General features: G+C 40.7%; 3 protein-coding genes and 2 long non-coding RNA genes across 9 annotated transcripts in view; 1 reads left to right on the top strand and 4 right to left on the bottom strand.

The window, feature by feature from the left end:
• The window catches only part of LOC125002884 (polymeric immunoglobulin receptor-like), a 12,673-nt gene extending 9,051 nt beyond the window's left edge, over positions 1-3,622 (bottom strand). Inside the window, exons 1-6 of the mRNA XM_047577309.1 lie at positions 3,527-3,622; positions 3,066-3,392; positions 2,302-2,622; positions 1,867-2,101; positions 822-838; positions 599-660 (exon numbers count right to left, since the gene is read on the bottom strand). Coding sequence (XP_047433265.1) covers positions 599-660; positions 822-838; positions 1,867-2,101; positions 2,302-2,622; positions 3,066-3,392; positions 3,527-3,563 — 999 coding nt within the window. The 5' untranslated portion in view covers positions 3,564-3,622. The remainder of the gene's footprint in view (positions 1-598; positions 661-821; positions 839-1,866; positions 2,102-2,301; positions 2,623-3,065; positions 3,393-3,526) is intronic.
• A 6,089-nt stretch (positions 3,623-9,711) lies between these two features.
• On the top strand, positions 9,712-10,386 carry LOC125004487. The gene is made up of 2 exons (XR_007112338.1): positions 9,712-9,900; positions 10,180-10,386. It is a non-coding gene; the product is annotated as an uncharacterized LOC125004487 (long non-coding RNA).
• Positions 10,387-19,186: 8,800 nt separating this feature from the next.
• On the bottom strand, positions 19,187-29,369 carry LOC125002868 (polymeric immunoglobulin receptor-like). The gene is made up of 10 exons (XM_047577308.1): positions 29,284-29,369; positions 28,823-29,149; positions 28,406-28,726; positions 22,085-22,255; positions 21,624-21,950; positions 21,207-21,527; positions 20,704-21,003; positions 19,944-20,042; positions 19,803-19,864; positions 19,187-19,552 (listed from the first exon to the last, which is right to left on the bottom strand). Exons 1-10 carry the CDS (start codon positions 29,318-29,320, stop codon positions 19,382-19,384), a joined length of 2,136 nt encoding a protein of 711 aa, XP_047433264.1. The 5' UTR covers positions 29,321-29,369; the 3' UTR covers positions 19,187-19,381.
• On the bottom strand, positions 23,350-25,554 carry LOC125004658. Its single transcript, XR_007112372.1, has 3 exons — positions 24,417-25,554; positions 23,908-24,034; positions 23,350-23,592 (listed from the first exon to the last, which is right to left on the bottom strand). It is a non-coding gene; the product is annotated as an uncharacterized LOC125004658 (long non-coding RNA).
• A 9,514-nt stretch (positions 29,370-38,883) lies between the features above and the next one.
• LOC125004657 (polymeric immunoglobulin receptor-like) lies at positions 38,884-71,109 on the bottom strand. 5 transcript variants are annotated; one of them, XM_047579452.1, is made up of 9 exons: positions 71,027-71,109; positions 69,971-70,034; positions 69,510-69,836; positions 68,712-69,032; positions 41,470-41,790; positions 40,967-41,266; positions 40,011-40,115; positions 39,591-39,694; positions 38,884-39,271 (listed from the first exon to the last, which is right to left on the bottom strand). In XM_047579452.1, exons 2-8 carry the CDS (start codon positions 70,005-70,007, stop codon positions 39,627-39,629), a joined length of 1,479 nt encoding a protein of 492 aa, XP_047435408.1. In that variant the 5' UTR covers positions 70,008-70,034; positions 71,027-71,109; the 3' UTR covers positions 38,884-39,271; positions 39,591-39,626. The 5 variants fall into 5 exon arrangements, with proteins under 5 accessions (XP_047435408.1, XP_047435413.1, XP_047435410.1 ...); XM_047579453.1 differs by lacking the exons at positions 38,884-39,271; positions 39,591-39,694; positions 40,011-40,115; positions 40,967-41,266; positions 41,470-41,790 and adding exons at positions 65,801-66,487; positions 66,738-66,799; positions 66,879-66,977; positions 67,252-67,356; positions 68,209-68,508; XM_047579457.1 differs by lacking the exons at positions 39,591-39,694; positions 40,011-40,115; positions 40,967-41,266; positions 41,470-41,790 and adding exons at positions 66,879-66,977; positions 67,252-67,356; positions 68,209-68,508.
• Between the last annotated feature and the right edge of the window lie 980 nt (positions 71,110-72,089).

The following is a 72,089-nucleotide window of genomic DNA, read 5'->3' as shown; positions in this document are numbered from 1 at the left end:
AGGTGTTATGGACATATATTTTAAAATCCAGTGATAAGTAATTGATTAAAATTTTACGTTATTTATTTTACTACATTAGTAAAAGAGCTCTTTGCTTTGTGGTGATCCCACAGCCTTTAAATTACGTATGTCCCACAGCTCTCTCTAATATACGAGCCATATATTAGAGAGAGCTGTGGGACATAAGAGTGTGGCCAACTCAGATCATGGGCGCCATGTTAGATATATCGGAGGTAAGATTCTACAGTGTAACCCTATGGGGTGGATGTGTTATGTTGAAATAAATTAATGGGCCTAAACATGTTATCGCCAACATCTGTCAATCTGTCAAAGGTCCTCACTTACATGTCCCAGAGTCTACTTACTTTAAATATCTTAGAGGAGCCTGTAAAATGATTTGTAGCCCAATCACCTCATCAGTCAAGGACCTGTGTTTACCTTCCCCTCAGTCTCCGTGTTCATCCATCGGCGTCAAAAGTTTGAAATTACTCAGAAAAGTTATAAATTCTCCGAAATAGTGAAAATTAAACTAGTCTCACTGTTATTTAGTATTAACATTATTATTAACATTATAATATTAGCATACTAGCCTTCTTACCTCTTCTGAACCTTTGGGTTCTCCTGCTGCCTCACAGTGTCTGGTGATGCCCACTCCAGTTTCTGAGAAAACACATCAAAACAAATGGTCACACATTTGTCTGTGTGTAAATACAGCGTGTCTGTGCACGGTGAAATATACCTTGTACTTTGTGACATTTCTGCTTATAAACTATGATCAGAGCCACTATTAGTATGAGCAGCACAGCAGGTACAATGGCAACCACATAGAGAGCTCCGCCTGAAAAACAAAAACCACAAACAGAGCAGGGTAAAAATATAGACTTCCTGAAAGCACACTGGTTTCAAGAGTCCTCAGCAGAAGTGGCACACACACACACACACACACGTTTGTATGGCCATCTTTGTGAGGACACTCATTGGCATAATGCATTCCCTAGCCCCTTACCCTAACCCCATCCATCTCAACTAAATGCCTAATACCAACCCTAACCATAACATAATTGTAACCTTTACCCTAAAACTAAGTTTTAACCTTCAAAAAAGCCAAAAATTGAGGCCAAAAAAGTGAGGACTGGCCAAAATGTCCTCACTTTACACAAATGTCCTCAATCTGATGGTGTAAAACTTAAACTGGTTCTCAGAAAGATAGCTGTACAAGAACAACAACAAGAACAACCCCCCCCCCCCCCCCCCCCCCCCCCCCCCCCCCCCCCCCACCCCCCCCCCCCCCACCCCACACACACCACACACACACACGTACCTTCAAGTACTTTAGTAGTAGATTTTGTTGAATTAGTTTCATTTCTGGGACTGACTGTGGTTTCCCCAGCGAAGGTTGAGATGTTAGTGGTGACTGTTTGAGAAAAATAGTGTTGGTATTAATATTTATTTTAGATGCACAGGCTTAAATTTAATATAATATAATATAATATAATATAATATAATATAATATAATATAATATAATATAATATAATAACAAACGATGATGATTATTAAATCTGTGAACACTGAATTAGTACATGAGTAGAAATGTTCTTGGTAAATGCTGAAAGCAACAACTGATCTAACCAGATGTTGAAAGGCTGATGTGGTTAAATGAGGTTTTGAGCCTCTAGCTTCTCACAAGTCCTTATTTGGGCACATCATGTACACTTAGTGTGAAAGCATTGTCAACCAGGAAACCCACATTTACACAGCTGGGCTCAAAGAAAGACATTAATTTATTGCTATTGATCTTACCCACTGACAGTTGAATCCTGGTGTAGTTTCCAGCTCTCCACTGTGAGTCTGAACCACACTAGTACATCGCAGCATCACCTGCTTCCAGGTTTGTGATCATCACAGAGAAGGAGCTGAGAGAAACATCATCTTGCAGTGTGAACCTGCTTCCATTGGACAACACGTCTGTGCAGTTGTTGCGGTGGTCTCCCTTACAGAGGAACTTCCTGTTATTCTGGTGATGTGGTGGATAAGGACACTGCAGAGTGACTGGACGTGTCACAGTACCACTCATAGCAAGTGTCTTCACACAACACCACACTGTCAAAGAGAACAACAATATGTAAGAATCACAATGTAGTCTATGTGCAGGCCACACTAGAGATACATGTGCATACGTTCTTCTTTCCTTTAGTACTTTAGTACATTTTGAGGTGTAAAAGCTTTACTGGTCTTTGCTGTTCTACTATAAATGAAATAAGTTTACTGCAGTAATATGAGGTGTAACTGAGACATCAAACCTTTGACCTCCAGCTCAACAGCAGAGAAAACATCCAGTCCAGTGTTTCTATGGACACCACAAAGATACCACCCAGAATCCTCTTGGGTCCGCTTGTTAATGTTCACTGTGAATCTTCTTGACTCCTTGTCCTCAGTGAGTGTGAAGCGTCCATTTTGTTTGCTGTCAGAGGTGATGACTGCCTGCTGCAGACATGTGGAGGGCTGGTTTCCTCTGCAGATGAACTTCAGGTTGTTCTGGTACTCCAACTCATACGGACAAATGATGGACACTGAATCTCTTTCATGACTTTGAATTTTATCCACTTTGTCACAGCAAGTATCTGTCAAGAAGATAAAGAAAAGTACAAGTCAAGTTGTCTTCACAGAGTGGCTGTAAGAAAGACACCAGTAAAGTTTAGATTCAGGTTATTGTTTGATGTTTTATGGCTCATATAGACATTTATAGAGTTCTCATTCCACCTTGAACATCACGCTATAGACCTGTAGAATAATTTGTAATAACCTTTTTAAAGTTCTCAACTTTTTTTTCCTTTTTCAGACTGAAATTATCCTTTGTGGTTTAAATGATGTTTAAAGTGATTTCCACTTCATTGTACATCATTGTGTCTCTGATTCTTCAATCATAATATTACTCTTGTAAACAGAGTAGAACATTTGACTTACAGTAGAAATTGCTGGTAATCCTGTCCTTGTTATTTATTTATTGCCTATATATGATTTCTTCAGTTAAGGCAGAAACTGAATTGTGTTTTCTTTTATTTACCTTGTTCTAGTTCCAGTTTTACTTCAGTGTAGATATCTTTTCCAGTCCTCGTCACCCCACACCAGTATTTCCCAGCATCCACAGACTGAAGATCAGAGAGGGTCACTGTGAAGGTTTGTTTCTCTTTGTCATCATAGATGGAGAATTTGTTCTTCTTTGTTTCTGATGTCGTAATAAGAACATCACTGCTGCCACAGTCGTTCTTGCACAGGTACTTCTCATGAGACTTATAACCCTGACCATAGGAGCAGGAAACGTCAACATCTCTGCCCACATATCCAAACACATGGATCAGTCCTGCTGCTCTGGTCACATAACTGAGAACAACTGTGAAGAGAAAGACGACATGAAAAGGATATTTCTAACTTCCTGCTGTATAATGACCATTAACAAGGTGTGGTTCTCTGCCATCAGTCAATACTAAAACAGATATATTTATTCATTTAATGTCAAGAACTTACTGCAGAGGATAAACAGCAGGTCTTGAACGCTCCGCATCTTTAACAAGATAACATGAAAACTGAAGAGGAAGTTGTTTCAAACTAAGCTGAGTGAAATACTTTGAGGAAATAACAGTATGTGTACTGTTCAACACGTCTGATGGACGCATTTAACACCCACAACATGTGACAGTCAATCTTGACAATGATAAACTATGGAAATGATTCAGTTCTGCTTTCACAGCAACAGTATTAACGCGGGTCAAATAACCTCAATGATGCATCTATTTTTGAAAAATTAGGAAAATGCTTTAAGATTTAGTACAAATATATAAATACAATCTGTGATTAGTGTCGCTATATCATGCATATAATGACAATAAAGGGTTTTCTAATTTCTCATTTTCTAAGAAATGACAAATAAAAAGAAACCTTAAATAAGAATGAAATATGAGTTACAATACAATCAGGTACAAAGTACAGTGTACCAGCATTTAGAACAAAGAGCAATCGGAATAAGTAAGAGACAATAAGAATAAGTAAGAGAATGTAAAAAATATAGGAAATATATATATAATAATATGTACAAGTATAAGTGAAGTTATTGCACTACAGAGAAAAAACTATTGCACATGGTGAGAAATATACAAGGCATGTGCTTGCTTGCTTGCTTGACTGATTGATTGATTGATTGATTAGAACGTCCGAGCAACTTCTTCAACTCTCCCCCACCTGCTGGTTTTGCCCCAAAGTCCAGCTTTTGTTGTTTGGCTGGTGGAGGACCTCTGTTATAGGTGGGATTATACTACCACCTATTGGATGTTTAGCGGTAGTGCACTTCATGAGGAATCGTGCAGTTTCCCAGAACCCCTTGTAGCTGTTGTTGTTTTCCCTGTGGACGGCAGTAAAGCATCGGAACCTCGTGACCTGCATTAAGTGCAGTTCTTTGCTTCACATCAACTAAAGGGACTTGCTCTGTTAGCTTGACTGCCATGCTCTGACTCCAAATTATCTTTAATCTTTAAATTCGTTGTGTTTTTGAAGCTAGATAGGATTTTGTTGCCAGCACAGAGTGTACAGCAAACCTTGATATTGTTTTGTTTAGCTGACACAAAGCGGATTTCATTTCAAGACCAGTCAAGACCACAACTGTGGGGATATCAATAAATTGCCTGTGCATTTTTGGATTTACCTGTTAATATCATTTCTGTGGTACGTATTACTTCGAGTACAACCAATAACTTGACTCATTTATCATTTAAAAATTGTTGTCACTGTTAACAGTTATAAAGCAACGCTGACGGAGACAGCTGGGACCACATCCGACTTTTACCGGCACTTAAAGAGGAGGCATAAAGAAAGGTAAGCTAAGCGTAAGTGAGATTCAGTGAATACTGGCTAAACACATTTGCTAACCATGTGTATAAAGTATGTTTCAGGACACCGGTTCCATTTGCTTGCCATTTATTTACCACCTAGCTTGGCGCGCAAGCATATTATACAACAAGTAGTTCCGACCAAGCAATCTGATTAGTCAATAAGACATTTAGAACGTGCTCAAATTAGCATTACAGCACGGCTGACTCATCACTAAAAATATTGCTCCGCCAAGTCTGTGGCAAAATTGTATCCATCTCCATGGCAACACTGTAACTGTCAGAGCAGGAGCAGGAAACGGCTGAAAAATACGCTACAAAATGGATCGGTTTGTTGTTAATTTCCATTTATTTGGTGGTCTCAGTTTCAATGAATGGTTGGAGGAGTCTACTGACGTGACTGATTGTGTTCCAGTTATTAGTGAGACCCCATTTATTTCCATGGAAACGAGAAGCACACTCGCAAAAAACTTAACATTTTGAGAGCAAAATGTCCATCAACATGAATATATATTTTATTATACTCTTTATTTTGTTGGTAATTGTTGTATAATTGCAATATTACCCTCAATGGTGTGCTGACCACATCACCGAAGTTGAAGCACACTCTCGAAGGCAATATTGCTTAATTAGCACATTACCTCACTGCTTTAGCTAACTTAATGTTACAATGGATGTCTTAGCAAACGCAGTGTTAGCTTTGTGTACGGGTGAGGGGTCAGGACATGCGTCTTATTCCTATGTTACGTTTTTTCTTGTGATAAAAATGACAAGACAGCTGAGGTAAAGCTATGTAGCTAATGTGTACTGTATGTATGTTCAAATCAACTTGAAATCTGACGTACACGATACACAACGCGCTGCCTATCCTGGATAAGAGAGCTGGAGTCAGCAGTCTCCAGAGTGGAGACAGACTAACATTCATTCTCCACTTCTATGAAGAAGTTACACATTACATATGCTTAGCCTGCCTTGCTATAAGCATACATCACATACTCTAAGAGTGCTAATTTTGGGGTTGAATACACAAGCAAATATAACTTTATGTAGTCTAACATTAGAGCTTAAGTGTGTTTGTGTTGTTTTTTTTCAAATTTTCTCACACTGTGTGTTAGATGGATGTTTAGAAAAATACACATCTGTCTCTTTTATCCCTCTTCCATGGACGTTTATTCACATTGAAGATGATTGTTATTTCAGTGTTATGGTAAGAAAATTACTGGTTTGGCCATATTGTATCATGTCAACCATATCGTTGTGTAACTCTATTTGAAAACTATTTGGTTGCCTTAATGCCCTTGCTGTATATGATCCACACATTGTTGTTCTAATACAGTACACAGATTTTACTACAGTTATGAAGTTTTCATACTTTCACTTACTGTACATCTGACACCATAATTTTTAAGATTTCTATTTGATGTAATTCTTCATATCACCAGATATCCTACCCATTCTTTCGCACACAGCCATCTATTGCATCTTTGCCCAGAAAGTGCAGGTCTACAGTCTGCATTCACCAAGGCAACAGTGAAGCCATCACATCATCCAAGATTTGGTAACTGGGTGTTGCCTGCCTCTGTCACTTGTAGAAAATGTTTAAACTGTTTCTTGAGATAATGGACAGAAAGTACGCACCAACACGGTGAGTTAGTCACGGCTTGTCTGGACCTGTGATCTGGACTCGGTGCCAAGTCCAGAGATGCTCCTCCTGTCAGCTTCTATCAGGACACCTGAAGCTAAAGTGAACTAAAACTTTTTTCTTTTTTTTTTTCACACAATGCTAATGGATGAAACGCTGACTTTCGTTGACACTTGCCACGCTGCGCGCGCAGCTTCTTGATGAGGTAGGCTGTAAATTGATCTATAGTCGTGTCGGTTGGGACTCTGCTACATCTCCTTCGTACTAATAGCCAGTGAGGCTCCCGCCCTGTGCTCGCGCCCCCCCGGGAAAACGGATACCAGAGTTGGTAAGGAACGTCAAGGAAAGTGTTTTGAAGAAGCTGGAGACCCGGTCATCCGTGTCATTAATAACAGATCTCTGGTCTGATCGCAGGCTTCGCTAGTTCCTTGGAGTGACTGCCCATGTGTGCTCTGAATTAAAGGATTCCTATGCAATTGAATCCTACCTGCAGAACGAATTGCTTCTACTTTTGAGGAGATAACAGAGTGACATGCTATCCATCAAAAGATAAGCTATATCATCACAGACAATGCTGCAAACATGAAGTGCACTTTCAAAGTTCGCATGCCACAACACCAGTCTGATGAGAGTGAGAGAGAGGAGGAGAATTTTGATGATGAGCACTTGTGGGAGGGCATGGATTCAGTGGAAGACACAGAATTACCCTGGTCATCAGGTGAACGGCTTTCCTGTTTTGCCCACTCCCTGCAGTTAGTTGTCAACAACGGCATGAAGGAGGTCAATCTCCCGTGCCATAGCAAAAACATCATGGTTCACAGCTCTGATACATAGTAACTCACAATTCAAAGACAAATTTGAGGCAAATAAGACTATTCCAGCAGCAAACAGCACTTTGAAACAGGCCCTCACAGCTCTGGACCACGAAATGTGCATCAAGGACTATGAGGATGTAGTCTTTAGTGCTTGTGAATGGAACCAGCTGAAGGAAATTATGGCACATTTCCACTAGCTAGGTACGGTTCGGGGCTGTTTCCATTACAACTGAGTACCATATAGTACCTCGGCGTGGGAGGGGTCGTCATAACACGGCTGCGCGAAACTGCCGTGACGTCATTTGCACCACGCCAAGCCACGTGCAAAACCAGAAGACCAGAACAACAACAGACCAGGGAACACGAGCTGCAAAAAGACAACGTTTGAGGGTAAGCTAATGGCTGACATTACGTGTCAGTATCGCTTTGGCTTGCTTGGAACCAGGGCTGAGGCGATACCAAAATAGTACCTGGTACGGGGTGGCTTTTTAGCGGGTAGAGCGGGTTGTCCATGAACCAAAGGGTTAGCAGTTCGATCACCCGAGCGGTTCAATCACCCGAGTGTGCGGTTCAGCGTCCTTGAGCAAGACACTGAACCGACCATTTGCCCCCAGTGCAACTGGCACTGGTGTGTGAATGTGTGTGTGCTTGTGTGAGCAAGACCATTTACCAGCTACTATGTGATAGTGGAAACACACGCAAATACCACACCGTGCTATTGGAAATGCGCCATTAGTACAGTTCTTGCACCGTTCTCTGAGGCAACAGACCTGACAGAAGGAGAACAATCAGTCACAGTTAGCATGGTGGTCCTCGACTTGAATACTCACCTCCTTAAGATGGAAGACATTAGTCGACCCTTCGGCAGTCTCTGCTGAAAAGATTCTCTGGAATCTTTACAAAAGCAAACATGGCCAAAGAGAGCAGAACAGATGAACCTTTCAATCACAACGTGTACTTCTTACCTACCAGTTAGGCCTAAGGTGGGTGGATCTGAATGTTACAAATAGAGGAAATACAACATCAGTAAAGAAGTTCAGAGATGAGCTGCAGTGGACACTGACAGTTTAGTGTTATCCAGTGAAAGAAATAGTCTGACATCTGCAAACCTACAAATCTTAAAAGGTCAAATGATATTTTTTTTAAATGGTAGGCCTTAAAGGTCCTTACACAGTCAAAGTTGAATTATGGTTTTAACCTCATCTGTTTTAATTTTGTCAAAATAATTTTGCAAAACTCCTGGTCTACTGAACTGCCTATTCTTTTTGCTTGCCGTACTTTACTGCCCCAAGTACGTCTAAAAAAGCAGCCCAACAGTTACATTTACCACAATAGCACCTTGATGTCAAACCTAAAAAGATCTATACAATTCATGTAGACATCATATCTCTTCAAATCGAATCCAGTCATTGTGTAATTATTTGTGTTTTTCAGACACTTTGTTGTCAGAGGTGGAGAACATGATGGAGAACAGTGAAGGAGATGCAACTGACTCTGGGGCCATGAATGTGGATTCATCCAGTGATTTGCCACCAGTCAAATGCCCACGCCTTCTGTCTCGCTACAAGGCTCACGTTGCGCAAATCTAGTTTAGTGAATACCCTGGCCTGCTGAAGATGGTCAAACACAGACGACATTAAAAGGAATGGACAGCGATTCTTTATTGTAATGTCACTGAGGGGGGCTGTAGTCAATACATGGTCTTAAGGACCCATCCTTTTTGCATACAAAAAAGAATCCAGCTCCAGTAGGTGATGAAGACAGGCGGATGAGCCCCGCTTTCAGAGATGACTCAGTGCAGTCTTTCATAGCTTGATGTTCAGGCCCTGACACCGAGTACAGGCGCCCCTTGGTAATGGTGGAACCAGGGATGAGCTTGATGGTGCATATGGTCGATGCAGTGGCAGTGATCTGGCTTTGACCTTGTTGAAAACCTCCTTGAGGTGGTGGTAGCAGGGTGCAGAGGTCTGATCCGGGTACTGGGAGTCTGTGACAGGATGAACAGAAACAGTGTTTATAATCATGGTAGCCTGACCCTGAAACTGGTCCCTCAGGCACTATCCCCTCACAGTCATTGCCCCACCCCAGGATCTTGCCCGTAGGCCAGTCTTTGTGGGGGTTGTGGCTTATGAGCAGTACAAATGTTCCAGTACCAGTGTGCATGCAGGTGAATGAAACAGGTAAAAGTTCATCAGCTCAGTGTGGTTGTCTAAGGTACGGGTTGCGCGATCTGACATGTGTAATGGTGAACAGTTCAGAACCATTCAAGGCCCTCACTGGCAGTTTTACACAGGGGCCAACAGGGGCCTGTGCCCCTGTAAAATTGCTCCTGGCCCCTGTTGTGGCCTCTGTGCTGAATGGATAATAGATTTATTAATTTCTTAAGGTGACATGCGGTGACTCGAATATCGGAACGAATATGACGGAGCGTTCTACACAGACTCCTTGAAGTGCTACACACAGTGTTACCCGCTTCTGAAAGACCAGCTGTGTTAATCTGGAACTTTGGATGTGAAAGTGAACAGCCAGCAGCCCTGCATGGACTACTGCAAAGAGGCCAAGGTTGGAAAACAATTCAATTTCGTAACGTCAGTGACGAAATAACACATATTTGTGTTTCACTGTTGTTCACTACAATGATAAAATCTGTTTTTATTGCGATTAATCACGGCTTGGTCTTGCTATGTTTGTGAATAAGCAAAGCTATTGAAGTCAGTAAACATGATGTTATGCTTGGGAAATGGGTGAAATAACAACAATGTAGCTACTTGTTTAATGAAAAACTTGAATGGCCTTCTGAGAGTAGATGCTATAATAACCTCTCCATTTTCTTTTTCATAGGCTATCATCATGAAACGGAGCAAGAAGGACATTATGTCCTTTTTCTTTTTTCTTTCTATTTTTCCTCCTGGCTGTATATAAACAAAGAGTGAGATGATGAGTGTGATTTAGATAAAGACGGTGTGATTGTACAGTTAAGTCTCATGCTGTGATAAGAAGTCTGTATGTAGCTAAATGCTTGGATTAAAAGAGTTTTATGCAAATTTAGCAGTTGTGAAATAGATGCTTATAGGTTCAAGGATGACAACACCATGGACTGGAGTTTGTTCATTTATTCTGCAAAGGTAGCACAGGGCAGAGTCAGGAAACACAGCTGCAGGTAGGAACAGTCTGCCTCCACAACAAAAGCAACCGTAGGTTTTTTTTCTTGCTTTTCTTTTGCTCTGTATTATATATGTCAAAAAAAACAAACAAAAAAAATAATAATAATAATTTTAAAGAAAAAATACTCTTCTTGAATAGAAACAATACGAATCACATGAAATTAATATTTCTATAACTCGCTTCTAAATAATTATTAGAAAAACGCGCGCAATTTCAATCGTTTTACATGACAGTTTAAGTGCATATTTTAAAGAGTAACGAGAGAGCACCTCAACACGTCTTACCAAAACAAAAGCAGCCATAGTTTTGCCGGGAATTTGGTCCGACGTCAACCATGTACCCCTTAGTGTTTTACCCCAATAATGCCCCCCAAAAAACCCAACTTGACTTCACCGCACTGTCACACTTGTCCTCCTTAAACTGCAAAAAGTAAAATAGTGTTAATATAAGAAAAAAATACTTGGTTTGAGCAGATATAGACTAAAATTAAGTGAAATAATCTGCTAGTGGAGTAAGGTAATCACACTTGGCAAGATTTCTTAAAATAAGAAAAAATAAATACATATTAGGCAAGTGAGAAATATCTTAAAATACAGTAAGTGGTGAACACTCATTTCAAGTACTGTATGCAAGTCAAATAATCTCAAAACTAGCTTTTCAATTCTTATTTCACTTTTTGTTTTTTGTGTGTATCTGAGCTCTCTTCGCTTTTCATCGCAAGAAGTTCTCTGGGCCTGGGAAAAGGTCCTGCAGGTCTTCATGAGATAGAATGCTGATTAAGACACACATTGCAAGATGAATTAGTGCCATAAAACAAACTGTATGAAACAGCTGACTAGCGCAGACTAGTTAGTGCATTAACAATAGACAAATAAATTACATACCTCAGTGGACTATGCATCACCATATCAGAGTGATGAATTAAACATTGTAAGTGGTCGTAATTCTCCTAATTCTGAAGCGATTTTAATTCTAATATACAGAGTGTATATAGCAATCTATAATTTTGGAGAAACTCAAAAGCATAAATTCTAAATAATTTACATTTTAAGTTGTGGCTATTCAGAAGGTTAATGTTTCAGTATAGAATTGAGTAGATCCACCCCAGCAACTGGACTTAATTGAAACAAGTAACCAGTAGCATGCTCAGTTTATCCAATTTATAATAAAACCAATTTCATTAAAATCAGGTCAGAATTCAGAGTTATGGCGTAAAAATAAAACAATAACTACGTGCAAAATGTATATTTGACTACACTACCTCTTAAAGTCGACAGCATGGGGTCATCAAGTTCGCCCATGCAACACGAGATATTCGATACAACTTAACCTGCTATGAAATACTAATTCAAAACGTCTCAGATGAGGCAGCTTTATTACGCACCTGTAACCTTCCCTCCAGAGAGCCGTACTGTTGTTCTTCTCCTTTGTGTTCGGTACTGCGCATGTCCAACTTTCAACCGACACGATGAAATAGTGAGACATCTCACTTCTTAAAAAATCAGGTGAATGTATTATGCTCACTTAGATTCTGAATAAAACACGTTGTTTTTCAGAGATGGAAATAGCCATGGAGTGTGCCATCTCTCATTTTTGTTTAATCTTTAATGAGGGCTGCGCAGTAAGGTTAAATAGCTGCACAGCCTGACCACTGCTGAATCATAGACTGTTACCATTTCCAAAACAGGGATTAATGGCAGAAATTAATTTTATGTAAATGCATTAAAGAATCCTGGATTTGTGTATCGTCGTATTTTATTCAATTTTGTTTGAGTTTTATTTTGGTTGAAGGAATACTTCAACATTCTGGGAATCCCTAGTCTTGTGATCACCATGAGGCAAACAGCAGAGACTCCAGAAAGTCACTATCTGATGAGTTTTTGTCAAAATCCGTTGAAACTTATGGCTTTCCTGTAAACAATATTTTCTTAAATCAAGTAAGTAATTCCTGAAACAAGATGGTTTATCTTTTTCAAATAACACAGCAGCTTAAAAGCATCTTCAAATGTCAAAAAAGCTTGTTTCATATGACATATGACTCAAAGACTTTTTCACAAGCTCATCCACGTTTTTGTGCATTCTCAACCTTGATACATGAGGCCCCAGGTGCTCAAAATTGTGCTTTGAAACGTTTAAATCAAATAGAGCCTAGCAACTCCACTCCAAACAAGGCCTTGCCTCAGCTGCTCTCTCGGGTGAGTCAGTGCAGGAAGAAAGGCCCAGGGGCTGAAAAATAGCGAAATAAAACATACAACCATATAAATAAGCAAATCATGAGGTTGTCAGTATAATCAGCCCTACCTACACAGAGTTACACATGATTCAGATGGTAATCGTTAAACACAGTCACTTGTGTACCACAAACTAAGCGCACAGATTAACCTTTGATTTCTTTTTTTCCTTTAAATATTTTATTTGGCTTTTAGCCTTGGCAGCATAGTGAAGATGGACATGAAACAAGGAGGCAGAGAGGGGGGAAGGACATGCAGGAAAGGGCACCTGGTGCAGGACTCAAACCAGGGCCACCTGCAGTGAGGACTGTAGCTTCAGCACATGGGGCAGGTGCTCTACTCATTGAGCTAAACACCACCCCGGCTTTAACTTTGACTTATGTCAAGAAATATTTAGCAGTCCATGTCTTGCTGAAATCATGGCACAGAATCAACTTTTCTTTTTTTTACATGCACCGACATTTTTAGGGCGCCAGAGGTAGCTGGCTAGCACCCCCTGTCAGTGTGCAGACAGACGTACATGCATCCACATGTAATACATCATGGCTTTTCAAAATACAAGCAACACAGTTGTATTGCATGCACACCATAAATACTGTTTATGACTGACATACCGCAGGCCAGACAGGGATGCCCAAAGGAACATATGTGGCCCGCGGGCCGTAAAATGTTCAGGTCTGGTGTAGCACATAGTAACAGAGTGTAAGATGCTAGTCGGATCAGTGTACATGGATAGGCACAACGAAGTGGCCAGGGTACTGTACAGGAACATCTGTACAAAATGTGGAAGAGAAGTACCCAAGTCCCAATGGGCCACACCACAGAAGGTGGTTGAGAACAACAGGGTCAATGTTCTATTGGACTTAGGATTCCAGACTGACAAACCGAACCGGTCCTGGCTACCCAACTCGACATAGCGATGGTGGACAAAGGGCAGAACAGAGGGTGGTGATAGATATGGCGACCAAGGGTTGAAAGAGCAGCTGGAACAGATGAGGAAATTTAAGCTTGTGTCCAGCTAAGATACTGAACATGCAGAACCCTCTCCCAGGCCTGAGGAAGGCACAGATACCACCGCATGAGGGTGAGAGGGACATATACTGTATATATGTATATATATATATATATATGTGTGTGTGTGTTTGTACAGATACAGTGGTGGAAAAAGTTTTTCGGTCACCACAATCATTTGTGAAATATTGCATTAAGAATCACTCTGAGGTCTTCAAGTGCAAGCTTTTTATTAAAAGACACTTTTTTCTGTTCTGGTGATTTGTGTCTATATAATGCCAGTACATTTGAAAGTTCTTCAGAGACAAAAATGATTAAAACAAGGAACCTAACACACCTTAAGATACAGATTCTCGGGGGCGCTAGTGAGCAGGCAATGGAGTAGGCAGCACAAGCAACATGCTCCGCTGAAATTCGGGTTAAAAGTTCTTTTTAGGCACCTTACATCAACAGAAAACTACGACACACTGCTCAGAGTTTTTTTTTTTTTTCATCGCGCGTTGTTTTTGTTGCGGCGCCGTAGCACAAATGGCCTACAATTTCTGAAAATTCGAGTTCACTGTTGGAGCTCCCGCAACTGGGCCCAAAGCCTCAAGCTCAAATAATTCACCACCGAGGTGTAACACACCTCAGCCTGATGACCAAATGGACATCGTGGACCTGAAGGCAGAAATTCTCTCAGCGTTGAAAACAGAAATAGCTACGCTGCTCAGGTCGGAACTCAAGGCTGCACTGGCTGAAGATTTTTAAAATATTAAATCCGAGAAGACGGTAAACCCCGGGCCATTGTGGCCCAAGTCCACTGCTACCAAGACTGCACTGACATCCTCCACCGCGCCAGGGAGTCCGGGGCGGTCCGGTTCAAAGGGGCCGATATCTCCACCTTCCCGGACTACCCCCCGAATGTCGCTCAGGCCAGATCCGCCTTCAGCAAGGTGAGACGACTACTTCGTGTACGAGACAATGTTAAATGCGGTCTTCTCTACCTGGCATGGCTCCGGATCACTCACAATGGAAGTGAGAAGCAGTTTCAAAATGCAGGAGAAGCCATGGCCTACGTGAAAACCAGAATCCTACCGAATTCTTCAAAAGACTGACCATGGCTCGAAATGAGTGGGAACAGCTAAATTGTGTCTGAATAAGGTTGGTGCTTTCCACACGCATCACCTTGACCAACACACTCTACAGAGCCACAAGGCTCCAGACTGTTCCAGATGGAGATATAGAGAGCAACTACAGAGTCAAAACTGTGCTGTTTTTCCACTCTTTATTTTGTTTACAGCAGATAATAATTTGACTGGTCAGAACACTGTAATGTGTCTTTATTAGCGTTATTGTTTCCCTATTTATCCATGTTCAATACTTAGACAAAAAAGTTTGAATCTGTCCTTTAAGGTGCCTCAATCTATGTTCTATATACAGCAGAGCTTATTCTTTAGAGCTATAGTGTAACCTCACACAGGCACTTAAATGTGTAGTTTTTTTCTTGCGAGGGGCTTGGGAATCACCTTGTTCTAACAGGTGAGGGTTGGGGATTTGCTGTACCTGCGTTTACAATCAACTTTTTTTCCTCTGGTTCATTGTTTATGCTTACCTATCTTTAAGAGGTCCTTTTAATATTCTGAAAAGCACAAATGCAGGCAGACTTAACGCATGAACTGCACATTATCACCTACTTTGAATCATAGCTCATCTAGGACTGTGTCCAAATCCAGTGCAGCGTCTCAACTGCAGCTTTTTCTTAATACGAATCGTATAGCCGATGCATGGCGCTTTCAAAATCCTACAGCTAGAAGCTACTCCTTCTTTTCTCCAGTCCATGGTACATTCTCACGCACAGATTATTCAGATGAAGACTTCATTAAATTTATCTCTTCTGAAATAACTTTCTTCCTGGAACATGGGGATGTCCCCTTTAACAGTGTGGGAATCAATGAAGGCGTACCTGAGGGGACAAATAATATCATATAGCCCACAACAGAGGAAAAGGTCACAATATGAAACTTGAACAGCTAACAAATGATATTCTCAAATGAGATGCTACACTTGCTGTCACCCCATCCAAAGATTTATTCAAACTGCGATTAACTCTTCAAACAGAGTTCAATCTGCTATCAACATGACACATTGAAAACCTAAAAAATAAATCACAGAGTAAAACATACAAATGTGGTGAAAAGACAGGGAAGATTCTCGCCTGTCAACTTCACCAGAAAACTGTGGATAGGACTATAGCTGAGATAAACGATGAATCGGGCACTTACCATATAGATTACTCCGAGATCAATTCATGTTTTCATAGGTTTTACTCAAAGATGTATGATAGTGAATCCCTCAGTAACGACACTTTATTTGACTCAAAATTAAAATTAATTAATTAAGGACCCGATAGGTTCCCATGCAAATCCTTTAAAAACAGATCACCTGTCTCCCTTCTTGCTCTCTGTATTTGAAGAGTCATATGCTACCAGCACCCTTCCTCTGACTATGCGATAAGCGGTCTCCCTTATTCCTAAAAAAGATAAAAAACCCTCTAGATTGTGGCTCACACCGTCCCATTTCACTCTTACGTGTAGACAGTAAAATCCTTTCCAAAATTCTGGCCTGGCTTTTACCCTGAATTGTAGCCAACCATCAAGCTGGCTTTATTAAAGGTCGTCACTCCGTTTTTAACATCAGACGGCTATTTAATATTCGTTATGGTCCCACTCCACCTGACATTCCCGAAATATTATTATTACTCGACGCTGAGAAGGCGTTTGATCGGGTGGAGTGGGATTATCTCTTTTACACACTTAAACAATTTGGCTATGGTGAAAAATTCATCACCTGGATTAAAGTTCTGTATTCTTCTCTACTAGCAGCTGTCCGAACAAACAATAACCTCTCTTCTTATTTCCCTCTTGATCGTGGCACTCGACAGGGCTGTCCCCTGTTGCCTCTCCTGTTTGTCATAGCGATTGAGCCACTTTCTTTAGCATTACGTGGCTTAACCAATATTAAGGGAATACGGAGATATGGCTCAGAAAATAAGGTGTCCCTGTATGCTGATGATATTCTTTTATATCTGTCTCATCCCCTAACAAGTCTACCAAACACCCTGAACCTACTTGCAGAATTCGGCTAAATATCAGGATACAAAGTTAACCTACAGAAATGTGAAATTATGCCAGTGAATACAGCGGCTCAGCAAATTAACTTTGGTTTATTCCCGCTTAAAGTTAGTCCGCAAAAACTCAAATACTTAGAAATCTGGATAACACATGCCTTCAAAGACATATTCAAAGCTAATTTTTCACCACTATTAACCCACCTTAAGCAAGATTTGGAACGCTGGAGTTTACTCCCCCTGTCACTAGGAGGCAGAATTAACATATTATATTATATACATATTATTAACATATAATATTTTACCTATTTTTTTGTATATTTTTCAGCATATTAGGCATATTAGATATTAGTCACACTTTTTGAAACACAAAAAACATTATATATCTAGTATTCTTTTCAAGAATATTGAGAAATCAGTAACGACTTGGATAATTAAATTTAATCTGATTACCCTCTGAGTACCTCTCCTGGTCACTCTTTACAGCTCTGATTTCCGACACAGCTCTGGGTCCTGCCACCTGCAGAAGTTGATGACTCTGCAGTGGTAGGGTATATCAGAGATGGACAGGAGATGGAGTATAGGACACTGATTGCGAATTTTGTGGAGTGGTCCTGGGCAAACCACCTACTCCTGAACATGGACAAGATCAAGGAGCTGGTCACTGACTTCAGGAGCCCATCACCATCCACGGCCTGGAGGTGGAAGTAGAGGATCGCTACAAGTGCCTGAGAGTCCACATGAACAACAGATTGGACTGGAAAGACAACAGTGATGCTGTGTACAAGAAGGGCCTGAGTAGACTCTACTTTCTCGGGAAGCTCAGGTCTTTCAATGTGTGCAGTGAATTATTACAGTCTTTCTACTAGTCTGTAGTAGCAAGTGCCCTGTTCTTTGCTGTGGTTTGTTGTGGAGTAGCACCAGCAAAAAAGACATCAGTAGGATCTACAAATTGATCCAACAGGCTGGACAAGTGATTGGTAGGGAGTTGGAGTCATTTGTCTCAGTGAGGGACAGGAGGACATTGGATAAACTGCTCTCCATTATGGACAATCCATCCCATCCACTACACCAAACATTTGAGGGTCACAGGAGCTCATTCTCCAGCAGAATGATTCAGCTCCGCTGAGACAGTGAATAATACAGAACTTCCTTTATTCCTTATTCTATCCAGCTGTATTACAGCTCATATTTTTTGTGTCAATTAAGCTACTATGATCAATTAATTTCCCTTGTGAAAAATTTATAGCTGCAAAAATGTAAATAATACTAAATGGGTGTTGAGGAATGATTATTATAACGGTGAAAATAATAGCAAAGTGACGGTCTCTATCGTCTCAAAACTCCCGCCACCATGCACCATGATCATAAGAGAATAGCCACACCCCTAAATGTGACAACACCATGACGCAAAACCCACACACAAAAAATAGATTCTGGCTCCTACAATAGGGCTTGTTCACCTATGTGCTTCCATTAACAATCGTGTAAAAAAAATGTAGACAATTCTATACAATGAGACAAGAAGGACAACCTAAGTGACGACATAGCCAAGCATGTAGTTACAGTCTACTGCTTTATTTTAACCAGTCATGAAAACACTAGGTCACAGGCAGGTAGACCGATAAATGATCAAAATGTCAAATTTAGAGAGCCAAAAACAGTCAAATAGTCAAAATATAATAGCCAGTATAAATACACAAGACGCAAGCAACAATTATGGACTCATTCATGCTTTATATTCATTAATTCATTCATTACTTAATATGATATGATATCCACTTTTACATGGTGAAGCCATGTAACAGCAAGACTGTATGTTTGTAGAAAGTTGGACATCCATACTTTTCTGGAGAAAGCTCCAGTCCTTGTTGGACCATCGAGTATCAAACTTTGTTTACTGGAAGTTAAACTGACTGGACAGGTGTGAGCCGCTGACCACGTGTTTTGAAGACCCGTGTATTTCATTTGTGTTTCTTTCTCTCTTTGAAAAACGCCAATCGTGCTCTGGTTCAATGAAACAACACTTGTTTTTAGAACAAAACTTATTCCAATCTAACGTAAAAGTAACAATAGAACCTTGTAAATACACTGAGGTACTGGACCCTACTTCTGTTAGATAGTAAAGATACTCAATCTCAGTCCCTTGTGAGGGCTTTATTATTATAAACTATTGCAATGCTACATTGGACGTTGACACATGACTTGGAGGCACAATTAGACCATATGAAAACAACATCTGTTAGAAACATGAAGGGCAGTAAAAAGAGAAAAGCACAGGAAAGTGTCATATGAACTACACCACATGGATAAATGTCCTGAATGTCTTTATTTGTATCAGTTATTCACTTTATATACAAGAAGGTCACTTATATTTTGAGTAATGGTAAAGTGCCCAGAATTTAAAACAGGGAGTGTAGATAGTATTATCAGCACTAAACACGACACTAAACACTAGGCATTAGCAAATGTGTAACTGAGAAAAAGCCATGAATATACATTATACATAATAACTACATCTCAATATTCACTTGTGATTAGACAGATGGAAACTTTCATTACAGTAGATTTCTTCTGTTGCTGTGAAGTTTTCGTAGTCTGGTTGGTCGTCATCTGCGTTGCCGTAGACGTTACAAGCGCCCTGCAGTTTAGAGGCCGTCTGCTTTGAGAACCCGACAGTTTCTTCATTGGCATAAATCTGATATAGATTCAACATACCACAAAGGAGAAGGTGTTATGGACATATATTTTAAAATGCAGTGATAAGCAATTAATTAAAATTTTACATTATTTATTTTACTACATTAGTAAAAGAGCTCTTTGCTTTTTGGTGATCCCACAGCCTTTTGATTAATTATGTCTTACTAACAATAATATCATCAAAGAGTTGTTGTTTTCAAAGACATGACAACAAATTGTAGCTAGACTTTTGACTTTTGTTTTCTTACCTCTTCTGAACCTTTGGGTTCTCCTGCTGCCGCACAGTGTCTGGTGATGCCCACTCCAGTGTCTGAGAAAACACATCAAAACAAATGGTCACACATTTGTCTGTGTGTAAATACAGCATGTCTGTGCACGGTGAAATATACCTTGTACTTTGTGACATTTCTGCTTATAAACTATGATCAGAGCCACTATTAGTATGAGCAGCACAGCAGGTACAATGGCAACCACATAGAGAGCTCCGCCTGAAAAACAAAAACCACAAACAGAGCAGAGTAAAAATATAGACTTCCTGAAAGCACACTAGTTTCAAGAGTCCTCAGCAGAAGTCACACTGACTATCAGAGCTGCAGCCTCACTTCTTTCTTTTTTATTTATGGTGGCTGTGCATTTTAGCTCATCGGGTCTTTTAACAAGAGGATATTTTATTGACTCACATTCACTCACGGGATACAATAACTGTAAAGCCATAAAACCTCAACCAAAACCAACCCCCGTGCCACACACACTGTGGTTTCCCCAGCGAAGAACAGAGTGTCATACTGTGAGATAATATAACCACACTGATGTTATTGCTTTATTCTATTTCATTGTGCAAGCAGTGCAAGTGTTTCATCATTCAGTGTAGTTCATCCTTAAATAATAAACTATGATGATCATTAAATCTGTGAACACTGAATTAGTACATGACTGGAAATGTTCTTGGTAAATGCTGAAAGCAACAACTGATCTAACCAGATGTTGAAAGGCTGATGTGGTTAAATGAGGTTTTGAGCCTCTAGCTTCTCACAAGTCCTTATTTGGGCACATCATGAACACTTAGTGTGAAAGCATTGTCAACCAGGAACCCCACATTCACACAGCTGGGTTCAAACAAAGACATTAATTTATTGCTATTGATCTTACCCACTGACAGTTGAATCCTGGTGTAGTTTCCAGCTCTCCACTGTGAGTCTGAACCACACCAGTACATCCCAGCATCACCTGCTTCCAGGTTTGTGATCATCACAGAGAAAGAGCTGAGAGAAACATCATCTTGCAGCGTGAACCTGCTTCCATTGGACAACACGTCTGTGCAGTTGTTGCGGTGGTCTCCCTTACAGAGGAACTTCCTGTTATTCTGGTGATGTGGTGGATAAGGACACTGCAGAGTGACTGGACGTGTCACAGTACCATTCATAGCAAGTGTCTTCACACAACACCACACTGTCAAAGAGAACAACAAAATGTAAGAATCACAATGTAGTCTATGTGCAGGCCACACTAGAGATACATGTGCATAAGTTCTTCTTTCCTTTAGTACTTTAGTACATTTTGAGAAGGTGTAAAAGCTTTACTGGTCTTTGCTGTTCTACTATAAATGAAATAAGTTTACTGCAGTAATATGAGGTGTAACTGAGACATCAAACCTTTGACCTCCAGCTCAACAGCAGAGAAAACATCCAGTCCAGTGTTTCTATGGACACCACAAAGATACCACCCAGAATCCTCTTGGGTCAGGTTGTTAATGTTCACTGTGAATCTTCTTGACTCCTTGTCCTCAGAGAGTGTGAAGCGTCCATTTTGTTTGCTGTCAGAGATGATGACTGCCTGCTGCAGACATGTGGAGGGCTGGTTTCCTCTGCAGATGAACTTCAGGTTGTTCTGGTACTTCAACTCATACGGACAAATGATGGACACTGAATCTCTTTCATGGCTTTGAATTTTATCCACATTGTCGCAGCAGTGATCTGTCAAGAAGAAATAAAACCACATAATACAAGCTCATTGTTGATCAATCTTACATGTTGTATATGTGTAAACTATGGAAACACTTTTTTATTTACCTTGTTTCAGTTCCAGTTTTACTTCAGTGTAGATATCTTTTCCAGTCCTCGTCACCCCACACCAGTATTTCCCAGCATCCACAGACTGAAGATCAGAGATGGTCACTGTGAAGCTTCGTTTCTCTTTGTCATCATAGATGAAGTATTTGTTCTTCTTTGTTTCTGATGTCGTGATAAGAACATCACTGTCGCCACAGTCGTTCTTGCACAGGTACTTCTCATAAGACTCATAACCCCGACCATAGGAGCAGGAAACGTCAACATCTCTGCCCACATATCCAAACACACGGATCAGTCCTGCTGCTCTGGTCACATAACTGAGAACAACTGTGAAGAGAAAGACGACTTGAAAAGGATATTTCTAACTTCCTGCTGTATAAAGACCATTAACAAGGTGTGGTTCTCTGCCATCAGTCAATACTAAAACAGATATATTTATTCATTTAATGCCAAGAACTTACTGCAGAGGATGGACAACAGGTCTTGAACGCTCCACATCTTTAATAGGAAAATATAAAAACCGAAGAAGAAGTTGTTCAAACTACACTGTGTGAAATATTTTGAAAAAACAACAGTAAAGTTTGACGTTGAGCTAACTGGGTTGTATTCCTTGACATTCAGAGAGACGCATATTTATTGAGTGTCAGTCCCTGGCAGAGTCGTCCGTCAGTCTCATCTGAAGAGTAAATAGATGAATGCGTCTCAGGAAGGAAGTTACAGAGGATATTCTGCACGTTCATTAAAACCTGTACACATGCGACAGTCTGCTCAAACCCACAGCTTCTTGCGGCTCAGAAAACTCTGTTCTGATGGTGCATTCACTGTCATCAGGAACATGCAGATACACTCTCCAAGTGCAGCAACAATGTCAACTAATAGAACACAATATAAACAATAGAACTGAATATAAACAGCGTGGGCTCATCTCAACAGTCCGTTACTGTACATCCTTCAAAGTTTTAAAAGCAGTGAAACTTTAAGTTTTATACATTTAGATAAGTTTATAGGTTTAGTTTTATATGTTTTAAACGGCTACCACTTTATAATAAGCTACATAGCACCATCACCAGTAGTTATCACCATTTACAAAACAAATTCATACTCCAGTGACAAGAGATATTTACCCTTATTTAAAAAAAAAGAAAGAAATCTGAATTTGATTGTTCTTTTTTAATGTAGGCTCTATCTATCTATCTATCTATCTATCTATCTATCTATCTATCTATCTATCTATCTATCTATCTCTCTTAAACATACTATTATAAGGATATTCCAATAAATCTACATATTTAAGTAATGTAATTACAGTCTATTAAAATTTTCACAACAAACCTATATTAAAAGGAAATGAAAGTTGTCAAAATTGAATGTTAAATTAGGTTCTGTAAAAAAAGGGACCAAATTTAACCTGTGATCCTTACCTTGATTTGGTTGCAGTATGTTATAACAAATTACAAAGGTTTTTTGGTCTTTTAAATGGGTTTCAGTAACACTAATGTCACGCTTATTTTACCACTGGATATAAATATATCTCTTGATGTGAACATTAAACTTTCCTACTGTAATATCTCAATCAATACATTTTGAAAACAAATTCCAACCATCACAACATATGAAAGTGCAATATATATATTTTTAATTTCTTAACAAAAACATACATTTTAGGCAAATAAACGCACAAACTCAAACAATATTAACAAAATAAAAGACCCTTTTGGTTATGTTTTCAAATGTGGTGACAAAAATAGCAAAAATAAAATAAAATTGTTATTTATGTTAAAAAGATCACTTAAAACAAAAAAGAAAGAAAAAAAAACTCTTGAAACTCTAAACAAAAATGACACCATCGGTGTCCTGGGCCTCCTATAGCCCCCTCCTCCACTGCGAGCTGGGGCCAGTTTAAAATGTAAGGTCATGGCTGTGCTGATGATGTCATCTCTGGCTTCTTTGAATGTTTTACGAACAGCTTCTGCAAACAAAGCAATAGAATAAATATGTGTGGTTGTCTATTGTTTTACGTGATGTCACAGAGATACTATCCAATAACAAAATGTACATGGACCTCCAGAAAGCAGGAAATCCCACGATTCAAATGCAGTGTACTGCTGGTCTCTATCTCATACGGTCCAGAAATTAATTAATGTTTTGAAAAAACTGTCCGAACGTATCGTCGACGATGCGCTCGTCGTAGCAGGCAAGCCAGAGCTAGCTCGCAAACGGATTGATTCAATGTACAAACATTGCAGGGCAATACAACATTTCAATGACGTACTTGAGCACTCACCTATTCATGGGTTTCACTGTGACGTCACACCGTCTCAACGGCGCCATCTTTAGGACCGTCAGATACCGGAAGTACGCTGTCAATATGCCGTCTATCTGTTGTGTGGTCGGCTGCGATAGAGCTAAGTCTAAAAATACAGGACTTACGTTTTACAATATCCCCAAAAAACAATGAAAGAAGACAGAGGTGGGTCGCTGCCATTAAAAGGGATCACTGGACTCCCACAGAACACTCCAGACTCTGTGCTGAGCACTTCATCTCAGGTAAGTTATGTTTACCTACGTAGCCAAGCGTTAGCATGCTAACAATCGCAAATTACTCACAGAATAAAAACAGCCGCGATAAATCAACATTTCAGTATTGTTTCAGATAATTTAGATTACTTCGTTGTGTTTAATTTAGATTGAATTGCCAGTTAGTTAGCCAAAAACAAGTTAGCAAATGTAACGTTCGTGGTAGATTTAATCGGGCAGAAAGCTCGTAAAGTAGTAAATAAATACATAACTTACCTTTCCCATGATCGAAAATGTTTTTTGGTCCTCCAGGTGATAAAGTTTTGCCTCGGTGGCCCAACCTGAGGTGAAGTACCGGTAGGCTTCAGTGTTCTTGTAAGCCATCAGGGACTCGCCGGTGTAGGGGGATGGATTATGAATTACATAAATGTATACATCAGCAAAGGACAAATTTGGCAAATTTAAGGCAGATTGAAGGGGAATTAGCATTTCAAGGACAATTAAGTAGGGATCAAAACCCAAAATACCAATTTTCTTTAAATAGCGTTGTCAGTCGGAAGACAAAAGATGCGAATTTTTAGCCTTAGCTCTATCGCAGCCGACCGTACAGCAGATAGACGGCATATTGTCACCGTACTTCCGGTATCTGACAGACCTAAAGATTCCGCCGTTGAGACGGTGTGACGTCACCGCTTGCTTCGAAAGAAGTGTCCCAAGTGGCTCTGCTCGCCATCAACCGGTGCCATTCCAGAAGTTGGTTTGAGCCAGAAACTGATTTCCGGTAGGGCTGGGTGTATCGATCGAAATATCGATAGTATCGCTACAAAGGCCAGCATCGGTATCTGATCGATACTAGAGCGCGGAGATCAACACTTTTGTTACAGTTTTTCATCTATACGTCCAGTAAATTACTGGCCACTGAGTTCATGCGAGCGCAGCGTTTCTCCAGGTCTGTGCGCCAGAAGCTTCTTCATCCTCATTTCTAGTAGAAGGTTGATATGGACAGAGTTTGACTCTCAAATCTTAGCATCACAGCAGCATCGCACAGCTGGTACTGATGCCCTTATTGAAATGCGTTGGTACTTGAAAGAGAGGACAATTACACAGGCTACAGGCTCATTCTGTGGTGGAAAATTAATGAACCAACATTTCCCTCATTGAGCAATTTTTGTATTTATTATTACACTCCTTTTTTTGTTTACTTATTTTCTCAATTGACTATCTACTATATAAATTTCTTTTTCTTATTTTGCATTGTAATTGCATTGTGAGTTACGGTAATTCAAAAACCGCTTACTTTAACAAACCGCTGAGATCCGCTCGGTTCTCAAAAATGTTAGCAAAAGGCGCTGATGAATACTCGTAAACTCATAATGTTATGTAGTAAAAGGGGAATTATTTAAAATGTATAGGCTACTGTAAATTGTTTTAAATTGTAATTAGTTAAGAGAACACAACTTATTTTGCCTAAATATTTGTCCTGTGTTTTTATCATAATCAAAAGTAGTGGTATCGGAATCAGTATCGGCGATACTAGCCCCTTATTTCCTTGGTATCTGATCGATACCAAAATTCCCAGTATCGCCCGACCCTTATTTCCGGTCCACAAGACAACTTTCCGCGTATGGCTACCTCCTAGTGAGAAGGGATCATAGAGTTATAAAGGGAGGGATCCACTGATGGGACATATTTCGTCCATGTTTATTTAGATTTAGGCTACTGTCCCCGATCGTCCCCGATTGCAAACTGCCTATATTTAGCTATAGGTTAATAGTGATATCTAAATATTCCTAAACATGGTTGGCATAATCTTATGCCTAAGAAATAAAGCATAAGATATTAAAATAACATAAACAACATAAAAAAATAATGATAACGAGGCTAAATCTAGACGTTGATTAAAGGTCTAAATCAAAGGCTAAATCTAAACTTTATTTTATATTGATCAATGGCCATTCAGATTATTTTAGTCCAATAGTTGGACACCATTGTGCAACTTACAGTTATTTTTTTGGTCGGTATTCATTATTTAATTCAATCATCTAGATAGAAAATAGACATTGATATGAGGTCTTGATTTAGACGTCTAAATCGAGTCTAAATCTAAACTACACTGTAAATTGGGAAATGACTGTTAAAGATGTTTTAATCAACATTTGGTCATCGTTTATACAATTTACAGTTGTTTTTTTCCGTTTAATATTTAATGATTAATGCATTAAATCCTATCGTCTAGGTTTGGGCTAAAATATAGGCCGATTATAGAGAGGCGAACTTCTTGAGGTCTATGAATGGGATAGACAGAAATATGTGTCTGTGTGTGTGTTTCTCAGAGTCAATCAGACTTATTATGTGGCCACTCTTAATGTTCAATCTCTCTGATGAGTTTGTTCTGTTTTTTCACCGTAACGGTGGCTTGTTTCACGTGCACCAAGAGTCTCTTATGTTCATAACAACAGGCATGAGGCAACTGTCCAATCTTCCAATCCTGCACCTTTCCTTCAGTTGGAATGTGAATACACTCAAATTATATTCTGCACTGTATGTCCATATTCATTATATAACTGAAACTTGAATATGTTTTGATAAACACCAACAATAACAAGAACGCTGTGTAAACAGTATGTGACCAATGCATTTATTCATATACATACGCCTACTGACCGTTGAATCTTGGTTTCCACCACACCAGAGAGAGTCCCGCCCTCTGCAGCATGACCCAGCATCGTCTGCTTTCAGGTCAATGACTGTCACTGGAACAAAACTCATCTTGCACTATGAATCTGCAACATGTTGGTGCAACTGTGGCCTTGACTCCTCTTATGAGGGACTTTAAGGCAGGACTACAGAACTGGGTGAAACTGTTTGGATCCATAAATATGAGCTATTGCATCCAATTATAGACATCAAATTATTTAGTTTAAAAAAGTACAACCTTGCAGTTTTAAGTTAATTTCTGACAATAATCGTGATGATTATCAGGTAGGCTATCGAATATTAACTGTAATAATAAAAGCCACCAGCAGAGAGCGCCATTTGAAACGTTTCCCAGAAGTCAATATGTTTTGTGGTGCTCCAGATCAGAAGCTCCGTGTTTTTATAATGAGAACTTCAAATCTATTTATCAGCAATCTTTCTGTCATGAGGAACGTTTCACTTTGAAATCACTGCTTGAAATCAGTGACCATCCTTAACATGTATATCACATGCACATACACATACTATCCATATATCCATATGGGTTGCATGTTATCTTAGAGACTTTCTACTGTGAAACTACAGATGAATGTATGACAGACATATATTATTGAAAAATGATTAAAGTGCATCCATTAATCACATTTTATAGACTAACATGGATGCGGTGGTTTATACAGAGTCAGAGTCTTGTCAGATGCTGTAACAGAAAATACTTCCAGTAAATCTGACCTCTGTTCTGTGGTGGTTAGCACTGGTGCCTCACAGCAAGAGAGTCTGGGTTGAAATCCGACCGGGGCCTTTCTGTGTGGGGTTTGTATGATCTCCCCATGTCTGTGTGGGTTCTCTCCAGGTACTCTGGCTTCCTCCATGCAAATATTAACTCTGACTCAATGATGAACTAATTACAATGTGCTCATCAAAGACCAAAGGGCAAGGTCACAAATCACTTGTTTGGTCTCAACTACAAACAACAAATCTAGTTATGACAAGGTTTCACATAAATGTCTAACTGTATAAACTGATGGAGGGATGACATTGTACATGTCACTGGTTAACTTCACTGTGCGAAAAGGATGTACTACAAAAAGACTTCTATGAAATTCATTCAACGTCTTCACTACAAATGTCCCATGAGTGTGGACAGACATGGATGTACAGTGTAAGGTGACTGTCATGGAGGTGCTTAATCTAGTTTTCACTGCACAAACAGAGTAGATGTCTTCTGTTGCACAGAGGCTTTGGTACACAGAAACAAACATGTTTTGTTTGTGTTTTTAGTGAAACTGAACAAACAAACATGCACCTTCAGTGTGTTTGGTAGTTCCATATGTTGAGTGTGACGTGACATTGGTGATCACAGTGCTGGTTTCTGTCACAGTGCTGGTTTCCTGAGGCGAGTCTGTTAGAGAAAAAATAAACACACTACAGACTCTCTATGAAGTTTGTAATTCAAATTGATGAAATGGTAATACAACAAACTGGTTTAATTTATCAATGTATTTCCCACTGTTTTACAGAACTATGTGACATGATAAACATAATGAAGCATTATTATGACCACTGACCTTCGACCTCCAGCTCAACAGCAGAGAAAACATCCAGTCCAGTGTTTCTATGGACACCACAAAGATACCACCCAGAATCCTCTTGGGTCAGCTTGTTAATGTTCACTGTGAATCTTCTTGACTCCTTGTCCTCAGTGAGTGTGAAGCGTCCATTTTGTTTGCTGTCAGAGGTGATGACTGCCTGCTGCAGACATGTGGAGGGCTGGTTTCCTCTGCAGATGAACTTCAGATTGTTCTGGTACTTCAACTCATATGGACAAATGATGGACACTGAATCACTTTCATTACTTTGAATTTTATCCACATTGTTGCAGCAGTGATCTGTCAAGAAGAAATAAAACCACATGACACAAGCTCATTGTTGATCAATCTTACATGTTGTATACATGTAAACTGTGGAAACACTTTTTTATTTACCTTGTTCTAGTTCCAGCTTCACTTCAGTGTAGATATCTTTGAAAAACATTGTCACCCCACACCAGTATTTCCCAGCGTCCACAGACTGAAGATCAGAGATGGTCACTGTGAAGCTTCGTTTCTCTTTGTCATCATAGATGGAGTATTTGTTCTTCTTTGTTTCTGGTGTCATAATAAGAACATCACTGTCGCCACAGTCGTTCTTGCACAGGTACTTCTCATGAGACTCATAACCCTGACCATAGGAGCAGGAAACGTCAACATCTCTGCCCACATATCCAAACACATGGATCACTCCTGCTGCTCTGGTCACATAACTGAGAACAACTGTGAAGAGAAAGACGACATGAAGACGATATTTCTAACTTCCTGCTGTATAATGACCATTAACAAGGTGTGGTTCTCTGCCATCAGTCAATACTAAAACAGATATATTTATTCATTTAATGTCAAGAACTTACTGCAGAGGATGAACAGCAGGTCTTGAACGCTCCACATCTTTAATGGGAAAATATAAACACTGAAGAGGATGTTGTTTCAAACTAAGCTGTGTGAAATATTTTGAGGAAACAACAGTATGTGTACTGTTCAACACGTCTGACAGGCATATTTTACACCCACGTGACATTCAATCTTGAAAATGATAAACTATGGAAATGATTCAGTTCTGCTTTCACAGCAACAGTATTAACGCGGGTCAAATGACCTCAATGATGAGAATTAGGAAAAATACTTAGTACAAATAAATACAATCTGTGATTAGACAGATAAAAAGAACACTTAAATAAGAATGAAATATGAGTTACAATACAATCAGGTACAAAGTACAGTGTACCAGCATTTAGAACAAAGAGCATCAGAATAAGTAAGAGAATGTAAACAATATAGGAAATATATATATAATAATATGTACAAGTATAAATGAAGTGAACCTGTGTTTCAAGTTATTGCACTATAGAGAAAATATTATTGCACATGGTGAGAAATATACAAGGCATGTGCTTGCTTGCTTGCTTGCTTGCTTGATTGATTGATTGATTGATTGATTGATTGGAATGTCCGAGCAACTTCTTCAACTCTCCCCCACCTACTGGTTTTGCCCCAAAGTCCAGCTTTTGTTGTTTGGCTGGTGGGGGACCTCTGTTATAGGTGGGATTATACTACCACCTATTGGATGTTTAGTGGTAGTGCACTTCATGAAGAATTATGCAGTTTCCCAGAACCCCTTGTAGCTGTTGTTGTTTTCACTGTGGACGGCAGTAAAGCATCAGAACCTCGTGACCTGCATTAGGTGCAGTTCTCTGCTTCACACCAACTGGAGGGACTTGCTCTGTTAGCTTGACTGTGATGCTCCGACTCCAAATTATCTTTAATCTTTAAATTCGATGTTGTGTTTTTGAAGCTAGATAGGACTTTGTTGCCAGCACAGAGTGTACAGCAAACCTTAATATTGTTTTCTTTAGCTGACACAAAGCGGACTCAGGATTTTATTTCAAGACCAGTCAAGACCACAACTGTGGGGATATCAATAAATTGCCTGTGCATTTTTGATTTACTTGTTAATATTATTACTGTAGTACGTATTACTTCGAGTACAACCCATTACTTGACTCATTCATCATTTGAAATTGTTGTCACCGTTAACAGTTTTTTTGCACTGTGTTGTGTCAACATGCCCAAGAAAGACGATAGTCAGAGGGATACATCCAAGACGAGCCCGTCGGCCGCTAGCAATGACGCTATATTAGCTGGTATCGCTAACCACGGGGTCGAGCTTACTCAAGTCACCTCTCTCGCGGATGGCTTAAAGAAATCTCTAGAGAGCTGCCTCGACGCAATTGAAACTACGCTATCCTCGCTTCAGAAGAAACATCATGAAACTGAGCACCGGTTTGAAGATTTAGACGATGCCATGTCAGCCAATGACAGCATCACTGGAAGCCACGTGTAACGAGCTACAGGTGTCTCCTCAGAGCTAAAGTGAAAGATCTGCAGGCTCAGTGTCAGGATCGTGGGCATTAAAGAAGGGGAAGAGAAAGATAGCCCTACTGATTTTTTTGCTAAGCTGATCCCAGAGCTACTTGGTCAGGACAACTTTAGCAGACCCATAAAAATTGACCGAGCCCATCGTAGCCTGAGACCGAAGCCTCAGCCCAATGAGCGGCCGCAGATCATCTCAGCCAAGGTCGAAGCTGGTGCCAAATGCTCTCTGCGTTTTCCAGCAAAGCTCCACGTCCACTACAACAACACAACAAAGACCTTCATGTCACCGGCTGATGCTAAACAGTTTGCCAACTCTTTAGGCCCAGCAGATGAATCTTAACTCCTATATGTTATAGATCATCATCATTTATATGTTCTTTCGTATTATTATTATTATTATTATTTTCCTACCCAGCATTTTGATAAATGTTCAGATCCAACACTCTTATCTTTAGTTGATCACCGAAATATTTATTGGTGCAACCGTTTATGTGTACTTATTTATGTGTTTACCTTTTCATGTACAGGCATATTTTCTTATTGTATTTTTACATATATATTTTTTTAAATTCTTTAGTTTGATGTTTTATATGCTGCACCAGACATACTTTCCCACTGTTTATATCTCACTAAGCGTGTGTTCTGGATATCGCTTACACTGAGTACGTTTTTGTGGGTGCAATTTAAACATTAGTCAGTGTTTTGGAGATGCGCGCGGGGCCTCGTGGTTAGTGGGCTTTTCAGTGTGCAGTCAGGCTGGCTCTGTTTCCCGGCATCCTCCTTGTTGGTTAGTGGGATGTACCGCTTAGTTCTTTTAGTGGGTTTGGGTTTTGTGTTTTTTTTTTCTTTTTTTTGTTTTTCTTCATCTGTCAGGTTTGTCACTTGTTGTTTTTGCCAGCCCTTTATATGTCACATGTCAAACTTCACCTTCTGTCCCTCCACATGGAGTTATGCCATTTACTCACTTAGGTTGGGGATGAGTCACATCATGTTCACTACCTGGAATTGTAGGGGTATGGGCAAAGCTCAGTGTGGGTATCTTAGTGTGGGTATCGCAGGTGTACCAGTCCACGTTTTCCTCCCCATGAGGGAGGGTTACCATTCTTGTTCGCAGAACCATTCTATTTGTAATCAAAACGCAGACTACCGATCCACATGGGAGGTTCATACTTGTCACGGGTACGGTCAACTCAGTCCCATTAGTTCCCTTAAACATTTACGCCCCCAATTTCGATAGCCCTGATTTTTTTCTGTAAAATATTTAACCTTGTCACGCAATATAATGATCATAATTTAATTATTGGGGGCGACTTTAATTGTTATTTTGATCCACTAATGGATAAGTCCTCCTCGTCTGTGGCCCTATTATTGAAATCCGTCTCTGTACTCAATAATCTTACCAAATCTCTGGACCAGGTTGACATTTGGAGGCACCAGCACCCTTTAGAAAGACAATAATCTTTTTTCTCCCCCGTGCATGGCAGTTTCACTAGAATTGATCATCTGCTGGTTGACTCTAGACTTATTTCGAATGTAACAAGTTCAATTTACTATAGTATCTTAATTTTGGACCATGCACCCCTCTCAATGGTGATCGACTTTAATCTTTATGCCCCTCAATATAATTGGAAATTTAACCCCTCTCTGTATTTAGATGATGCTTTCAGTGGTTACATATCGACCAATACTGCAGATTTCCTGCACTTTAATGACAATGGTGCTGTCTCAGATTCTACTTTGTGGGAGTCCTTTAAAGCCGTTATAAGAGGACACGTCATCTCATATCAAGCGTCTCATGAAAGGGTCAGGCACAGGCGTCACACTGAGATTGAGGCTGAATTAGCTGAACTGGAGGAGGACTATCGTAACACAGGTTCTGAAGACACACTTAGCTGTATTTTGAAAGTGAAATATGAGTACAACCATATCCTAGGAGAGCAGGTTGGGAACTATATTCGTAGATAAAAGCAGAAGCACTTTGAGCTGGGTGAGAAGGCCGATAAATTGCTTGCTAGGCAACTGAAGGGCGTTCAAGCCAATAGGGCAATACATAAAATCTCCTCATCCACTGGTCAGCTATTGACTGATCATAGGCAGATCAATGATAGATTTTTTAGCTTTTACACCCAGTTATACACTTCTAGATCTACTGCCACGGATACGGACATTGCCAACTTTCTCCATACTTTAGACATTCCAGTCCTTTCTGAATCTGCAAGAATGGAATTGGACTCTTTGTGGCAAAGCTTTTTTCAAGTGTTGGAGCGAAGAAGCAAGTAACAGCAGGTAACAGTGAGGTTACAGGCTGCCTGACATTAACAGGCTGGTTGCTGGGTTCATTGTAGAGGACAGGCTTCCCCTGTTGACTACTGAATCGCCCAGGTTTCAAAAAATACTCAATAAACTACTACTACTCGGTAAATTAAGAAATGGGAAAGTAAAGTAATAAGTAGTAAAGTTACTTTTCTAATGCAGTAACTAGTAATCTCATTACAATTTACAGAATAAATGAGCAATTAGTAACTAATTACTTTTTTCGAGTAACTTCCCCAACACTGGCCACTGTCCACGCTCTTTTTCTGCTGTCTCCATAGATACTGCAATGGACAATGGTTTTTTATAGTGTAAGATCTTTTTCTGACCATAGTCTCTTCTGTGTGCTCTGGCTATGCATGCCATATACCAGCCTATTAAGTCCAGCTCCAAATTCACAAAATTGGATGAGTTTCTGCAATTCAGCCATATAATCAGAGGTACTTTCATCCTTAGGCTGATTTCTGTTGTGAAAACGAAATCTCTCTGGTGATTCTGCAATGTTTCCACAATGGGTTTAAATGTCTGGGTAGCAGGGTTTTGGGGGGCTAATAAGTTACGTAGTAGATAGAAAGTTTCACCACCCATTAGTCTGAGAAGTGTGGGAACTTTTAACTGATCCTCCACACCATTTACAACACAGTACAGCTCAGTCAATGTATGACTGCCACTCCTCATTAATAACACTGTCAAACTCTTCAGTTTTGCCGACTAGCTCCACCATTTATCACGCTTTATCTCTTTCCTTTTTGATGCTAACAACAAGCTTTTCACAGCTCGTTAGCCACGTATTGTGGACTCACAAACAGTACCTCGCGGCTCCGCCTTTCCTCCGTTATCCACCCCTTTCTGAGCCATTCAATGCAGTCATAACTTTCACTTTCATGCTGTATCTGCTTCGCTTGTGTCTAGGTCCATTATCATCGCCAATCTGTTGTGTTTGCAACTACAACATCTAGAAAAATAATAAAGACAGAAACGGAGCTGCCGGTTCACACACTGCTTTACTTCTGAGCATTAAGTTAGAGAGAGACCGAGCATCTCATATCAGTGCACATTACCTATAAGATGAACCACGGGAACAAAGAGGGGGTGTATTACTACTCTGAAGAAATAGATACATACACAACACCTCTCACCAAACCCAGCACTGGCCAAGAGAGGAGGTACAATGACCTCCATTCCCAAACTCATGCAGTGGTGGAGAGGGCAATCAGCCTGCTGAAGGGACGCTGGGGCTGCTTGGACAGGTCAGTGGGAGTGCTGCTCTACTGACCGGAGAAGGTGTGCCACATTGTAATGGCCTACGGTGTCCTGCACAACGTGGCACACTGCCATGGTATACCACTGCCAGAGTACATCCACCACCAGAGGAACTGGATGCTGGACCAGTGGACCTTGACCCACCCCAGGAAGTGATACAAGCCCAGCAGCATGTCATTTCAACGATTTATTGTGTTGTTAATATCTCCAAAGAAGGTTATCATTTGATCCAGACAATCACTGATGCCATTACTGACAATTTTGTCTTTTGATTCCAGCACAGCTTGGTTTCCAAGCCAGTCGGGCAGATGTCAGCATCTGGTGTGGAGTCGCCAGGGCGCGCAATGCCAGTGGATGTGCCCTCTCCTGGCTCATTGTCTATTCAGAAATAAATTTGCATAGATCCAAGCACTATTCCTTTGTACATCTGAATCAATATGGAATTGAGCGCACATGTGCCTGTTACAGCCTCATAAAATTAAAGTAATACAAGTCTGCGTCACAGCACACACCGAAAACACACCTGGAAACTCCCTCTGTTAATCACCTGATTGCTCAGTGGAATCCTATCAATGGGAAACTGGGCTCACCCCCACCACAACACAACTTTTAACCAGGTCACAGTCCAGGTGAATGGAGTGAAGCGGTACGCCTACCCACTGCATCCCAAAACCACACACCAAAGCACGCGCATTTAGAGATGACTCATCAGATAATGGCAAAACCCCCTCAAGGAGAACAGACTGAAGCTGCACTGTCCCGGTGGTCACCTGAACCTTTGGGCCCACATCTGTCAGGGAAACGACCTTTTCATCAGGAAAGGCACATACACCTGGAGGTTGGGTTTTACTGAATCCTGCTGTACAGAAGGATCTAATTGTTGAAACTGTGGCTCTGTTTTCAACAGGTTAACCACCTTTGGAGTTTTGTTCTTATTTTCAAGGGAAAAACTGTTTTTTATAGTATGTCCTCGCTTTTTGCAGTATAGACAAACCAGTTTATCTCCTTTAAACTTTGACTTTACATCAATTGGGTTAGACGATATCGGACTTGAAACAGAGAGTTTAAAGAATGAAAACCTGTGCTCTGAAGTTGGATGAGATTTTTCAAATGTATCTCTGTGTGTGAGAACATACTCATCAGCCAGGATAGCTGCCTTGGACATATCATTTACATTCTGCTCATTAATATACGTTGCGATTTTATCAGATAAGCAGTCTCTAAAATCCTCCAAAAGGATCAAATCCCGCAGTTTATCAAAATCATGCACCTTCTTAGACTGACACCAGCAATCAAATAGAGCCTTCTTCTCTCTGCCAAACTCAGCATATGTAACAGTGTCTGTCTTTTTCAACTTATGAAATCTTTGACTATATGCCTCAGGCACAACCTTATATGCACAGCTACTTTAAATTTCATCATAATCAAGGCTGGCTTGTGATGACAATGATGCATACGCGTCCTGAGCTTTGCCCCTTAAAATACACTGTAAAAGCAACGGCCAAATTTCCTTCGGCCATTTCAATGTAGTGGTGACGCGCTCAAAGAGAATGAGATATTTATCCACATCTTTATCGTTAAATGGGGGAACTAAACGAAAACACTGATTTATGTCAATGTCGTCAGAATGGTTGGTTTTGGGAAGGTGGGACCGATTCAGGTGGTAAAACATCAAGAGCTGTTAAAGCAGACCACAGCTCAGATTTAAACTCTGCCTTCTGCAACTGCTTTGAAACTCCCACTTTAAAGTGGTCGGCAACTTCAACCAACTGCTCGTTCTCGTACAATGATTAAATACATCAAGCGTAGGTTGCTCAACAAAAAGTCAATTTTTACAGGCAAAATCTGCTCACACAGACTACACAAAGCAACAGCAGCTAAGAGGCGGCATCCACATGTGAGTGTAGTGACACCAACACATTCAGGCTATATTAGGCAAAACAACCGAAGAAATAAAGCACACCATACACCATCCCAAACTATTGGGATGTACAAACAAAAGTGCACTACGACAGGTTTCTCAGTCTAATCACGCTCTAAAGACACAGCAGGCAATAAAGCAAACAAAAGAAAGTGTCAGTCACACAATGCAAATCCAGACACAGTTTGCAACACACCAGCCTGTCTCTTCCCTATACATAAAACTGAGCTGTGGTACAACATGAAAAAAAACATCATCAGCGTATCAAATGATCAGCAATAGCCTACAGAGCGTATTAAAAGTGGACGAGCCCCCAAATATGTTACGGCCTCATAAAATTAAAGTAATACACGGCTCAATGAGGCCACAACATATAAGGACGCCACACAAAGATTTAATGGTTACCAAAATCAAACTTTATTGAAAAATTTACACTGGGGAAGAAAAGGGAAAAAAGGTTAATCCGTAAAGTTATAAAACAAAACGAGATGGAGACCCCAGCCAAAAGGAACAAAAGAGGGAAACACAGGGCCAGCCACGCAATGGGCCATCGCACCCTGTGCTTTCCCCACTAATTAAAAGAAAGGTATAACCTAAAACAAAAACGCCAAATAGGACTACCGGTGGTCTCCAACTCAAACTAAAACAACAAACTAAAATAAGAAAGCTCTGCCATCAAGGTCAGAGGAAAAAAACAAGGGTTAACTCAAAAGAAAGAAAGCAAACCTTCCCCTGCTGCTGCTGCCCCAGAATGAGAGAGAGCTGGCCCCTCTCCTCCTCCTTTTTATCCCCTACTTGATTGGAAATGAACTACCAGCCTATGAAGAAGGGAAGAGAGAGAGAGAAGAGAGAGAGGAGAAACAGCAGCATTCAACACTCTAGGTGTTGAGCTACCTGTGGGCGACACAGCTCTCGCCGGAGTTGTGGGAGCCCATGAAGGTGACACAGACCATCCCCAAGGTAAAAGTGTTAAACTCAGAAATATTGTCATTATACTGGTCGTACAATAGGCTGCTCACAATACACATAGCTCAGTGCGCAGTGGTGGGTAGTAGCGAATTACATTTACTCTGCTACACTTACTTGAGTAAGGTTTTGAAAAAAAATGTTTTTCTAGGAGTAGTTTTAAATCACTATACTTTTTACTTGAGTAGATTTGGGAAGAATAAACTGTACTCTTACTCCGCTACAATAGGCTGCAATGAGCACATTCTTTTTTTAATCTATTATTTGGGCTTTTTTGAGCCTTTATTCGACAGAATAGTGGAGAGAGACAGGAAACGGGGGAATGGCCTCATATAGTGAGACTATGCAGGGGGTTCTTGCAGGATGAATGAACTGATACCGTTGACTGGCCCTCATGCTTACCTGACCTAAATCCATCAGACTCCTCTGGGACATTATGTTTTGGTCCATCCAACTATGCCAGGTTGCCCCTCAGACCATCCACGACCTCAGTGATGCCCTGGTCTAGATCAGTCAAACCCCCCCTCTCTCAAAAGGCTGCTGATATTCAAATAAATCAGTGTGTCTGGCGCAGTGCCCGGTATCTGCCGCCATATTTCCTCTTCTCCTCGGATGCAGAGCAGCTCGCAGATCTCACGGTCTTGTCAGAGCGCTACCATGATCATTAAAAAAGTGTGGGATATCGCTGTACAAGCTGTGTATAAACACAGTCACACATGCATTCCCCGATCAATGCAACTTCCCAAACATGGCATAGGGCTAATCCAGCTATGCGCTTCCATTAATGATCCTGTAACAACACATTTGATTTGTTTAAATGAAAAAAATGTAGACAATTCACACACAACGAAACAAGAAGGACAACCTAAGTGAAGACATAGCCAGGCATGTAGTTACAGTCTACTGCTTTATTTTAACCAGTCATGAAAACACTAGGTCACAGGCAGGTAGACCGATAAATGATCAAAATGTCAAATTTAGAGAGCCAAAAACAGTCAAATAGTCAAATATATAGCCAGTATAATTACACAAGACACAAGCAACAATTATGGACTCATTCATGCTTTATATTCATTCATACATTCATTACTTAATATGATTACACTTTTACATGGTGAAGCCATGTAACAGCAAGACTGTATGTTCGTAGAAAGTTGGACATCCATACTTTTCTGGAGAAAGCTCCAGTCCTGGTTGGACCATCGAGTATCAAACTTTGTTTACAGGAAGTTAAACTGACTGGACAGGTGTGACCCGCTGACCACGTCTTTTGAAGACCCGTGTATTTCATTTGTGTTTCTTTCTCTCTTTGAAAAACCCCAATTGTGTTCTGGTTCAATGAAACAACACTTATTCCAATCTAATGTAAAAGTAACAATAGAACCTTGTAAATACACTGAGGTACTGGACCCTACTTCTGTTAGATAGTAAAAATACTCAATCTCAGTCCCTTGTGAGGGCTTTATTATTATAAACTATTGCAATGCTACATTGGACGTTGACACATGACTTGGAGGCCCAATTAGACCATATGAAAACAACATCTGTTAGAAACATGAAGGGCAGTAAAAAGAGAAAAGCACAGGAAACTATCATATGAACTACACCACATGGATAAATGTCCTGAATGTCTTTATTTGTATCAGTTACTTATTTTATATACAAGAAGGTCACTTATATTTTGAGTATTTGTAAAGTAAAGTTCTTACCCACAATTTAAAACAAGGAGTGTAGATAGCATTATCAGCACTAAACACGACTAGGCTTTAGCAAATGTGAAACTGAGAAAAAGCCATGAATATACATTATACATAATAACTACATCTTAATATTCACTTGTGATTAGACAGATGGAAATTTTCATTACAGTAGATTTCTTCTGTTGCTGTGACGTTTTCGTAGTCTGGTTGGTCGTCATCTGCATTGCCTTAGACGTTACAGGCGCCCTGCAGTTTAGAGGTCGTCTGCTTTGACAACCCGACAGTTTCTTCATCTGTATAAATCTAAAATAGATTCAACATACCACAAAGGAGAAGGTGTTATGGACATATATTTTAAAATCCAGTGATAAGTAATTGATTAAAATTTTACGTTATTTATTTTACTACATTAGTAAAAGAGCTCTTTGCTTTTTGGTGATCCCACAGCCTTTAAATTACTTATGTCCCACAGAAACAATAATATTTTGTTCATAGACATGACAACAAATTGTAGCTAGTGTCTGGTGATGCCCACTCCAGTGTCTGAGAAAACACATCAAAACAAATGGTCACACATTTGTCTGTGTATAAATACAGCGTGTCTGTGCACGGTGAAATATACCTTGTACTTTGTGACATTTCTGCTTATAAACTATGATCAGATCAGAGCCACTATTAGTATGAGCAGCACAGCAGGTACAATGGCAACCACATAGAGAGCTCCGCCTGAAAAACAAAAACCACAAACAGAGCAGAGTAAAAATATAGACTTCCTGAAAGCACACTAGTTTCAAGAGTCCTCAGCAGAAGTCACACTGACTATCAGAGCTGCAGCCTCACTTCTTTCCTTTTTATTTATGGTGGCTGTGCATTTTAACTCAACAGATCTTTTAACAAGAGCATATTTTATTGACTCACATTCATTCATGGGATACAATAACTGTAAAACCATAACCACACACACACACACACACACACACACACACACACACACACACACACACACACACACACACACACACACACACACACACACACATACCTTCAAGTACTTTACTAGCAGAGTTTGTTGAATTAGTTTTGTTTGTGGGACTGACTGTGGTTTCCACAGCGAAGGTTGGGTTTAGAGTTGTGATTCCCAGAAAGACTGTTAGAGAAAAATAGTGTTGGTATTAACATTTATTTCAGATGCACAGAATATAATATAATATAATATAATATAATATAATATAATATAATATAATACAATGCTCAGGCAATTTAAATGTCTTTCTTTAATGTAGACGGTTATCTCAACAACTGAACTTGTAACAGATACTGGTTAAAAAAAAGTAATACACTACTGGTGATCTATTATAATTTTTTCTTCTTCTAGTATTTATAAATGTCATGGGATGTGACCTTTGCAATTCTTTGTAGAATGGAAGAGTTACATTAGAAGGGGAGGATTTAGAGAACAAATACAGTATGAGAACGGACAAATGAAAACAACCTGAGTGAATAGGCCATGTGTCCAGTCTATATAGCGCTGAGCACTTTAAGGAACCGATCAACTTTACAGTTCACATTAATCCACTTTAGCAGTTTGAGTTTATCCAGAGTTTAAACAGGGAGAAAAATAACAGAGTGTCATACTGTGAGATAATATAACCACACTGATGTTATGACTTTATTCTATTTCATTGTGCAAGCAGTGTAAGTGTTTCATCATTCAGTGTAGTTCATCCTTAAATAATAAACTATGATGATCATTAAACCTATTAACACTGAATTAGTACATGACTGGAAATGTTCCTGGTAAATGCTGAAAGCAACAAGTGATCTAACCAGATGTTGAAAGGCTGATGTGGTTAAATGAGGTTCTGAGCCTCTAGCTTCTCACAAGTCCTTATTTGGGCACATCATGAACACTTAGTGTGAAAGCATTGTCAACCAGGAAACCCACATTTACACAGCTGGGTTCAAAGAAAGACATTATTTTATTGCTATTGATCTTACCCACTGACAGATGAATCCTGGTGTAGTTTCCAGCTCTCCACTGTGAGTCTGAACCACACCAGTACATCGCAGCATCACCTGCTTCCAGGTTTGTGATCATCACAGAGAAGGAGCTGAGAGAAACACCACCTTGCAGTTTGAACCTGCTTCCATTGGACAACACGTCTGTGCAGTTGTTGCGGTGGTCTCCCTTACAGAGGAACTTCCTGTTATTCTGGTGATGTGGTGGATAAGGACACTGCAGAGTGACTGGACGTGTCACAGTACCACTCATAGCAAGTGTCTTCACACAACACCACACTGTCAAAGAGAACAACAACATGTAAGAATCACAATGTAGTCTATGTGCAGGCCACACTAGAGATACATGTGCATAAGTTCTTCTTTCCTTTAGTACTTTAATACATTTTGAGAAGGTGTAAAAGCTTTACTGGTCTTTGCTGTTCTACTATAAATGAAATACGTTTACTGCAGTAATATGAAGTGTAACTGAGACATCAAACCTTTGACCTCCAGCTCAACAGCAGAGAAAACATCCAGTCCAGTGTTTGTATGGACACCACAAAGATACCACCCAGAATCCTCTTGGGTCAGCTTGTTAATGTTCACTGTGAATCTTCTTGACTCCTTGTCCTCAGAGAGTGTGAAGCGTCCATTTTGTTTGCTGTCAGAGGTGATGACTGCCTGCTGCAGACATGTGGAGGGCTGGTTTCCTCTGCAGATGAACTTCAGGTTGTTCTGGTACTCCAACTCATACCGACAAATGATGGACACTGAATCTTCCTCATAACTCTCCCTTTTATCCACTTTGTCACAGCAAGTGTCTGTCAAGAAGATAAAGAAAAGTACAAGTCAAGTTGTCTTCACAGAGTGGCAGTAAGAAAGACATCAGTAAAGTTTAGATTCAGGTTATTGTTTGATGTTTTATGGCTCATATAGACATTTATAGAGTTCTCATTCCACCTTGAACATCACGCTATAGACCTGTAGAATAATTTGTTCTCCATTGTTTTCTGATATCAAACTTTGTATCTCAGACTTAAATTATCCTTTGTGGTTTAAATGATGTTTAAAGTGATTTCCACTTAATTGTACATCACTGTGCTGTGTCTGTTTCTCAGATTCTTCAATAATAATATTACTCTTGTAAACAGAGTAGAACATGTGGTTGATTTACAGTAGAAATTGCTGGTAATCCTGTCCTTGTTATTTATTTATTGCCTATATATGATTTCTTCAGTTAAGGCAGAAACTGAATTGTGTTTTCTTTTATTTACCTTGTTCTAGTTTCAGTTTTACTTCAGTGTAGATATCTTTTCCAGTCCTCGTCACCCCACACCAGTATTTCCCAGCATCCACAGACTGAAGATCAGAGATGGTCACTGTGAAGCTTCGTTTCTCTTTGTCATCATAGATGAAGTATTTGTTCTTCTTTGTTTCTGATGTCGTGATAAGAACATCACTGTCGCCACAGTCGTTCTTGCACAGGTACTTCTCATGAGACTCATAACCCTGACCATAGGAGCAGGAAACGTCAACATCTCTGCCCACATATCCAAACACATGGATCAGTCCTGCTGCTCTGGTCACATAACTGAGAACAACTGTGAAGAGAAAGACGACATAAAAAGGATATTTCTAACTTCCTGCTGTATAATGACCATTAACAAGGTGTGGTTCTCTGCCATCAGTCAATACTAAAACAGATATATTTATTCGTTTAATGTCAAGAACTTACTGCAGAGGATGAACAACAGGTTTTGAACGCTCCACATCTTTAACAGGAAAATATAAAAACCAAAGAGGATGTTGTTTCAGATTACGCTGCGTGAAATATTTTGAAAAAACAAAAGTTAAGTTTGACGTTGAGCTAACTGGGTTGTATTCCTTGACATTCAGAGAGACGCATATTTATTGAGTGTCAGTCCCTGGTCGAGTCGTCCGTCAGTCTCATCTGAAGAATAAATAGATGAATGCGTCTCAGGAAGGAAGTTACAGAGGATATTCTGCACGTTTATTAAAACCTGTACACATGCGACCTTCTGCTCAAACCCACGGCTTCTTGCGGCTCAGAAAACTCTGTTCTTATGGTGCATTCACTGTCATCAGGAACATGCAGATACACTCTCCAAGTGTTCAAAGTTTTAAAATCAGTGAAACTTTAAGTTTTATACATTTAGATAAGTTTATAGGTTTAGTTTTACACGTTTTAAACGGCTACCACTTTATTATAAGCTACATAGCACCATCACCAGTAGTTACCACCATTTACAAAACAAATTCATACTCCAGTGACAAGAGATATTTACCCTTATTGTTCTTTTTTAATGTAGGCTATTTTTTTAAGTGAAGTCATACAAGTGAGTAATTTCCCCACAGTGTCTATCTATCTATCTATCTATCTATCTATCTATCTATCTATCTATCTATCTATCTATCTATCTATCTATCTAGATGTCGTATAGACGTCTATTAAACATACTATTATAAGGATATTCCAATAAATCTAGATATTTAAGTAATGTAATTACAATCTATTACGTTTTTCACAACAAACCTATATTAAAAGGAAATTAAAGTTGTCAAAATTGAATGTTAAATTAGGTTCTGTAAAAAAAGGGACCAAATTTAACCTGTGGTCCTTACCTTGATTTGGTTGCAGTATGTTATGACAGTTTACATTAGTTTAGTTCCTCCACCTCTGTCTTCTTTCATTGTTTTTTGGGGATATTGTAAAACGTAAGTCCTGTATTTTTAGACTTAGCTCTATCGCAGCCGACCACACAACAGATAGACGGCATATTGACAGTGTACTTCCGGTATCTGACGGTCCTAAAGATGGCGCCGTTGAGACGGTGTGACGTCACAGTGAAACCCATGAATAATAAGCCCTTCTTGGTGGCTTTGATGCTTGCTTCGAAAGAAGTGTCCCAAGTGGCTCTGCTCGCCATCAACTGCTGCCGTTCCAGAAGTTGGTTTGAGCCAGAAACTGATTTCCGGTAGGGCTGGGCGTATCGATCTAAATATCGATAGTATCGATACAAAGGCCAGCATCGGTATCTAATCGATACTAGAGCGCGGAGATCAACACTTTTGTTACAGTTTCTCATCTATACGTCCAGTAAATTACTGGCCACTGAGTTCATGCGAGCGCAGCGTCTCTCCAGGTCTGTGCGGCAGAAGCTTCTTCATCCTCATCTCTAGTAAAAGGTTGATATGGACAGAGTTTGACTCTCAAATCTTAGCATCACAGCAGCATCGCACAGCTGGTACTGATGCCCTTATTGAAATGCGTCGTCGGTACTTGGAAGAGAGGACAATTACACAGGCTACAGGCTCATTCTGTGGTGGAAAATTAATGAGCCAACATTTCCCTCATTGAGCAATTTTTGTATGTATTATTACACTGTTGTTGCTTCACTTTAACAGATCGCTGAGATCCGCTCGTTATAGGCTACTGTAAATTGTTTTAAATTGTAAGTAGTTAAGAGAACAGGCTTATTTTGCCTAAATATTTGTCCTGTGTTTTATCATAATCATTATCAACTAATTAAAGGCCAAATTATGAAGTTATGCAATGATCACGACGTTTCAAGAAAAAGTAGTGGTATCGGAATCAGTATCGGCGATACTAGCCCGTTATTTACTTGGTATCTGATCGATACCAAAATTCCCAGTATCGCCCGACCCTTATTTCCGGTCCACAAGACAACTTTCCGCGTATTGCTACCTCCTAGTGAGAAGGGATCATAGAGTTATAAAGGGAGGGATCCACTGACGGTACATATTTCGTCCATGTTTATTCAGATTTAGGCTACTGTCCCCGATTGTCCCCGATTGCAAACTGCCTATATTTAGCTATAGGTTAATAGTGATATCTAAATATTCCTAAACATGGTTGGCATAATCTTATGCCTAAGAAAAAAAGCATAAGATATTAACATAACATAACAGACAGAAAAACATAAAACCGAAGAGGAAGTTGTTTAAAACTACGCTGAGAGAAATATGTTGAGGAAACAACAATATGTGTACTGTTCAACACATCTGACGGGCATATTTAACACCCACGTGACTTTCAATCTTGAAAATGACAACAGTATTGACGCGGGTCAAATAACCTCAATGATGCATCTATTTTTGAAAAATTAGGAAAAATGCTTAGTACAAATAAATAAATACAATCTGTGATAAGACAAATAAAAAGAACCCTTAAATAAGAATGAAATATGAGTTACAATACAATCAGGTACAAAGTACAGTGTACCAGCATTTAGAACAAAGAGCATCAGAAGAAGTAAGAGAATCTAAAAAATATAGGAAATATATATATAATAATATGTACAAGTATAAATGAAGTGAACCTGTGTTTCAAGTTATTGCACTACAGAGAAAAAATTATTGCACATGGTGAGAAATATACAAAGCATGTGCTTGCTTGCTTGCTTGATTGATTGGAATGTCCGAGCAACTTCTTCAACTCTCCCCCACCTACTGGTTTTGCCCCAAAGTCCAGCTTTTGTTGTTTGGCTGGTGGGGGACCTCTGTTATAGGTGGGACTATACTACCAACTATTGGATGTTTAGTGGTAGTGCACTTCATGAGGAATTATGCATTTTCCCAGACCCCCTTGTAGCTGTGTTAGCTTGACTGCCATGCTCTGACTCCAAATTATCTTGAATCTTTAAATTCGATGTTGTGTTTTTGGAGTTAGATAGGACTTTGTTGCCAGCACAGAGTGTACAGCAAATCTTAATATTGTTTTCTTTAGCTGACACTAAGTGGACTCTGGATTTTATTTCAAGACCAGTCAGGACCTCAACTGTGGGGATATCAATAAACTGCCTGTGCATTTTTGGATTTACTTGTTAATATGCAAACAGCTTCAGCCTTTCAGGGCCCTGTAAATGTGGGTGTTGCATTTTCCTCCAACTCAATCCTTGCCTTTATCCCCTTCAGTTTACCGATGCCTCTTTCAGACACCTTCTCATGTTAGTTTAGAACAGTGCTGCCCAAGTTTTCGATGTTTCCCTCCTCCACCACACCTAATTCAAATGATCAGCTTGTTATCATGCTCTGCAGTGGCCTCATAAGGAGCCATTCATTTGAATCAGGTGTGTTGGAGGAGGGAAACATCGAAAACATGCAGGGCAGTGGCCCCCGAGGACCGGAAGTGGGCAGCACTGGTTTAGAAGCTGTGTCTCTGACTCAGATATTTCTCTGTCCTCTTCTTCAATTATGCCGTGCATATCTAATGAAACCAGTCCATTAGTGTCGGACCCTGTTTCAGATCCGTACAAAGTAAAGTAACGCATTACACTAAAAATATCGGTAACTACACTACTTTACTAGAGTATAGGAACACACTTTCCTGCATTACCCAAGCTGTGTTCGCCTGTGTGTAGAGTTCTGATCTATTTAAGTGGTGCAGGCATGTGTGCGTGCTGCCTCTGTGCCTGTTACTTGCCTGCGCATATTGCTGAAGAGATCGATTTGAGTCGAGCGACATTGCTGGAGACAGAGACTGGGGTTTTCGGCCAGTGGCAATATACTCATTATTTTCAGTTTATAGCTCGAAAGGACAAAAATACTCGAGTGAAATGCACTCTATACCCAGTCCACAAGTTTCTTTCAACTGCTGCGAAAATCAATGAGCAACCTGTCCAAGCATTTGTCAGCCCAGCATGGTGATACAAAACTTGTGGCGAAAGCTTTGTGGCAAAGCTTTTTTCAAGTGTTGGAGCGGAGAAGCAAGTAACAGCAGGTAACAGTGAGGTTACAGGCTGCCTGACATTAACAGGCTGGTTGCTGGGTTCATTGTAGAGGACAGGCTTCCCCTGTTGACTACTGAATCGCCCAGGTTTCAAAAAATACTCAATAAACTACTACTACTCGGTAAATTAAGAAATGGGAAAGTAAAGTAATAAGTAGTAAAGTTACTTTTCTAATTCTCATACTCTCATTACAATTTACAGAATAAACTAGCAATAAGTAACTAATTACTTTTTTTGAGTAACTTCCCCAACACTGGCCACTGTCCACGCTCTTTTTCTGCTGTCTCCATAGATACTGCAATGGACAATGGTTTTTACAGTGTAAGATCTTTTTCTGACTATAGTCTCTTCTGTGTGCTCTGGCTATGCATGCCATATACCAGCCTATTAAGTCCAGCTCCAAATTCACAAAATTGGATGAGTTTCTGCAATTCAGCCATATAATCAGAGGTACTTTCATCCTTAGGCTGATTTCTGTTGTGAAAACGAAATCTCTCTGTAAGATCAAGGGGTTTGGGGCTCAGGTGATTCTGCAATGTTTCCACAATGGGTTTAAATGTCTGGGTAGCAGGGTTTTGGGGGGCTAATAAGTTACGTAGTAGATAGAAAGTTTCAGCACCCATTAGTCAGAGAAGTGTGGGAACTTTTAACTGATCCTCCACACCATTTACAACACAGTACAGCTCAGTCCTTTCAATGTATGACTGCCAGTCCTTATTAACACTGTCAAACTCTTCAGTTTTGCCTACTAGCTCCACCATTTATCACGCTTTATCTCTTTCCTTTTTGATGCCAACAACAAGCTTTTCACAGCTCGTTAGCCGCGTATTGTGGACTCACAAACAGTACCTCGCGGCTCCGCCTTTCCTCCGTTATCCACTCCTTTCTGAGCCGTTCACTGCAGTCATAACTTTCACTTTTATGCCGTACCTGCTTCGCTTGTGTCTCAGTCCATAATCATCGCCAATCTGTTGTGTTTGCAACTACAACATCTAGAAAAATAATAAAGACAGACACGGAGCTGCCGGTTCACACACTGCTTTACTTCTGAGCATTAAGTTAGAGAGAGACCGAGCATCTCATATCAGTGCACATTACCTATAAGATGAACCACGGGAACAAAGGGGGGGTGTATTACTACTGTTATGGTCCGGCTCATAGACCATCACAAATTTAAGAAGCACATTGGGATTTAAATGAAAACAAGTAGTTTATTTTAACAAAATGAATTCAAAAGTAAACAATATCACTCAGTCTTACTAAATTGAACCAAAGAAGCTAGCAGAAAACATACTGCCAGTTCAACTTAAAATAGAAAACTAAACAAAGAGAACTCAAACAAAGATGATCAGCTCCTCATGACTCCAGGGGAAAGAACAGAGACCGAACCCCTCAGGAAGGCGGGTTTTATAGGGCTGGAGACAGTGGCCAGCTGCCTCCAATCCGGTACAATCAGCACCCTGAAACATAAACACACACACACCACAACAACAACACCAAACCCGGGTGGGGCCTTGGGGCCGTCACACCCCCCCCCCATAAAGACAGGGTCCCAACCCTGGACTGTTACGATCTGTCAACAAACTAAACATTTAATTTACATAACTACTTATTATGTTTCTGTTCTGTTTTTAAATCATCTTATTCTACATCAATGTATATATTTGAAATCACACAATCACAAAAATTACACTTCTCAAAATACAGATTCACCTTAAAATTTGTTCACTTGTCCGCCATCATGTAGTTCCTATTTCGTCCCAGCTACTGGTACCTTGAAGCAATTTAAGAGAGACACAGAAACATCCACAATGAAGAAACACAAAACAATTACTGGCATGGGGCTCTAGACAGAGCATCCGCAACTATGTTGTCTTTTCCTTTAATATGTTGAATCTCCAACGAATGAGACTGGAGAAACAACGACCATCTCACAAGCCTCTGACCATTTCATACGTTTTCAAAACTGCTGCTTTAACCTTCAGATACTTACCGCTATCCTCCGTTGATAATGAGGAAAAAGCCTCCTGCGCGCGTCCCGTTAATACGCACTGCAGCAAGACCGTGCGGTCTGCATCATCCCAGGCCCGTGCATCTGCAACTCGCTCAAACAACGTAAAAAAAACCTCAACCTCCCTCTCATTAAACTTCGGTACCAACCGTAAACTACTCACAATATCACGCGAGTAATCCCCAGTCCGAGTCGACTCATTCATTGATTCAGACAACTTTCGCTCCTTAAGCAAATTCAGCTTCACAGCTTCCAACTCAAGTTTAGCTTTTTCTGTTTGCTGCCGTATTTGTTCCAGAGTCACCGCTTTATCAAACTCTGTCTTTTGTCGTAATTTTTCCAATTCCAACTCTTTTTCTGTCTCCAACTGCATCCGCACTCTTATCAATTCCTTCTGTTGCTCAAAATTCAAAGCTAGCTCAGGACCAGGCTCCCCGAGTGAGCCCTGTGACACATCAGCCCCAGCCAGATTAGTTAAAACAGGTGAATTCTGCAATGGTTTAAGAACATTCATCTCATACAAATTTGCCTTAATAATAGCCCGAATATTATCTTTTACTCTTTTGACACCTACCGACATTTTAAAATGCTCGGCTATTTTCAACAGCTGATCTCTGTTACACTGATCCAATAACGCCTCCGACGGAGCGCGCACAAAATCTTCCACTGATGCCATGATTTAACCACACCAGACAGTCTCGGGAAACAACAAGATGTACAACACTGCCTCCACTCATGCGCAACCCAGGGCTACAAACCTCAAAGTTGAGCGTCCCCTCTAACTGCCTAACCCGATCTACCTAACTCAACCCTAGTCTTCAGGGGTTACTGGCGGCGGGTACTTACGCACTAAAAACCAGTAATGTGGACAAAGGCGACCAGCACGCTGGCAACCCCGCCAACACTACGGACGTGCTCCCGAGACAACCGCTCCAACCACTTTCACCCCACACTACACATAAAGCACACGAATCCCAAGAGGGATCCGCGCTACGCCTACAGGGGAGTCATCTCAACAGGTGCATTGTACGCATAACAACGTGCAGTGCTCACTTCCCGTTGTCCCATGACTGTCCCACAAAAAGGAAAATCTGCACTACATGCTTTACTTCCCCGGACCACATAGACAAGAAAAGTAATTAAACGCACTCCAAGTCCCAACATGAGCTTCCTAAACTGAGCGCTAGAAAGGGAATCCCAAGGATGACGTCACTTCCTGGGGAAACCATCAATCCAGCCACTTCCCTGCTGGTACAAAGAAAAGGCGCGAACCCACAACAAAGCGCCCCAAAAAACATACATCACCGCGACAAAACACATGAATTAACACCACTCACAACCTATCCTCCTTTTAGACGAGCCCCCAATTTGTTATGGTCCGGCTCATAGACCATCACAAATTTAAGAAGCACATTGGGATTTAAATGAAAACAAGTAGTTTATTTTAACAAAATGAATTCAAAAGTAAACAATATCACTCAGTCTTACTAAATTGAACCAAAGAAGCTAGCAGAAAACATACTTCCCATGGTTACTGTTGTCTGCGCGAGAGGTAACACAAGAAAGTACTGGATTTAGTCCGAATGAATTAGTTTTTGGTCATACGGTGCGAGGTCCATTGGCTGCTGTGCAAAATGACTGGAGGGAGTCTGAGCCACCGAAAAATTTGATTGAGTTTGTAAATGGTTTTAGACAACGTCTGTACTCTGCCATGGAGTTGGCAAGGGAAAAATTGACTTCCGCACAAGCGAAAATGAAACGTCTGTATGATCGACGGGCTGAGCAGCGTGTTTTCACTCCTGGTGACCAGGTGTTGGCTTTGTTGCCTATTGTTAGCTCACCATTCCAGGCTAAGTTCATGGGTCCATACACTGTAGTGAAACAACTCTCAGAACAAAATTACCTCATTGCCACTCCTGACCGTCGAAAGCATCACCAACTTTGTCATATAAACTTGTTAAAAGCATATCATTCCCGTGCATCTCAGCAGCAGACTATGTCGTTGGATGTTGTGCATCCAGTGTGTGTTTGTAACACACCTCCAACGTGTGGTGAAGCATTGTGTGAGGATGGTTTGCCAAATCATGATTCGGCGGTGTTAACAGGTAGGCTAAAAAATTCTGATGTATTGGCTGATTTGGATGGTGTTGTCGGTCATTTGTCTGAGTCGCAGCGCACTGACTTGGTAGACCTGATCCGTGGATATCCGAGTTTGTTTGGGGATGTGCCGTCTCGAACTTACTTGATGGAGCATGACATTGATGTGGGTGAGGCGAAGCCCATAAAGCAGCGTTTTTACCGTGTCAGCCCAGAGAGGCGTAAATTCTTGGACACTGAGGTGGAGTACATGTTGAGGAATGGCATCGCTGAGCCGTCATCATCGAGCTGGGCGTCACCATGTTTGCTTGTGCCAAAATCAGATAATACTCCCCGATTCTGTTCTGATTTTAGGAAAGTCAACAGTGTTACCAAACCCGATTCTTATCCTTTGCCACGCATGGATGATTGTATCGACCAGGTTGGTGCTGCTAAGTTTATTAGCAAATTCGACCTACTAAAAGGGTATTGGCAGGTTCCTTTGTCTCAAAGGGCACGGGAAATAGCAGCATTCATTATTCCAAGTGGGCTGTATTCTTATACTGTCATGCCGTTTGGTTTGCGTAATGCGCCGGCAACTTTCCAACGGTTAATGAATCGAGTTGTTGGTAATTTGCAGGGCTGTGCAGTGTATTTAGACGACGTGGTTGTCTGTTCAGATACTTGGTCTGACCACCTGGAGTGTATGAAGGCGTTATTCGATCGTCTGGCTGAGGCGCGTCTAACTGTTAACTTGGCGAAGTGTGAGTTCGCTCAGGCGACAGTGACGTACCTTGGTCGGCAGGTTGGGCATGGGGAAGTGCGTCCCCTGCAGGCGAAAGTGCAGGCAATTGTTCAGTATCCGCCGCCCGCAACAAAGAAAGAGCTGATGAGGTTTCTGGGTTTGGTTGGGTACTACAGGGGCTTCTGTAGAAATTTCTCTACTGTGGTCGCGCCCTTGACAGATTTGCTGAAAGCTAATGCAAAATACATCTGGTCTCCTTTGTGTCAAAACGCTTTTGAGAATGTGAAGACGATCCTCTGTGACGCTCCAGTCCTGGCTGCCCCTTGTATGAATAAAGCTTTTAAAATCCAGGTCGATGCCAGTAACGTGGGCGCAGGTGGGGTGTTGCTTCAGGCGGATGAATTTGGTGTCGATAGACCTGTGAGCTTTTTCTCAAAGAAGTTTAACAAACATCAATTAAACTACTCAGTTGTCGAGAAGGAAGCTTTAGCTCTGATTTGGTCGTTACAACAATTTGAAGTTTATGTGGGTTCAGGGCCTGTGGTTGTTTACACAGACCACAACCCTTTAACATTTTTAAACTCCTTACGCTGTCCAAATCAGAGGCTTGTGAGATGGTCGTTGTTTCTCCAGTCTCATTCGTTGGAGATTCAACATATTAAAGGAAAAGACAACATAGTTGCGGATGCTCTGTCTAGAGCCCCATGCCAGTAATTGTTTTGTGTTTCTTCATTGTGGATGTTTCTGTGTCTCTCTTAAATTGCTTCAAGGTACCAGTAGCTGGGATGAAATAGGAACTACATGATGGCGGACAAGTGAACAAATTTTAAGGTGAATCTGTATTTTGAGAAGTGTAATTTTTGTGATTGTGTGATTTCAAATATATACATTGATGTAGAATAAGATGATTTAAAAACGGAACAGAAACATAATAAGTAGTTATGTAAATTAAATGTTTAGTTTGTTGACAGATCGTAACAGTCCAGGGTTGGGACCCTGTCTTTATGGGGGGGGGGGGGGGTGTGACGGCCCCAAGGCCCCACTCGGGTTTGGTGTTGTTGTTGTGGTGTGTGTGTGTGTGTGTTTATGTTTCAGGGTGCTGATTGTACCGGTACCATAACAAATTCATTTGTTATGGTCCGGCTCATAGACCATCACAAATTTAAGAAGCACATTGGGATTTAAATGAAAACAAGTAGTTTATTTTAACAAAATGAATTCAAAAGTAAACAGTATCACTCAGTCTTACTAAATTGAACCAAAGAAGCTAGCAGAAAACATACTGCCAGTTCAACTTAAAATAGAAAACTAAACAAAGAGAACTCAAACAAAGATGATCAGCTCCTCATGACTCCAGGGGAAAGAACAGAGACCGAACCCCTCAGGAAGGCGGGTTTTATAGGGCTGGAGACAGTGGCCAGCTGCCTCCAATCCGGTACAATCAGCACCCTGAAACATAAACACACACACCACAACAACACCACCACCAAACCCGAGTGGGGCCCTGGGGCCGTCACACCCCCCCCCATAAAGACAGGGTCCCAACCCTGGATTGTTACGATCTGTCAACAAACTAAACATTTAATTTACACAACTACTTATTATGTTTCTGTTCCGTTTTTAAATCATCTTATTCTACATCAATGTATATATTTGAAATAACACAATCACAAAAATTACACTTCTCAAAATACAGATTCACCTTAAAATTTGTTCACTTGTCCGCCATCATGTAGTTCCTATTTCATTCCAGCTACTGGTACCTTGAAGCAATTTGAGAGACACAGAAACATCCACAATGAAGAAACACGAAACAATTACTGGCATGGGGCTCTAGACAGAGCATCCGCAACTATGTTGTCTTTTCCTTTAATATGTCGAATCTCCAACGAATGAGACTGGAGAAACAACGACCATCTCACAAGCCTCTGATTTGGACAGCGTAAGGAGTTTTAAAATGTTAAAGGGTTGTGGTCCGTGTAAACAACCACAGGCCCTGAACCCACATAAACTTCAAATTGTTGTAACGACCAAATCAGAGCTAAAGCTTCTTTTTAGCCTACCTGTTAACACCGCCGAATCATGATTTGGCAAACCATCCTCACAATGCTTCACCACACGTTGGAAGTGTGTTACAAACACACACTGGATGCACAACATCCAACGACATAGTCTGCTGCTGAGACGCACGGGAATGATATGCTTTTAACAAGTTTATATGACAAAGTTGGTGATGCTTTCGACGGTCAGGAGTGGCAGTGAGGTAATTTTGTTCTGAGAGTTGTTTCACTACAGTGTATGGACCCATGAACTTAGCCTGGAATGGTGAGCTAACAATAGGCAACAAAGCCAACACCTGGTCACCAGAAGTGAAAACACGCTGCTCCGCCCGTCGATCGTACAGACGTTTCATTTTCGCTTGTGCGGAAGTCAATTTTTCCCTTGCCAACTCCATGGCAGAGTACAGACGTTGTCTAAAACCATTTACAAACTCAATCAAATTTTTCGGTGGCTCAGACTCCCTCCAGTCATTTTGCACAGCAGCCAATGGACCTCGCACCGTATGACCAAAAACTAATTCATTCGGACTAAATCCAGTACTTTCTTGTGTTACCTCTCGCGCAGACAACAGTAACCATGGCAACCCCTCCTCCCAATCAGCGTCCAGTTGTACACAGTAAGCACGCAACAACGACTTTAATGTTTGATGGAATCGCTCAAGCGCACCTTGGCTTTGAGCATGATACGCAGAGGACTGGTTATGTTTCACCTGTAGCTGTTCGAGAACCTGCGCAAAAAAAAAAAAAAAAAGCTGGATACCGATGGGAAGTCCCCATCTCACAGTTCAGGAGGGCGGCCGTATACACCTCCTAGTGGTGGCTCGGGTTCTGGGGGAAGCATAAGTGGAGGCGGCTCCAAGTCTCCTGGTAGTTCAGGGCGCTCACAAACTCCCCCTGGGGGTGCAACACCTCCAATTCCCAAAATCACGATTCAAATCCCAAAAGGGATAACTGGGGGTAAAACCTCATCTCATAGTGGATACACCTCCAGCAGTTCAGCCACAAGCAACACAGGGAGTGCAGGAGGAACAAGCAGCAGCAAAAGCCATCATTCACACTCATCATCCTCTGGGAAGATCAAGTCCAAGGAAGGCTCCATGACACAAGGCAGCAGCTCCAAGCCTGGGAGTTCAGGGGGTGGAGGTGGCCAATCACAGTCTAAAAGCTCCTCCCAAGGAATGGGTGTTGGCAAACCAGGATCTTCTCCAATCACCAAGCATGGGCTTTCGGGGCCTGGAGCATCTGGTGGTGGAATTGGAAGTGGAAATAAAATTAAACCTCAAGGTGGCAAGCCTTCTGGGTCACTTATGAATCCAAACATAAAGCCAAATATCTCTCCTTCACATTCAGACTGCTTTCTACCGGGGCAAGTGGGGGCAAATAATATCTTTAAGCCTCTATTTTTTTTTCATCTACTCTTAAGAAATAGATACATACACAACACCTCTCACCAAACCCAGCACTGGCCAAGAGAGGAGGTACAATGACCTCCATTCCCAAACTCGGGCAGTGGTGGAGAGGGCAATCAGCCTGCTGAAGGGATGCTGGGGCTGCTTGGACAGGTTGGGGGGAGTGCTGCTCTACTGACCGGAGAAGGTGTGCCACATTGTAATGGCCTACGGTGTCCTGCACAACGTGGCACACTGCCATGGTATACCACTGCCAGAGTACATCCACCACCAGAGGAACTGGATGCTGGACCAGTGGACCTTGACCCACCCCAGGAAGTGATACGAGCCCAGCAGCATGTCATTTCAACGATTTATTGTGTTGTTAATATCTCCAAAGAAGGTAATCATTTGATCCAGACAATCACTGATGCCATTACTGACAATTTTGTCTTGTGATTCCAGCACAGCTTGGCGATGCCAGTGGATGTGCCCTCTCCTGGCTCATTGTCTATTCAGAAATAAAAAAAATCATTTGCATAGATCCAAGCACTTTTCCTTTGTACATCTGAATCAATGTGGAATTGAAAGCACATGTAGAAGTGCCAAACTCCTCCCTGTCCACGCCCCAATTTAAATACGCAAATTAATTTATATACGGCCTGCATCGTGGGTTCCCCACTCTGCACGATCAGATTTTCAGCATGAGTAAAGCGAAAAAGAGGAACTTCACCGAGTGTGAGGTCGAAGTGTTATTAAATGAAGTATTAAATGAAATATTCTATTTGGTAGCCTGTCGTCAGGCAGTCAGTGGAAGAAGGTGTCAGAAGTGACACAGACTGCAATGAGCGTGGGGGACAGGAGGGGAGGAAGTCACCCCCTTCGACCAGAGAGTGGCCACCATAGTGGGTGACACAGCTCTCGCCGGAGTTGTGGGAGCCAATGAAGGTGACACAGACCATCCCCAAGGTAAAAGTGTTAAACTCAGAAATATTGTCATTATACTGGTCGTACAAAAGGCTGATAAATGATCAAAATGTCAAACTTAGAGAGCCGAAAAAAAATAGCCAGTATAATTACACAATTATGGACTCATTCATGCTTTATATTTATTCATTTATTACTTAATATGATTCCACTTTTCTATGGTGAAGCCATGTAACAGCAAGACTGTATGTTTATAGAAAGTTGGACATCCTTACTTTTCTGGAGAAAGCTCCAGTCCTGGTTGGACCATTGAGTATCAAACTTTGTTTACTGGAAGTTAAACTGACTGGACAGGTGTGACCCGCTGACCACGTCTTTTGAAGACATTTATCCATGTAGTGTAGATATTAACTACACCACATGGATAAATGTCCTTTGTATCAGCTACTCACTTTATATACAAGAAGGTCACTTACATTTTGAGTATTTGTAAAGTAAAGTTCTTACCCACAATTTAAAACAGGGAGTGTAGTTAGCATTACCAGCACTAAACACGACTAGGCATTAGCAAATGTGTTACTGAGAAAAAGCCATGAATATACATTATACATAATAACTACATTTCAAAATTCACTTGTGATTAGACACATGCAAATTTTCATTACAGTAGATTTCTTCTGTTGCTGTGAAGTTTTCATAGTCTGGTTGGTCGTCATCTGCGTCGCCGTAGACGTTACAGACGCCCTGCAATATGGAGGTCGTCTGCTTTGAGAACCCGACAGTTTCTTCATTGACATAAATCTGATATAGATTCAACATACAACAAAGGAGAAGGTGTTATGGACATATATTTTGAAATCCAGTGATAAGTAATTAATTAAAATTTTACATTATTTATTTGACTACATTAGTGAAAGAGCTCTTTGCTTTTTGGTGATCCCACAGCCTTTAAATTACTTATGTCCCACAGCAACAATAATATCATCAAAGAGTTGTTTTTTTTCATAGATATGACAACAAATTGTAGCTAGACTTTTGACTTTTGTTTTCTTACCTCTTCTGAACCTTTGGGTTCTCCTGCTGCCTCACAGTGTCTGGTGATGCCCACTCCAGTGTCTGAGAAAACACATCAAAACAAATGGAACCAGGCACCAGAGTGTTGGTGTAAGGACTTAGACTGTAGGAATTGTGGTAAGAAAGGCCACATCGAATGTGCCTTTAGAAACAAAAAGACTCAAATAAACAAACAGTTCAATGAGAAAAAGAGAGGTGGTTTTCACAGAAACAAAAAGAAACACGTGAACAAGATGGAAAATGAACAGGATGAGCAGAGTGATTGTGAGTCTGATGAAGATACTGTGCATGTTTTATCTGTCATGGACAAGGACGATGATGGATACTGGGTCTCACCACTACTTGAGAATAAACCAGTGCGGATGCAGGTGGACACTGGCACACGTGTATCCATGGTATCAGAACTTGTGTACAAAGAGAAACTGCAACACCTTGCTCTGCGAAAGACCAGGCTGAAGTTACGGACATACACTGGTGAGCCTGTTCCAGTCTTAGGAGCTGTGCATGTGACAGTGGAATACAACAAGCAAAAAGAGACTCTTCCACTGTACATCATCTCAGGAAACCGTCCAGCCCTGCTAGGTCGCCGGTGGCTACAAAAGATCAGCTGGACTGGCAAGAAATGTTCATGGTCATGGATGGAGAAACAAGCCCCCTGCAGGCAATCTTAAAGAAGCATCCCAAGGTTTTTGATGGAGAACTTGGCAGCATGAAAGACATCAGGGTTAAGCTGACAGTTAAACCTGGCAGCACACCAATGTGCTTAAAAGCGAGACCTGTTCCATATGCCATCAAACCAAAAGTTGAGGCAGAGCTAGACAGGTTAGTGAAGAGCGGGGTTCTGGAACCTGTAAGCACAAGTGGATGGGCTACACCCATTGTTCCTGTCATGAAAAAGGACGGGGCTCCAAGAATCTGCGGTGATTTTAAAGTAACTGTGAATCCGGTCTTGATAACAGAAAGTATCCATTACCCCTCATCAATGACTTCTTCTCATGTTTGGCTGGAGGACAGAAGTTTAGTAAGATAGATTTATCTCAAGCAAAGCTTCAGATGCAGGTGGAACGTGAGTCACAGGAGCTACTGACTATTGTGACACACAAAGGACTGTACAGGTACCAGAGGCTTCCTTTTGGGATCACCTCTGCTCCAGCACTGTTCCAAGGAGCAATGGACCAGATCCTCAGTGGTCTTTCAGGGGTTCAGTGCTACCTGGATGACCTGCTCATCACAGGACCAGATGAGCAGACGCACATAAGGAATCTGGATGCGACACTACAACGGCTGGAGGAATATGGTTTGAAAGTCAGGAAAGACAAATGTGAATTTTTCAGACCATCTCTTGAGTACTTGGGACATGTAATTGACTGCACAGGTCTCCACAAGGCGACACTAATGTAAAGGCTATTGTGGAGGCTCCATCTCCCAGAAATTTGAGTCAGCTGAGGTCTTTTCTTGGCTTGCTGACATACTATGCAAGGTTTGTGCCTAACCTCGCCAACAAGCTGAAGCCGCTACATGAGCTGCTTAACAAAACAACAACATGGAAATGGACAGACAAATGTGAGACAGCTTTCAAAGATGTAAAGACAGCCCTCGCCAAATCTGAGGTTCTCGCCCACTTTGACCCCAAATTGCCACTTCAGCTGGCATGTGATGCCTCACGTTATGGAGTGGGTGCAGTCGTGTCTCACATCATGCCATCTGGTGAAGAGAGACCAATTGCCTTTGCATCAAGGACGCTGAGCAAAGCGGAAAGAAATTATGCACAGATTGAGCGTGAAGCACTGTCTATAGTTTTTGGAGTTAAGAAATTCCATCAGTATCTCTTCGGCAGGAAATTCACACTACTGACGGACCATCGACCTTTAACCTCCAACCTATGGTCCTCACACTGGCATTCCATCGCTGGCAGCCAGCCGTATACAGCGATGGACTCTGCTGTTATCTGCCCACCAGTATGAGATCAAGTGTAGAAGGTCAGAACAACATCAGAATGCTGACGGGCTCTCAAGACTTCCTCTGCCTGTTACACACCCTGACCCTGCACAGGCTGAGATATTTTACTTCAAGGAGGTGACGGCTGCTCCAGTCACCTCAGCTCACGTGAAGAAACACACATGCACTGACCCAGTCTTGTCTGAGGTCATGGATATCATCACTCAGGGGAGAGGAGGAGAGATGACACCCAGCCTTAAGCCTTACCTGGTGAGACGATATGAGCTTTCAGTCCAGTCTGGATGCTTATTGTGGGGCTACCGTGTCATCATTCCACCCCCACTAAGAGACAAAATGCTTGCTGAACTGCATACTGGACACTGTGGTGTGGTTGGCATGAAAGAAATTGTACGCAGCTATTTCTGGTGGCTGGGACTGGATGCTGCGATAGAGGAGAAAACAAGGTCCTGCCATGACTGTCAGAAATTGAGAAACCTCCCATAGCTGGCGCCGTTACATCCATGGGACTGGCCTGAAGATCCCTGGCAAAGAGTCCACATAGACTTTGCTGGACCGCTGGAGAACCACATATTTTTAGTGGTAGTCGATGCTCATAGCAAATGGCTAAAGGTTGCTGTGATGAAGAGCACCTCTTCAGAGAAAACCATTGAAGAGCTAAGGTCTATCTTCAGCCGTTTCGGTATACAACAACTTGTTAGTGATAATGACCCACAACTAGTGTCTGAAGAGTTCCAGACATTCATGGAAGAGAATGGTATTCAGCACATTAAGTCTGCGCCTTATCACCCAGCTACCAATGGGCTCGCTGAAAGGTTTGTACAAACTATGAAGCAAGCTCTCAAGTCTTCTCAAGGCACACAGTCCCTCAACCGACGCCTCAGTGCATTTTTGTTGTCATATAGAAATACACCTCATGCTACAACAAAAGTGTCTCCTGCCTTGGCTATGCTTAAGAGACAGCTCCGCACTCGTCTTGATCTCCTGAGACCACCAAAGACTAAAGAGGTTATTCATCTTCAACAGAGAGCTCAAATGGAAAGACGAGCAAAAGCAAAGTTCCGAAGATTCACAACTGGAGATAAGGTGCTCGCCTGGAACTACACCAGTGGTGTTAAGTGGACACCTGCTACAGTTGTTGCACAAACAGGTCCTGTCTCATATACAGTGGAAACCAGTGAAAATCTTATCTGGAGGAGACATGTCGATCAACTACTCAACACTTCTGGTTCATGTAATGACTCATCTCAGAAACCACTTCTTGTTCCCGAGCTGGAGGTCCATCAGGAGCAACACCAACCACCAGAAGAGCCACAGAAGCAATCTTCCGGAATGGACAGTGTTCCAGGCACACCTAAGCCTGCTCAGGTGCCTATGCCAGGCATCACTCCCAGCCCAGGACTCATTCAGTCTTCACCAAGAGACATTGTGACTGATTCAACCACAGGTCATACTTACCCCAGAAGAAACAAACGACCTCCTGACAGACTGTTATTGTAGTATAGCAACTAACCCATCACATTGGGGCAGAATAATCCCCAGGGTTCAGTCCGGATTGAGGTAGTCTACCCTCTCTCCGTAGTTAAGGCAAAAGTTCTATCGCCATGACATGTTGATTAAAAGTTCATTATAGATTTTGTATTTGATTCATAGGCTTTAAATGAGAATACAGAGCTAGTAAGATGCTTGACATTTATTAAGGGAACATCAAAAGTAAAGGGGGAGGGATATGTTATGTATTGACAGCCTAAGTTTATCCCTCCAGGGATACAGTTACGCCCCCCTGTGTTACGAGTTGTGAACTGTTGTCCTGAGTTGAAGAGCAATGCAAGCAGATGTGCAAATCTTCCTGGTCTCCCGTTTCCTCATTAATAGTTATAATACTAGACAACAAAGTATATAACAACCACCATGCAATATCTGCTCAGGGCAAGAGTCAAAACACCCAGATGGATGGAACAGGCTGATGGACTCATCTGCAATGGGCTAAACAAAATGGCCACAGGGCCATCAAACCTGAGCAATTGAAAAGGTTCTCAGAAATTGAAATGGAGGATTTGAAGAGACCAGAGAGCATTGGACTGCTTACTAGCCAGAGTGAAGGCATACTTGCCCCACAAAGAGTGAAGATCACTGGAGACCTTGTCTTGTGGGAAAAACTGTAGGAGGAGCTCATCCAGATCTCTGAGGAAGCGGACGTGACAGTACATCAACTGAAATACACTTCGCCCACTCAGTGAGGACAGATCAGTGAGGGAGGAGAGACATGCTGAGACCACAGTTGCTAGCACAGAGTTTTTGGAGCAGCCTATGAACCACAGTGTGGTGGACGTTGCTGCAATAGCTGTCAGCTAGGAGGAAAGGAGATGACATTGAATGAGGAAAAGGAGCTTGAAATCATAAAGCAAGGCCTCACTTGTGTAAAAGCAGATGCCTACAGTGATACTCCACACTGGGACTCAAAATATCCCTGGACTGAAGACCCGACTTCTCTTCCTGATAATAGGAGTGCAGTGGAAGCTCTGAGGTCAGAAAAACAGCTTGGGAGGGTTCCAGACTGGCAAGCTGCCTACACAGCTCAAGTGCATGAAATGAATGCGAGAGGAGCTGCAAGAAAACTCACCTAGGAGAGTATTGACAGTTGGAAAGGACCAGTGTGGTAGGTGAGCCACTTAATAGCACCACATCTCCACTCCTTGACAACACCAATAGTCATTGTATAGAACAGCAACCAAAAATTCAAGGGACTGATAGGGAAGAGGAGCACAGCAGAAGGAAGAACATCACCATCCCCTACATAGCTGGTGTATCAGAGAAACTGAGGAGAATTTTTGGTAAACACCGCATCACAGTTTATTTCAAACCTGGCAACACAGTTTTACACAGGTTCAGGAGAGGAGTTTTTGCAGCTCTGGGGGACATTAAAAAGATGTATAACTCTGTGTGGCTGGATGACCGGGAGATGCACTTCAACAGATTTCTATGGAGAGATACTCAGGATGAGGAGATTGGAGAGTATGCGATCACTAGGGTGAACATGGGTGATGGACCAGCAGGATGCATAGCACAGCTGGCTATGCGCGAGACGACGAGGCTGCCAGTGTTTACACACCTGAAGGAAGAGCGAAGAGTCATAGAGGATGACAGCTATGTTGATGATGTCCTCACGTCCCACTGTGACCCAAAGAAGCTGGACAAGACCATACATGGTGTCGAGAAAGTTCTGAGAGCTGGTGGATTTTTCCTGAAGCCATTGGTCCAGTCAGGACAAAGTGGGAGGCAGGCGAACTCGGGGGCAGAAGAACCTGGATCAGGAAAGTCAACAAGGGAAAGCAGAATCATAATACTTCCAAATCAGATGAAAGAGGGTGTAAATAGAGCTCTAGGGGTGAATACATGGTCCAGGAGGACAGGCTTTATATCATATCCTCAATCAACTTCTCAAGAAGGAGAAACAAAATAAGAACAGGCCAAGACCTCCATGAAGAGGAAGTGAGAGAGAAGACTCCTGACCCACTGACCAGAAGAGAGCTACGATCCTCTACAATCCAAGCGGCTTAGTTTCTCCCACCAAGCAGAAAGGAGATATACTCGTCAGGAAAGCCATGTCCATCATGGCCAAATCACTTTCCATAGAAGCCTCACACCAGTTGGCTAGGTTGGAAAACCTTGGGGAATAACATTCTCCCTTTGTGATATACCGCAGGTGGGAGACTGAGCAAGGCATCCACGTTAGATTGGTTGATTCCAAGGCAAAGCTCACACCACTGGACCAGAGAGAAGAACCAGTCAAGGCAGAGATCTGTGGTGCAGTGTTTGCAACCTGGTTCAAAAGATACATTCGAAAAGCACAGTCAAATGGAGGTAGAAAGATGGTTCCACCTGCTAGACAGTCAAACCCACCTGCTGGGTGTACCACTTGAGGACTGGTGGTGGATCCTGGGAGACATAAACATTGATAACATTATAACTAGAGCAGCGACTTCTGAGGATCTCAATGAGGTTGCCCAGAATGGCAAAATTGACTCAAGTTCCCGAGGTGGCCAATGGAGAAGAGGCCAAAAATATCAGATGAAGAGATTACAGCAAATGCCAAATAAGGCGTGGAAAAACTTCAAAGGAAGGCTTTCTCAGCGGTACTGACCAGAGGCCAGAAGAGAAAACTGAAAACCCCTGAACCCCTTGCACTGCAAAGGATTTCATCCAATGACTTCTGCCTGCATAGGAGAAATTCCAGTCCTTAGACCCCCTGCTGGCTTAGTAGTTAAACTACTTGTTGATGAAAGGAACTTCAGTAGTTTATCTAAACTAGTCAGAGTCGGAGGAGGCTAAGACCAAAGAACCTGGCTAACGAAAGACCAATTGATGCTAGGACTCAGTCAATTGGCTGGACCCAAATGTTAATAGTAAGTGGGATACAAGGGAGCGCAACGTAGCAGTTGGAGACCAAAATGCCCTGAGGAGCCAGTGTAGGCTTGCCAGGGTTGCGAGAGATATGTATATCAGGAAGTTCCCAAGCTACCCAGTCTCCTCTGTGAAACCTGGCAAAGTGTTGTATATTGAAGCACTGAAGAAAAGAAGTGATCACCGCTGACAAGCCTTCTCTTGCATTTGAAAAGGCTTTATTACAAGAAAGATCAGTGTCAAAAACTCTTGGCAAATCTGAGAGAGCTTCTGACCAATTGTTGAATCCCCTCTCCTGTTCAGCTCAAGCAGTCTCCTTATATATGGTTTCTTATCCCCAAGAACCCCACATTCATAAACAAAGGAAACTTGTCACCTTATGTCGATATTTTACGTGCTGACAACTGGTAAATGACCTTTTAACCTTTAAACTTTGTACACCTGTGACACCTGTAGGAAAAGAGGAGAAGTGTATTCTTTCCTGTTGAGGAGTGGAAAATCCCTAAACTGACACCAGGTGATTAGCTGATGGAAGGTACCTGTCTGCAATTTGTCAGTAAGATGACTTGGCACTTCAGTGTGACTTCAGACAACACAGGAGAAACAATTGTTCAATTTGGGCTAAACCATGAAGAAGCTACTATGGATGAACTGTGGATGAACTGAAATTATACTGATGAAATTTACAGTTGATTTGAATGGAATTATATTCATGATAAATGTTTGTTTTATTACTAAACACAGATAAGATGTCATGATTAGGATGGTCTATTGAAGTGTTCATGCAGCAGTGAAGGTAATCAAATGATATTAAGATTAAAAACAGTGAATATTCTGCACTTTATAAAGTTAAGTTCAAGTTAAAATATTTAAATAAATTACTAAAAACATTTTAAAAAGTATGTAAGACATTTGTTTATTTGAGAGTGATGATGGCTGTGCATTTCTGTTTGAAGGCTTTCAACCTAATATTTCCTCCAGTAATAAATAAAACACCAACACCAAGTGAAGACATAGCCAGTCATGCATGTAGTCACAGTCCACTGCTTTATTTTAACCAGCCATGAAAACACTAGGTCACAGGCAGGCAGAAAGCTCCAGTCCTGGGTGGACCATCAAGTATCAAACTTTTTTTTACTGGAAGTTAAACTGACACGGACAGGTGTGACCCGCTGACCACGTCTTTTGAAGACCGCGGTGTATTTCATTTAGGTTTCTTGCTCTCTTTGAAAAACTCCAATTGTGCTCTGGTTCAATGAAACAACACTTTCCAATCTAATGTAAAAGTAACAATAAAACCTTGTAAAATTACTGAGGTATTGGACCCTACTTCTGTTAGTTAGTAAATATACTCAATCTAAGTCCCTTGTGGGGGCTTTAATATTATAAGCCATTACAATGCCATGTTGGACATTGACACATGACTTGGAGGCCCAATTAGACCATATGAAAACAATTCCAGTTAGTGGATCGGTTAGAAACATGAAGGGCAGTAAAAAGAGAAAAGCACAGGAAACTGTCATATACATTACTACACATGTGAAGTGAACTACACCACGTGGATAAATGTGCCTTATTGCTTTCAATTCATCTTTCTGAATGTCTTTATTTGTATCAGTTACTTACTTTATATACAAGAAGGTCACTTATATTTTGAGTATTTGTAAAGTGGTTACCCACAATTTCAAACAAGGAGTGTAGATAGCATTATCAACAATAAACATGACTAGGTATTAGCAAATGTGTAACTGAGAAAATCCATGAATATACATTACATATAGGGTTGGGCACCGAGAACTGTTTCCAAATATGAACCTGTTCCTAACGTCTGGTTCCGGAACCGTTAAGAAGATGTTTGAATTTCGATTCTTTTTTCGTTTTCTATATGCCCACACTAATCTGTTTCTGGTTTGTTTCAGTGTGCTCCATTTTTTTCTGGGGTTTGAATTACTCTGCCCACTAGTAAGTATGATCCACTCATCGTATTTTATGATCCACTAGTAAGAAGAACATCACTCGTCCAAACCATTGACTGTGACTCAAACATGGACTGCAAAAAACGCCGCTTGAAAGTCTGGCTTCATTTTAACATTGATAACATTGCAGTTTGTTGATGACCTCAAGAATGGACCGGTCAAATGCCCCTTTTTCAAAAGGCTGCTAATATTAGAATAAATCAATATGTCCTGCACAGAGCCCAATATCTGCCGCCAAATACCTTTCTTTTGGATGCTGAGCGCTGCCATGATTGTTAAAAAAGTGTGGGAGAACGCTATACAAGCTGTATATAAACACAGTCGCACAGTAGACCGTTCACCTATGAGCTTCCATTAACGATTGTGTATCAACACATTTGATTAGTTTGATTGAAAAAAAGAACAAAAATCTCTGCCCTTCAGAGATCAGTCTTTATGGGAGTAGACCAAAACTTGTTTTTGAGCCGAAGCTTCTACAATGATACAGTCTGTCAGGCTGTTGAGTCAGAATGTAACAGGCAGATATATCAGTCTCAGATCGAAAAAACAATAAAAATACAATAAAATCCAGGGACGATTGTTGAGTTGTCGACTCAGGTCGTTTGACCCAGCTCTTTGTTTTTTAGACTGCTGCCAACTTGTAGTGTTATTTCAACAAGTGTCTGTTTTACAGTTACAGCTAGGGACCCTCCCTTATAATTGAATACCATATTTACAGTACAGCAACCAAATTAAACTGTATCAAGTTAACTGGCAATTTGAATAAATAAAAATGGCCTGTGTAAAGGATGAATGAAATGAAAAAATTCTCTTGTGAAATATTTGTGACCTGTTGACCTACACGTCAAAGAATCGAAATCGAGAATCGTTTAGTACGGGAATCGAAACTGAGAATCAGAATTTTTAAAATGACAAACCATGCCCAACACTTATTATACATAATAACTACATCTCAATATTCACTTGTGACTAGACACATGGAAATTTTCATTACAGTAGATTTCTTCTGTTGCTGTGAAGTTTTCGTAGTCTGGTTGGTCGTCATCTGCGTTGCCGTAGTCATTACAGGCGCCCTGCAGTTTAGAGGTCGTCTGCTTTGAGAACCCGACAGTTTCTTCATTGGCATAAATCTGATATAGATTCAACATACCACAAAGGAGAAGGTGTTATGGACATATATTTTAAAATCCAGTGATAAGTAATTAATTAAAATTTTACATTATTTATTTTACTACATTAGTAAAAGAGCTCTTTGCTTTTTGGTGATCCCACAGCCTTTAGATTAGTTATGTCTTACTAACAATAATATCATCAAAGATTTGTTGTTTTCATAGACATGACAACAAATTGTAGCTAGACTTTTGACTTTTGTTTTCTTACCTCTTCTGAACCTTTGGGTTCTCCTGCTGCCTCACAGTGTCTGGTGATGCCCACTCCAGTTTCTGAGAAAACACATCAAAACAAATGGTCACACATTTGTCTGTGTATAAATACAGCGTGTCTGTGCACGGTGAAATATACCTTTTACTTTGTGACATTTCTGCTTATAAACTATGATCAGAGCCACTATTAGTATGAGCAGCACAGCAGGTACAATGGCAACCACATAGAGAGCTCCGCCTGAAAAACAAAAACCACAAACAGAGCAGGGTAAAAATATAGACTTCCTGAAAGCACACTAGTTTCAAGAGTCCTCAGCAGAAGTGGCACTGACTATCAGAGCTGCAGCCTCACTTCTTTCCTTTTTATTTATGGTGGCTGTGCATTTTAGCTCAACAGATCTTTTAACAAGAGGATATTTAATTGACTCCCATTCATTCATGGGATACAATAACTGTAAAACCATAACCACACACACACACACACACACACAAACACACTTACACACACATACCTTCAAGTACTTTACTAGCAGAGTTTGTTGTATTAGTTTCGTTTGTGGGACTGACTGTGGTTTCCACAGCGAAGGTTGGGTTTAGAGTTGTGATTCCCAGAAAGACTGTTAGAGAAAAATAGTGTTGGTATTAACATTTATTTTAGATGCACAGGCTTTAATATAATATAATATAATATAATATAATATAATATAATATAATATAATATAATATAATGCTCAGGCAATTTAAATGTATTTCTTTAATGTAGACGGTTATCTCAACAACTGAACTTGATACTGGTTAAAAAAAAGTAATATACTACTGGTGATCTATTATAATTTTTTCTTCTAGTATTTATAAATGTCATGCGATGTGACCTTTGCACTTCTTTGTAGAATGGAAGAGTTACATTAGAAGGGGAGGATTTAGAGAACAAATACAGTATGAGAACGGACAAATGAAAACAACCTGAGTGAATAGGCCATGTGTCCAGTCTATATAGCGCTGAGCACTTTAAGGAACCGATCAACTTTACAGTTCACATTAATCCACTTTAGCAGTTTGAGTTTATCCAGAGTTTAAACAGGGAGAAAAATAACAGAGTGTCATACTGTGAGATAATATAACCACACTGATGTTATGACTTTATTCTATTTCATTGTGCAAGCAGTGTAAGTGTTTCATCATTCAGTGTAGTTCATCCTTAAATTACAAACTATGATGATCATTAAACCTATTAACACTGAATTAGTACATGACTGGAGATGTTCCTGGTAAATGCTGAAAGCAACAACTGATCTAACCAGATGTTGAAAGGCTGATGTGGTTAAATGAGGTTTTGAGCCTCTAGCTTCTCACGAGTTCTTATTTGGGCACATCATGTACACTTAGTGTGAAAGCATTGTCAACCAGGAAACCCACATTCACACAGCTGGGTTCAAACAAAGACATTAATTTATTGCTATTGATCTTACCCACTGACAGATGAATCCTGGTGTAGTTTCCAGCTCTCCACTGTGAGTCTGAACCACACCAGTACATCCCAGCATCACCTGCTTCCAGGTTTGTGATCATCACAGAGAAGGAGCTGAGAGAAACATCATCTTGCAGCGTGAACCTGCTTCCATTGGACAACATGTCTGTGCAGTTGTTGCGGTGGTCTCCCTTACAGAGGAACTTCCTGTTATTCTGGTGATGTGGTGGATAAGGACACTGCAGAGTGATTGGACGTGTCACAGTACCACTCATAGCAAGTGTCTTCACACAACACCACACTGTCAAAGAGAACAACAAAATGTAAGACTCACAATTTAGTCTATGTGCAGGCCACACTAGAGATACATGTGCATACGTTCTTCTTTCCTTTAGTACTTTAGTACATTTTGAGAAGGTGTAAAAGCTTTAGTGGTCTTTGCTGTTCTACTATAAATGAAATAAGTTTACTGCAGTAATATGAGGTGTAACTGAGACATCAAACCTTTGACCTCCAGCTCAACAGCAGAGAAAACATCCAGTCCAGTGTTTCTATGGACACCACAAAGATACCACCCAGAATCCTCTTGGGTCAGCTTGTTAATGTTCACTGTGAATCTTCTTGACTCCTTGTCCTCAGTGAGTGTGAAGCGTCCATTTTGTTTGCTGTCAGAGGTGATGACTGCCTGCTGCAGACATGTGGAGGGCTGGTTTCCTCTGCAGATGAACTTCAGGTTGTTCTGGTACTCCAACTCATACCGACAAATGATGGACACTGAATCTTCCTCATAACTCTCCCTTTTATCCACTTTGTCACAGCAAGTGTCTGTCAAGAAGATAAAGAAAAGTACAAGTCAAGTTGTCTTCACAGAGTGGCAGTAAGAAAGACACCAGTAAAGTTTAGATTCAGGTTATTGTTTGATGTTTTATGGCTCATATAGACATTTATAGAGTTCTCATTCCACCTTGAACATCACGCTATAGACCTGTAGAATAATTTGTTCTCCATTGTAATCTGATATCAAACTTTGTAATACCCCTTTTAAAGTTCTCAACTTCTTTTCCTTTTTCATCTCAGACTTAAATTATCATTTGTGGTTTAAATGATGTTTAAAGTGATTTCCACTTCATTGTACATCATTGTGTCTCTGATTCTTCAATCATAATATTACTCTTGTAAACAGAGTAGAACATTTGATTTACAGTAGAAATTGCTGGTAATCCTGTCCTTGTTATTTATTAATTGTCTATATGTGATTTTTTCAGTTAAGGCAGAAACTGAATTGTGTTTTCTTTTATTTACCTTGTCCTAGTTCCAGTTTTACTTCAGTGTAGATATCTTTTCCAGTCCTCGTCACCCCGCACCAGTATTTCCCAGCATCCACAGACTGAAGATCAGAGATGGTCACTGTGAAGCTTCGTTTCTCTTTGTCATCATAGATGGAGTATTTGTTCTTGTTTGTTTGTGATGTCGTAATAAGAACATCACTGTCGCCACAGTCGTTCTTGCACAGGTACTTCTCATAAGACTCATAACCCTGACCATAGGAGCAGGAAACGTCAACATCTCTGCCCACATATCCAAACACATGGATCACTCCTGCTGCTCTGGTCACATAACTGAGAACAACTGTGAAGAGAAAGACGACATGAAAAGGATATTTCTAACTTCCTGCTGTATAAAGACCATTGACAAGGTGTGGTTCTCTGCCATCAGTCAATACTAACACAGATATATTTATTCATTTAATGTCCAGAACTTACTGCAGAGGATGAACAACAGGTCTTGAACGCTCCACATCTTTAACAGGATGGTGATCGTATGGGACTGTGTAAAATATTTTGAAGAAACAACGGTGAGTTTGTTCAATACATCGGATGGTTACGTTCAGCACCCACAACATGTGATGGTCAATCTTGCAAGACAAAATTTCTCAGTTCCGCATTCACAGCAACAGTATTAATGTGGGTCAGAGGACCTCAGTGATGCATCTATTTTTGAAGAGATGAGGAGGAAAATGCTTTAGGATTTAGTAAGCATGAATAAGAAAGGACAAATAAAACAAAAAAGAAGAGGAAGTCTGGAATAAGAGTTAATATGTGCTCAGTCTTAGTAGAGGGCACAAAAAGCTCAAAATCTTCATTAATGCTGTCTGTTTTTCATTTATTTATGTAGATAAAAAATGTTATCCGTGGCAATTGGTAATTTTACTTTTCTAAAAATACTTCCGTGGTTTAGGTTCCTTGAACGTGAATAAAACAAATAAAATGTTCTTTTTTTTATGAAAACATTGTTGAATTAGACCAGCAGATCAATAGCACATCTCATATGCGAAAGTTTTTACTCAGATTAACATAAGTACTTGAAATAATGAAAACTCTTGAGATGTGTCTTGTATGGTTCTTTATCACATGTTCAGCTGTTACTTAGAAAGCATGAACGAATCCAGGAAATCATTTTTGCCACCTAACAGATGTTCAACCAATTAATTTTAACACTTCAGTGTGTCGGTTCAACAAACATTATGTATCAAGTAAGTCAGCGTTATTAAGCAGCGGTGCTGCAGAGGCGTTTCATATGGACAGACTCAGCTTGAAGCCAACTGTGTCGAGAAAGATAACACAGAAAACATGCCATCATGCGACACAGACACAGCTGTATAATAATAACACAAAGATAAACAACAAGTTCTGATATAGAGCCAGGAGCTACTTGTAATAAACGCCTTATGAATAAAACACACACACACACACACACACACACACACACACACACACACACACACACACATAATTAGTCATTTAATTGAAATAACTCACAGCAGGCGATCAACAGCTGCTCTTGACCATCTTTGTTTTGTTTCAAGCAAAATGAAACATTACTAAAGGAAGCATTACTAATATTGTTCCACCCTCTCACATGAAATGTTAAAGTTAGGAACTTTCACTTCTGTCTTTTAGATGACACAAAGTCCCCAAATGATACTTAGATATTTTGTCCTGTAAAAACTCTGAAGTCGCTGAGTTATTTTATATGAACTTGAACTTGAATATGAACTTTAAATCTGTAATTGAAAAGTTGAACTGATGTGAAGAAAACAATCACAGTCAAAAAAATTTCATTGTTTTAGCATGTGCTCAATTATGTTGACACCTTTCAAGTCTGCAGTCAGTTCTTCTTGCTGCCACAAAGGGGCACTCCAGCCCATTGTAATATCATCATCTAAATGATTAATAAGAGATGCCTTACAACAGATACCAAATTATTAATCATCCTTTAATTCAACTGGATGAAAGTGATCATGTGTGTCCAGGACAAATATCCATTAACCAGCCTTTCACAGACTTTCTTTATAGCTTCAAACATTTTTGTGCGAGAATTACACAATATGTGTTATACAGTATGTGTACATCATTGCTTTAAACTTTTCCTGAGGTCAACTATGACTCTGATGCAACCGTTACTGGCACCAGACCTATGGGTAATCTGGACCGGTGGCAAAGGTTACACAGGCTAGGAAGCACTGTGTAGCCAAGAGATAAACCATTCTGTGGAATGATAGAGAGGATCAAAGTTAGCGTCTTCCTCATGCCCGAGCTTGTACACTCATATGCAAATAAACTGACAATAACATGTACAAAAATTATCCAACTCAAAACACACATTCACTTTACATATCATTCATATTTTACACCCGCAGTCCTGTGGGTGCATGACATAAACAAAATCTTCTTACAACATTTAACACATGTTACACTCTCTCTCTCTCTCTCTCTCTCTCTCTCTCTCTCTCTCACTCACACACACACACACACACACATTTGCACTTCACCACTAAACAACGCGGGGAGTGACTGGATATGTAAGTGTGAACTGTCCATA

Source organism: Mugil cephalus, chromosome 2 (assembly GCF_022458985.1).
Source record: "Mugil cephalus isolate CIBA_MC_2020 chromosome 2, CIBA_Mcephalus_1.1, whole genome shotgun sequence".
In the NCBI taxonomy this organism is placed as follows: domain Eukaryota; kingdom Metazoa; phylum Chordata; class Actinopteri; order Mugiliformes; family Mugilidae; genus Mugil; species Mugil cephalus.
Note: the sequence above shows the minus strand (reverse complement) of the source record. Positions and strands in the feature narration are given on the sequence as shown.

Excerpts from the sequence above, each read along its gene's own strand:
- LOC125002868 (XM_047577308.1), bottom strand. The coding sequence starts at position 29,320 with ATGTGGAGCGTTCAAGACCTGCTGTTCATCCTCTGCA. Across the intron at positions 28,727-28,822 it reads GAAGCTGGAACTAGAACAAG|ATCACTGCTGCAACAATGTG; the intron begins GTAAATAAAAAA and ends TCTTCTTGACAG. Across the intron at positions 19,865-19,943 it reads GAAATGTCACAAAGTACAAG|ACACTGGAGTGGGCATCACC; the intron begins GTATATTTCACC and ends GTGTTTTCTCAG.
- LOC125004657 (XM_047579452.1), bottom strand. The coding sequence starts at position 70,007 with ATGTGGAGCGTTCAAGACCTGTTGTTCATCCTCTGCA. Across the intron at positions 41,791-68,711 it reads TGTTGAGCTGGAGGTCAAAG|ACACTTGCTGTGACAAAGTG; the intron begins GTTTGATGTCTC and ends TCTTCTTGACAG. Across the intron at positions 41,267-41,469 it reads TGTTGAGCTGGAGGTCAAAG|TGTGGTGTTGTGTGAAGACA; the intron begins GTTTGATGTCTC and ends TCTCTTTGACAG.